Here is a 72,089-nt window from a genome sequence, read left to right as displayed (position 1 = left end):
AGCGCTGTCGGAGCGTTGCCATGGTAATGTGTGGCAACGCTCCGACCTGCATGCTCATGGGAGGATAACAGCCTCCTGGGTCCTCCTCCTGTCCAACAGGCTCCCGGGTCCAGGTTCCCTCCCTCACACTCCCTTAACAAACTGCCAGGATCTTTGATCTCCCCACTGGCCCGAAAAAGGCAGATAGCAGAGCCGGCTCTCCACAGGCCAGTCTAAATGACCAGACGTTCCCCACCCCTGTTTTAAAGCAAAACTTGACCTGCTGAGATTATAATTTAAGCAAACAGAGTATCCAAAGTCACTAAACTGAAAGTATATATTTGTAGAAGGTAGACCCACATGATATTTAATTAATAGTACAGTATGGTATTGTTCATTTTTCATTGGCCCATTTTTTAGCCACCCTCTTTGAATCTTCAGTTTATGTTTTATTGCGTATATTTTTTCCCACACATTTACTATTGTGAGGAATTTCAAAACACTGTGTCTTACTACTGTAAAAACTGATCTATACTCTGCCATTTCCTCTAACAGTACTCCCTGTCTAGACTTTTGCCTGATTATTGAGAAGAACAGGATTAAGTTATAGATAAATCAGATTCAAATTTTTACATTTCCAATTTCCACCCATTACTTTACTAGGCATATGTTCTTTTTGGGGGACAAAATAGAAGTCCCCAACTGCACTGAGATTGTTATAAAAATGAATTTCATACACAGGGCTCTAAATTAAAATGAAAATTTAAAGTGAATTCAATGGGAATTTCAAATTTTAGTCCAGAGCAGCCGTAGTGATAGAACAAATGAGTTAGAGAATTTTTCAAGTTCAGCTATTGTGACCTTACATTTAAAATTCACTTTAAATTTCAAATTAGAAAATGGTAAATTACCTGCACAGCATAATTTTTTACTATTAGCAAAGCATGTAATAAAATATACATAAAATAATATGTCTTATCCATTGGTTTCATTTTACTTTTGCCTTACAGCAGTCATTTATTTTAATATGGGATATAGAACAAAACATAATATCCAATTATTGGAGCCTAGGGTTGGAATACGAGATCATGTTTTACATGTTTCAGTCGCATTTTAACTAGATGCTTCATTTAAAGAACAAATATTGTTTTTTTTTTCAGGAGGTATACTGATCTATTTCATTTTTCAATGTGTTCTGGCAAAAGGAAACAGAGACAATCGTTTTAACGAACAGCATCAATTAGCCCACTGTGTTGAATGAGTCTTCTGAAAGGTCTTTCTTCAGTTACTGAATGGGTATAACATTGAACACTTAGCACTAATGATGCGCTACAGTAGCTTGACCCCGACTGATAATGACATAGTTATTATTTTCGGTTCCAGATGATCATTGATTATTCCATTTTTTTTTCTGTTATCTTTTGGATATGTGTGTTGTATATTCCAGTGCTGTTTCAGCTGGTTCTTTTCTGTTCACAAATGCACTTTTTTATGACCTTTTTAAGTTTGCTGTAACCTAAACTCTGGGTATACCTGGAGACTATAAATGCTTAGTTGCACTACAATGCCTGTCTTGGGTTATTATTCTCTATCTTAAATCTTAACACTGGCTGAAAGCCAGACACCATATTGACTTTCAAATTCTTATAATCTGCAAATAGCTGTACACCTTCTGTTCATTTCCTACTGAACTACTGACCCCCTGGTCAAACTTTGAAATCTTGTAGAGCTTTGTTGATTACTATATAATTTTAGTTGAAGTCATAGCAAGGTCTTTTTTTTAGCTATATTCTAAGTGCATTTCTGATCTATTCCACTGTTTTCCATTTGAATACATGAGGTTGTTTTAGCAACCGTCCCTTTAGGCTAATTTAAATTACATCTTTTCCCATCCAGCCTTAGTGAACATTTAACTGTTAAAAAGAGAGAAGGGTAAAAATAAATTGATTTAGGATTGTTTTTCCCATCCGGACGGCCCTCAGAGGGTTAAGTAAGTTACAGAGAATTTTTTCAGTTGCAGGCAGCAGTTTGATTCCAAAATATGTAGTTAAAAAGAAACTAACAGGGAAATTGTGGTTTTGAATGATGTATTAATGAACAGTGATGTAATTTATGCAATTGTTTAACTTAATATTTGACAGCCATTGTGCATTACAAGGACCCTTAATGATGGGGTGGGGAGAGGGCAGGGGGGCACTTGGAAATACATATCCCGATCTGTCAGAGATTCTTGGCAGTTGTAGTCTGGACAGCAGATAACGTATGTGCTGCTTGAGCTAATGAGGAAGCATTAGCCCAGCATCAATGGTTGGCTGTAATTGGCTGACTACGCAGCCATCCACAGGCAGGTAGGCATGTATTGGTATGGCTACAAAGAAGGTTGTAATCTCTACCTTGCCACCATGGGCGTCCGCAGGGGCACTTGCCCCCCCTGGATTTTTCAGCTTGTTCTGCTAATTTTCGTGTGATATTTAAAATGAACTGCAATACCGGCGCCGGCCAGTAGGTGGCGCTGTGTATGGAGAGACAGGGACAGGAAGCTGCATCTATCCCTGCTTCTCTCTGCTGAGTGTAACCGCAGGGGAACAACACATGCAGCCAGAGACAGCCTACAGACCAGGTAAGTGAGGGATGGGGTGGGGGTTAAAATAGCCTATATATTAGGGGAGTATGGCATGGGGGGGCAACAGCCTATATATTAGGGGAGTATGGCATGGGGGGGAAGCAGCCTATATATTAGGGGAGTATGGCATGGGGGGGCAGCAGCCTCTATATTAGGGGAGTATGGCATGGGGGGGGGGCAGCAGCCTATATATTAGGGGAGTATGGCATGGGGGGCAGCAGCCTATATATTAGGGGAGTATGGCATGGGGGGCAGCAGCCTATATATTAGGGGAGTATGGCATGGTGGGGCAGCAGCCTATATATTAGGGGAGTAAGGCATGGGGGGGCAGCAGCCTATATATTAGGGGAGTATGGCATGGGGGGGAAGCAGCCTATATATTAGGGGAGTATGGCATGGGGGGGCAGCAGCCTATATATTAGGGGAGTATGGCATGGGGGGGCAGCAGCCTATATAATAGGGGAGTATGGCATGGGGGGCAGCAGCCTATATATTAGGGGAGTATGGCATGGGGGGCAGTAGCCTATATATTAGGGGAGTATGGCATGGGGGGGCAGCAGCCTATATATTAGGGGAGTATGGCATGGGGGGCAGCAGCCTATATATTAGGGGAGTATGGCATGGGGGGCAGCAGCCTATATATTAGGGGAGTATGGCATGGGGGCAGCAGCCTATATATTAGGGGAGTATGGCATGGGGGCAGCAGCCTATATATTAGGGGAGTATGGCATGGGGGGGCAGCCTATATATTAGGGGAGTATGGCATGGGGGGGCAGCAGCCTATATATTAGGGAAGTAAGGCATGGGGGGGCAGCAGCCTATATATTAGGGGAGTATGGCATGGGGGGGCAGCAGCCTATATATTAGGGGAGTATGGCATGGGGGGGCAGCAGCCTATATATTAGGGGAGTAAGGCATGGGGGGCCAGCAGCCTACTATATTAGGGGAGTATGGCATGGGGGGGCAGCAGCCTATATATTAGGGGAGTATGGCATGGGGGCATCAGCCTATATATTAGGGGAGTATGGCATGGGGGGGAAGCAGCCTATATATTAGGGGAGTATGGCATGGGGGGGCAGCAGCCTCTATATTAGGGGAGTATGGCATGGGGGGGCAGCAGCCTATATATTAGGGGAGTATGGCATGGGGGGCAGCAGCCTATATATTAGGGGAGTATGGCATGGGGGCAGCAGCCTATATATTAGGGGAGTATGGCATGGTGGGGCAGCAGCCTATATATTAGGGGAGTAAGGCATGGGGGGGGGCAGCAGCCTATATATTAGGGGAGTATGGCATGGGGGGGAAGCAGCCTATATATTAGGGGAGTATGGCATGGGGGGGCAGCAGCCTATATATTAGGGGAGTATGGCATGGGGGGGGAAGCAGCCTATATATTAGGGGAGTATGGCATGGGGGGGCAGCAGCCTATATATTAGGGGAGTATGGCATGGGGGGGCAGCAGCCTATATAATAGGGGAGTATGGCATGGGGGGCAGCAGCCTATATAATAGGGGAGTATGGCATTGGGGGGCAGCAGCCTATATATTAGGGGAGTATGGCATGGGGGGCAGCAGCCTATATATTAGGGGAGTATGGCATGGGGGGGCAGCAGCCTATATATTAGGGGAGTATGGCATGGGGGGGCAGCAGCCTATATATTAGGGGAGTATGGCATGGGGGGGCAGCAGCCTATATATTAGGGGAGTATGGCATGGGGGGCAGCAGCCTATATATTAGGGGAGTATGGCATGGGGGGCAGCAGCCTATATATTAGGGGAGTATGGCATGGGGGCAGCAGCCTATATATTAGGGGAGTATGGCATGGGGGGGCAGCAGCCTATATATTAGGGGAGTATGGCATGGGGGGCAGCAGCCTATATATTAGGGGAGTATGGCATGGGGGAAGCAGCCTATATATTAGGGGAGTATGGCATGGGGGCAGCAGCCTATATATTAGGGGAGTATGGCATGGGGGCAGCCTATATATTAGGGGAGTATGGCATGGGGGGCAGCAGCCTATATATTAGGGGAGTAAGGCATGGGGGGGCAGCAGCCTATATATTAGGGGAGTAAGGCATGGGGGGGCAGCAGCCTATATATTAGGGGAGTATGGCATGGGGGGGGCAGCAGCCTATATATTAGGGGAGTATGGCATGGGGGGGCATTAGCCTATATATTAGGGGAGTATGGCATGGGGGGGAAGCAGCCTATATATTAGAGGAGTATGGCATGGGGGGCAGCAGCCTCTATATTAGGGGAGTATGGCATGGGGGGGCAGCAGCCTATATATTAGGGGAGTATGGCATGGGGGGCAGCAGCCTATATATTAGGGGAGTATGGCATGGGGGGCAGCAGCCTATATATTAGGGGAGTATGGCATGGGGGGGCAGCAGCCTATATATTAGGGGAGTAAGGCATGGGGGGGCAGCAGCCTATATATTAGGGGAGTATGGCATTAGGGGGCAGCAGCCTATATATTAGGGGAGTGTGGCATGGGGGGCAGCAGCCTATATATTAGGGGAGTATGGCATGGGGGGGCAGCAGCCTATATATTAGGGGAGTATGGCATGGGGGGGCAGCAGCCTATATATTAGGGGAGTATGGCATGGGGGGGCAGCAGCCTATATATTAGGGGAGTATGGCATGGGGGGGAAGCAGCCTATATATTAGGGGAGTATGGCATGGGGGGGCAGCAGCCTATATATTAGGGGAGTATGGCATGGGGGGGAAGCAGCCTATATATTAGGGGAGTATGGCATGGGGGGGGGCAGCAGCCTATATATTAGGGGAGTATGGCATGGGGGGGCAGCAGCCTATATAATAGGGGAGTATGGCATGGGGGGCAGCAGCCTATATAATAGGGGAGTATGGCATTGGGGGGCAGCAGCCTATATATTAGGGGAGTATGGCATGGGGGGCAGCAGCCTATATATTAGGGGAGTATGGCATGGGGGGGCAGCAGCCTATATATTAGGGGAGTATGGCATGGGGGCAGCAGCCTATATATTAGGGGAGTATGGCATGGGGGCAGCAGCCTATATATTAGGGGAGTATGGCATGGGGGGGCAGCAGCCTATATATTAGGGGAGTATGGCATGGGGGGCAGCAGCCTATATATTAGGGGAGTATGGCATGGGGGGCAGCAGCCTATATATTAGGGGAGTATGGCATGGGGGCAGCAGCCTATATATTAGGGGAGTATGGCATGGGGGGGCAGCAGCCTATATATTAGGGGAGTATGGCATGGGGGGCAGCAGCCTATATATCAGGGGAGTATGGCATGGGGGCAGCAGCCTATATATTAGGGGAGTATGGCATGGGGCAGCAGCCTATATATTAGGGGAGTATGGCATGGGGGCAGCCTATATATTAGGGGAGTATGGCATGGGGGGCAGCAGCCTATATATTAGGGGAGTAAGGCATGGGGGGGAAGCAGCCTATATATTAGGGGAGTAAGGCATGGGGGGGCAGCAGCCTATATATTAGGGGAGTATGGCATGGGGGGGGCAGCAGCCTATATATTAGGGGAGTATGGCATGGGGGGGCATTAGCCTATATATTAGGGGAGTATGGCATGGGGGGGAAGCAGCCTATATATTAGAGGAGTATGGCATGGGGGGCAGCAGCCTCTATATTAGGGGAGTATGGCATGGGGGGGCAGCAGCCTATATATTAGGGGAATATGGCATGGGGGGCAGCAGCCTATATATTAGGGGAGTATGGCATGGGGGGCAGCAGCCTATATATTAGGGGAGTATGGCATGGGGGGGCAGCAGCCTATATATTAGGGGAGTAAGGCATGGGGGGGCAGCAGCCTATATATTAGGGGAGTATGGCATTAGGGGGCAGCAGCCTATATATTAGGGGAGTGTGGCATGGGGGGCAGCAGCCTATATATTAGGGGAGTATGGCATGGGGGGGCAGCAGCCTATATATTAGGGGAGTATGGCATGGGGGGGCAGCAGCCTATATATTAGGGGAGTATGGCATGGGGGGCAGCAGCCTATATATTAGGGGAGTATGGCATGGGGGCAGCAGCCTATATATTAGGGGAGTAAGGCATGGGGGGCAGCAGCCTATATATTAGGGGAGTATGGCATGGGGGGAAGCAGCTTATATATTAGAGGAGTATGGCATTGGGGGGCAGCATCCTCTATATTAGGGGAGTAGGCATGGGGGGGCTGCAGCCTATATTTTAGGGGAGCATCGCATGGGGGGCAACAGCATATATATTAGGGGAGTGAGGCATGGGGGGAGCCTAAAGATTAGGGGAGTGAGGCATGGGGGGCAGCCTATAGATTAGGCAAGTGAGGTGTGGGGGGGCTAAATGAAGAGTCAGCAAGGAGCAGGAAGGGTCTGCAAGGAGCAGGGGCAGCAAGGAGCAGGAAGGGTATGCAAGGAGCAGCGGCAGGAAGGGTCTGCAAGGAGCAGAAAGGAACCAGAACGAGAAAGGAGCAGAAGGGCGCAAAATAAGCAGAAAGGAGCAGAAAGGTAAAGGAGCATAAGGAGCCAAATATAGAAGACAGTGTCAGAAGAAAAGAAGACTGTCAACTGAAGGAGAAGAAAAGGAGATTGGAGCAGAAAGGACAAATGAAGTGAACCCTCCACTTTATTCTGGCACCACATCATAAGGCTTTGGTACCTGGGCCTGGCAGGGAAACTCTGGACCTTCTCATCTCCCCAGGTAAAAAAAAAAATCAATGTTTATGTGTTCACTTTTATTTACTGAGTGTCAGGAAGCACAGAATGCCGCTGGGTAAGGGTGTTGCTGATTGGCTAGAGCGGTCAGCTGGCACTCTAAGCCAATCAGTAGCTCCCCAATCATAAAAAAGTTTTAAAAAAATGATGAACCGGGAATTAGCGATTGGCTACTCTAGCCAATCAGCGGCACCCATGCCTGACGTCAATCTGCACTTCCTGACACTCCGTTTCAGATGCCAAATACCACTGAGGGACCTGGAGCTGGAGGAAGCCTTTGGGGTTAAACCATTTGAGAGCGGTTTAACCCCTTAAAGGAAAGAGCACTCAGGGGCTTCCTGGAATCATAGCATTTTCATTTAGATGAAGTTGTTATGGTGACCAGAATGTTCCTTTAGTTTGCTTAAAGGAACACTATAGTGTCAGGAATACAAACATGTATTCCTGACACCATAGTTGTGAAAACGCTATTCACCCTGGCTTTATGTGATAACGACTATGCTCCTCCCCTTCATGACACTGTCAAAAAGGAGCCAAGCATAGATGTCATTACAATTATGCCCCCCCCCCTGGAAAAATTCCTGCGGACGCCCATGCTTGCCACACTTACAGCTTTCAGCAGCATAACTCGGCAGCATAACTCGGCAGCATTGCCAAGTCTTCCATTTTCACCAAACGTCCTCCTTGGATTGTAAACACCGTATTTCAGTCAATAGTGTTTGGTGAACTGAGCTGCTCACTTGACTTTGCCCCCTTAGCCAGTTATTGTCCTTTTATTATCTGTATTGTATTTCAAAAACTATGCTAAGGAATATATGTACTGTTCCCCTATTTTGCCACTGTTGCAAGCCGTGTTTAGGTATATGACAATGGAAAAATGCATTATTAGATGCATGTATGTTTTCATTGGGGATATATCTACTAAACAGGGAAGTTCTCATTTTATATATTTTTTTTGTGTGTAATAGTGTTCGATTTAAGGTTATTGTTAAAGGGACATTTCTTCCCCTCCTTTAGGAACACTTATTGCCTCCCAGAGAAAACTCTACCTCACATACTTGTCTCTTGCTCTCTCCTATAGGGCAGCACTCTACTCTCTCCTCCAGCTCTGTTTCACTCCCACCTTGTTTGATTGCTATTTCCTGTCCTAATGTGTTTTATACCCCACCTCCTATAGACTGTAAGCTCGTTTGAGCAGGGTCCTCTTCAACCTATTGTTCCTGTTAGGAAAAAAAATGAAAGTTTAAGCCATTTATTGTTAAATCCCCCCTCTTATAATATTGTAAAGCGCTACAGAATCTGTTGGCGCTATATAAATGGCAATAATAATACTAATAATAATATAATATATGAATGTATTAATATAGATATTTTTTACGTCTTCTCCATTTTCCCCTTTGTTAGTCATCACCTCATCTATGCATACAATCAACATTTGGTGGCTGTCCCCTAGCCATCAGTCAACTTTTTTTCTAATCAATCATCTTTTTTTTTGGCATCGTGGGTTGTATTGGTTTATGACTTGGCTCCATTTTGATTCATAATTTGGAAATCCGTGCAACCGCCCCATCCAATCGAATTTGGAGGAACTGCAGTTCATCGCAAAACACACCTCAAAGTCTAATAATTATTAGTTATTTTAAAAATACATAGAAATTACTATTTGAGGTGTCTACCCAGTCTAACTGATAATATTTCAAAAGTATTTTATATTTATTAGAAGTGCTTGCTACATATAACTTTGTTGAAGAGATATATATTTTTATATTTGTTATCAGTAAAGCTCATTCAGTTTTTAGGAAACAATATGATTCACAGTTTGCATGTGTTTTAATCAAATTGCTTATTTATATTGTCTCCCTAAAATATATATATATATTTTAAATGTATTGTTTTAAATATATATATTCACCGAATAAATAATTTTGTATAAGACCTCTGGAGTGCTCTATCTACTTCCTACATATATATATATATATATATATATATATATATATATATATATATATATATATATATAGAGGGCTCTGTAGGAGAAAACGAGCTTTAGCATGGCACTTAGCATGAACAATGCCCAAAAAAATCACAAGAATGAATTAATTAACATTTACATGAAAACATTTTAAGCACAAAATCCTATCAAGCAAAGTAGTAACTCTGGTTATTATGCTAAGTTAAACACAAAGATAACAACCATTTCATGAATATCTAATTCCAACCACCTTATAGGATAGCATTGCCAATTAAGCAAGTAAACAGAGTGACATTAAAGGAATGAAAACCTTCCATATAATTTAATATCAAAGTTCTGTTTTTCTTTGATTGTTTAATTCAATCTTTTCAACAAAACAAAAATTTAAAGCAGGCATTCAGCAGTATCATGACTTGGTTCAAAGGATGTGTTTTTCTTCAAAAAATGACACTGCCAACCCACTCACCACCTAGAGGTTTCAATACCGTTTGTATCAGCTACATAAAACCTAGTATTTTCGCTGTTTAAAAATGACCTCAATTCTTTTTCTGTTAAATTTCAAAGTTTCAATGCATTAGCAAAGCATATCTCAAAAAAGTGAGGCTAGTAGCTTAGACAAATATGTTTATTTTAATAAAATCCTGATTTTGGACAAAAAGTTTATTCTATAATAATTCATCTACACAGTGGCGAAAATAATGTAGAGAAAACTGTGCTGCAAGATTTTGTTTGTGCCCCCCTCTAGCGCAAGGCTGGTCAAAAGGTAGACCCTCAACTGTCGTACAACTCCCATGATGCAATGTCAGCTGGGGATCTATTATTTGCCTATACTTGCAGGGTTGTCTTTGTACAGGGCCGGACTGGGGATACAAAGCAGCCCTGGAAAAAATAAATCTATGCCAGCCCCATAAGTCATTGCGCCATATATTGTTGCAATATATATATATATATATATATATATATATATATATATATAAAGAAATAAACTTGGCACTCACCCTTTTCCAAAAATTTTTTTCCAATGTTCTTGCCTGGGTGCCGACCTCAGCGTCAGTATAAATATTCCAATGTGATAATAAGGTGCACTCACAGGACTTTTTTCAGTAACTTACTTTATTTTTAAGAAGTGAATTCCATGTGAAAATATCATAAATCGACGTTTCGACCCCTATAGGGTCTTTTTCAAGATATAGGGTCTTGAAAAAGACCCTATAGGGGTCGAAACGTCGATTTATGATATTTTCACATGGAATTCACTTCTTAAAAATAAAGTAAGTTACTGAAAAAAGTCCTGTGAGTGCACCTTATTATCACATTGGAATATATATATATATATATATATATATATATATATCTTTTTCTAATATAATATATTGGTCCTTTCAGAGTAAAACATTTAATTATACAGTAAGCATACTCACATGCAGACACAGACAATCTCACTGACACACACAAGCTCATTGATACACAGCCTCATAGACAAACAATTTCACTAACATACATAAGCTCATTGACATAAAAACACAAGCTCACTCACTTGCAGGCACACACACACATGCAAGCAAGCTCACTCACTAGCAGGCGCACACACACACAGCTTAATGTAGTGGTTCTGGTGTCTATAGCCTGTCCCTGCAGGCTTTTGAATGTAAACACTGACTTTGCAGAGAAAAGGCAGTGTTTACATTGCTTCCTAGTGACACCTCTAGTGACAGACACTCAGACGGTCACCTGTGTCAGTGCGGATTGGCTGAGATCATCAAGCTTGATGATCTCAGTCATAGAGGCAGAGACCAGCACGACGTTGGAAAAAAAAAAGGTGAGTAAAACACTATTTTTAAAAACACACACAGACACCACGACTGACACACACACACACACACCACGACTGACTGACACACACACACACACACACACACCATGACAGACACACACACATACCATGACAGACACACACACACCATGATACAGACACACCGTGACACAGACGACACAGACAGACACACAGCATGGCACATACAGACACACACACACAGCGTAACACAGACAGACACACACACAGCATGACACAGACAGACACACACACAGCATGACACAGACAGACACACAGCATGACACAGACAGACACACACACACTGCATGACACAGACAGACACACAGCATGACACAGACACACCGCATGACACAGACAGACACACACACACCGCATGACACAGACACACACACATCATGACACAGACACACACACACAGTGTAACACAGACAGACACACACACAGCGTAACACAGACAGACACACACACAGCATGACACAGACAGACACACATCATGACACAGACAGACACACAGCATGACACAGACAGACACACACACACTGCATGACACAGACAGACACACAGCATGACACAGACACACCACATGACACAGACACACACACACAGCATGACACAGACACACACACACAGCGTAACACAGACAGACACACACACGGCGTAACACAGACAGACACACACACAGCATGACACAGACAGACACACAGCATGACACACACACACTGCATGACACAGACAGACACACAGCATGACACAGACACACCGCATGACACAGACAGACACACACACCCCGCATGACACAGACACACACACACAGCATGACACAGACAGACACACACACGCCATGACAGACACACACACACACACACCATGACAGACACACACCATGATACAGACACAGCATGACACAGACAGACACACAGCATGATACAGACACACACACACAGCATGACACAGACAGATACACAGCATGACACAGACATACACACAGCATGATACAGACACACACACACAGCATGACACAGACAGATACACAGCATGACACAGACATACACACAGCATGATACAGACACACACACAGCATGATAGAGACACACACACACAGCATGACACAGACAGACACACAGCATGACACAGACAGACACACACACACACTGCATGACACAGACAGACACACAGCATGACACAGACACACCACATGACACAGACAGACACACACACACCGCATGACACAGACACACACACAGCATGACACAGACACACACACACAGTGTAACACAGACAGACACACACAGCGTAACACAGACAGACACACACACAGCATGACACAGACAGACACACAGCATGACACAGACAGACACACAGCATGACACAGACAGACACACACACACTGCATGACACAGACAGACACACAGCATGACACAGACACACCGCATGACACAGACACACACACACAGCATGACACAGACACACCGCATGACACAGACACACATACACAGCGTAACACAGACAGACACACACACGGCGTAACACAGACAGACACACACACAGCATGACACAGACAGACACACAGCATGACACAGACAGACACACACACTGCATGACACAGACAGACACACAGCATGACACACACACACTGCATGACACAGACAGACACACAGCATGACACAGACACACCGCATGACACAGACAGACACACACACCCCGCATGACACAGACACACACACACAGCATGACACAGACAGACACACACACACCATGACAGACACACACACACACACACACACACACCATGACAGACACACACCATGATACAGACACAGCATGACACAGACAGACACACAGCATGATACAGACACACACACACAGCATGACACAGACAGATACACAGCATGACACAGACATACACACAGCATGATACAGACACACACACACAGCATGACACAGACAGATACACAGCATGACACAGACATACACACAGCATGATACAGACACACACACACACAGCATGATACAGACACACACACACAGCATGACACAGACACACACACAGCATGACACAGACAGACACACACACACACAGCATGACGCAGACACACACACACACAGCATGATGCAGACACACACAGCATGACACAGACAGACAGACAGACACAGCATGACACAGACAGACAGACACACACACACACACACAGCATGATACAGACACACACACACACAGCATGGCACAGACACATACACACACCATGACAGACAGACACACACACAGCATGGAACACACACACAGCATGACACACACACACACACTCCCACTGACATACATATTTTTTAGTACCTGTGGGTGGGCAGACTGGTCGCTGTGCTGGCGGCCGCAGGGAGAACTTGAAAGGCGGCCGCAGGGGAAGCTTTTCATGAGGCCGGTAGCAGGCTCTTCTGGGGGAGCAGGCTCTTCTGGGGGAGCAGGCTGTTCTGTCTCTGCTCCCCCTCCCTCGCGCGCAGCTTAATGAGACCGGAGCCGGAATATGACGTCATATTCCAGCCCCGGTCTCTTTCTAGCGTGAGGGAGGGGGAGCAGAGACAGAACAGCCTGCTCCCCCAGAAGAGCCTGCTCCCCCAGAAGAGCCTGCTACCGGCCTCATGAAAAGCTTCCCCTGCGGCCGCCTTTCAAGTTCTCCCTGCGGCCGCAGGTCACCCCGGCCCCAGGTGCCGACGGCCCACCGGGAAATTTCCCGGTATCCCGGTGGGCCAGTCCGGCCCTGTCTTTGTAAGCAATGTTTGTGTATTTGAATGTAACCATGTTTTTGCATACAGTATATATTGATATAGTAACTAGATCAAGAAAACATTCAGCCCATATCTCTAGAGATTTATGCTTACCAAGAATGACAAAGATGCTGGCTAGCAAAATCCTCATAGCTTCTGGTTCCTCCTGGTCCTCTGAAGAAATTTCATCAGGTATGCAACAGCACTGGCTTAGATGCTCAAACTCACTTAGGCTAAAATCAATGAATACATGTCATTTCAATAATATAAATATCTATGATTTATATACTCTGTTCTGTTTATTGCCATGGTGGTTGGTTCTGGTAAATCATGTGGGAATTGATAACTAACATCTGTAGCAAACCTCAGAATTTATGCAGAGTACATATATAATGCAGCTTACTTATTACTTAAAAACAAGGACTTAAAATGAATGTATCACAGGCCTGTTGAAATTCTTAAAATTCTTAACGAATTACCATGACAATACAAAATCAAATTCTTCCCTCCAGAGATAACACTCAAACAGTTTGATCCAATGGCCCTTAGTGCTGAGTTTGATGAGAGCTTAATCGAAAACTATGAATTATGAAAAAGTGAAAAATAACCATAAGAATGGCAACAGATATGTAGGTATAATGGTGAATAAAACTCAGAAGGGAAAATAGCTCACTTACATTAATTTCACAACATTTTGGCTGGCATAAACTATTTATGTAAAAAATACTGAGGATAAATGGAATATCTTTAAGCAAATATTAGAAAGGTACATCTCTCATTATGTATCATTGGGTAATAAATATAAAAGAAGCAAACTGAAACCAATGTGGCTTAGTGGGAAAGTAAATCAAGAAATTAAAAATAAATATTTAAATAGGACAAATCAGAGCCATCCTATATAAGATATAAGGGAGCCAATAATGAATGCAAAAAGGCAATTTGAGTGGCTAAACTAGAAAATTAGAGATTGATAGCCAAGTAGAGCCTCTCCCCCAAAAGTACATAAATTCTAAAAAAAAAAAAATGTAAGTTTAAGTACACTGAAATATTTTTTAAAATAACTATTTTTCCTCAGAATATATTAGTAAGGATCATGTGGCAAGATATATGCAAATTATTGCTAGAAAAAAATGTAAATAAAAATTGTGATTGGATGACTGAAGACAAGATGGTATTCACCATGAGTACTTAAGAAGCTAACTAAGGAAATAGGTGTACCTCTGCATTTAATCGTTGAAATTTCAGGAATTGTACCAGAGGACTGGAGGAATGCATATGTGGTTCCTATAGTCAAAAAGGTTTAAAAATCTTTACCTGGAAATTATAGACCTGTGAGCTTAACTTATGTGGCTGGGAAAGTATTTGAAGGGTTATTATGGGATAATATTCAGAAATTCATTGTGAAGAACATAATTAGCAATAATCAGAATGGTTTTATGAAGCACAGGTCATGTCAAATTATATAATGCATACAATACAATAGGTGGATCACACTTCTGGATGTATCTGTAAAATACACAAAGCAATATAGTGTAATAGTGTCTGTACAAATAATATGTAAACAGGAGTTGGGCAGCCCTGTACATAAACAGTTAAGTAACCTGCTACAGTATTTTGTTGTACACATCTTTAAATCCAAGGAATAGATTGCATTGCTCACCCTTTTGCCATTCAGAAGGGTTAACAGAATTGAACCTTGGGAAGTATTATTGCTTAGATAAGAAGAGAAGTTCTGTACACAATATGTGGTTTAAGCAGATTTATTTTATTTTTTTTCTTTCATTGTTGTTCTTTGAAGTTTATTTTCTTATTTGCTGTATGGGGATATGAAATCCATCATCTCATAACAAAGGAAGTGTTTAAAAAACCAGACAGTGTGAATATTGCTCTCTGTGTATATAATTTAAAGTTCCTGTACGCTCTTATGTTGGAGTATAATATATTCTAAGCCATTAAATTCCTATTATTGTGAAATAAATTACAGTTCATAAAATCTGATGCAAGTTTTAATATTTTGCTTGTCCATATCCAATTGATTCTGCCATTATAAATCAGAAAAAAAAAAACAGTAAACTCTTCTTTAGGTCAGAATTGTTAAGAGAATCGCAATGAATTTTAGATAGATATAGTATCTCTCAATTTGGTAAACAATCAGTTTCAGTTTATAATCTAGGCACACACTGCAGTATATAGCAGTTTTATATCAACAATTTTCTTACTACATTTAGACTTTGCCTATGACTACAAAGCACAAGAGTAATGAAAATGGCATTGATGTTCTCTTAGGTTAATGGATTTCCAGACTTGTCCCGCATGATTTCTAACCTTTATTTTGCTTTATTGCTGCTTATATTAGTGAAGGTATCTAAAGGACACAAGCTGTGGATGTAATTCAGCATTGGCAAACTATATCACTATACAAACTCTGGTGCAACACACCCATAATGCTCACATATATCCAGAGATGAACTGTAGAGGTTATGGTACCAGGAGTGCTTAGGCACCTTCCTGGAGTAATTATTCAAACCAGTTTGACAACCTACCGGGTCCTTTTCAGTGCTTGCTGCTACCTTCTTACACATAGCATCATGTAATGCAGACTCTCTTCTCAAGTAACTGCATCTAAATGTGAGTAGCGTGCGTGTTCATGTCTAAGGGCTGTAGAGTTTGTGTGCTTAGACGCTGTAGAGTGTGTATGTGTGGGCACTGGCGTACATATAGCGGTTGCAGAAGCCGGGCCCGTCAGACTGGGTGCCAGCCATCATCATTTGCGGTCCCGGCCCGCGCGGCAAACCGCCAAGGCCGCATGTTAAGGTGCCCATCGGGTAGCCCATGCTGTCAGGGATTTTCAGGGGGCACGGTCAGCGCTGGGCGCTTTAACAGCACGACCGGGCCCCCTGTGATGAGATCATCACACGCTGGGGGGAAGTGACTCCCCATCACTCCTCCCAGCTATCACTGAGAGCCCGCGCGGGAGGAAGCAGAGGGAGTCAGAGTGGGAAGTGGAACTCTGACTCCCATCAACCTGAGCCACCACTGGACCCCAGAGAAAAGGTAGATAAAGGTAGGAAACAGGAGAGTGACTTAAATATTATGTGTGTGTGCGTGTGTTTGTATGTATGTGTGTGTGGTATGTGTGTTTCTGTGTGTGTGTGTGTGTGTGTGTGTGTCTGTATTTGTCTGTGTCTGTCTGTATGTCTGTGTCTATCTGTCTGTATGCTGATGAGAAGGGTAATTTCCACACTAGATATGATGTAGTCTCTGCACATGAGATAATAAAAGCTGAACCACTCACTCCTCACTGCTCTGCACAGGAGGCAGAGCTGAAGGCACTCGCTGAAGCATGTAAAATGGCTTCTGATAAGACTGCTGATTTTTATACACTCTCGCTATGCTTTTGGTATAGCCCATGATTTTGGCCCTATATGGCGGGCTTGTGATTTTCTCACCTCAGCAGGAACTCCAATCAGGAACTCTGAAGCCGTGAGTGCACTTATGGACGCTATCCTGCTACCCACTCAAGTAGGCATCATCAAGGTGGCAGCTCACGTGAAGATCACAGATTAAATCTCAAGAGGAAACCACAAAGCAGACAAAGCTGCCAAGCAAGCAGCAATTCAAGTTAATCCCTCTACAGGTAATACCTTCCTACAAGTTGTTCTTACAGATGACGCCGTTGACTACAATATACTGTTGAGTTTACAAAGACAGGCAAGCAAGGCAAGAACATGACCTCTGGAGGAAACAAGATGCAGAAACTGACGATGACAGAATGTGGAGGAAAGGTAAAAGACTGTGTTTGCCAAGAGTGTTGTACCCCATGATGGCCCAGATTGCCCATGAACCTACACATCTACACAAGATGCACATGAACAGCATACTAAACACCCATTGGGTAGCACCCGGATTTACTGTTGTAGCAGCTAAATACACCCAGGCTTGCATGATTTGTGCTAGAAACAATCCAGGACAGGCTGTCAAAACACCAAGTAAGCACACACCAAGGCCACTTTACCCGTTTCAAAGACTGCAGGTAGACTATATTCAACTGCCTAAGGTAGGAGTGTATGAATATGTGTTGGTGTGCATTGATCTCTTTTCAGGTTGGCCTGAGGCCTACCCAGTTTTGAAAGCCACAATGAAGGTCACAGCATGTAAGCTTCTGAAGGAACTGGTATGTAGATATAGAGTACCTGAAGTGATTGAAAGTGACAGAGGTAGCCATTTCACTGGGGAAATGATGCAATAAATTATGAAATCCTTAGGGATCAGTCAGGCCTTCCACACCCCCTATCACCCCCAGAGTAGTGGGAAAGTAGAACGGGCAAATGGCACCTTAAAGAATAAGATTGCAAAAGCCATGCAAGACACAGGGAAGCCCTGGACTGAATGCCTTCTCCTAGCACTCTTTTCTATGAGATTCACCCCCAATTCCAGACATGGCCTATCCCCATGTCCCCATTTCCTGTTTGGATGTGCCCCACAGACAGGCCTCTATTTTCCCCAAACCCTCCAGGTGCAGCATGGTAGTATGACTGCCTATGTTCAGGCCCTACACCAAAGATTAGGCAGGGTGCATGAACAAGTCTTTGATTCTATTCCAGATCCAGACTCTGATTCTGCAACACACAAACTGCAGCCTGGTGATTGGGTGGTGATAAAGAGGCATGTGAGGAAAGGACTTGAACCACGCTTTGGCGGTCCATTGCAAGTGCTCTTGACTACGGCTACCTCAGTGAAACTAGAAGGAAAAGCCACGTGGATACACGCCAGTCACTGTAAACAAGTCACTCCGACTGATCCAGTGACATAAAGCTGTTCTTATCCTTTACCATTGTATGCTGTGTTTGGATATGCTACTCTGACTTGAGACCAGAAGATAATAATGCATGGCAGGAAAATATATGGTTGCAGATAGCAAAGGCTTTTAAATTTAACCTCCTTTTGCCTTAACCTTCTCCTCAGTACTGAAAACGCCATAGAATCCTGTCTCATAGCTGTCCCTACCCCCATCTCACTTTTGAGGAAGTACCTACATACCCATAGACCCCATAAATCTCTACAACTATATTCGTATGCTTTCAACCCACTTGTAGGCATGCCTCCCCTAGCCCTGAAGGCAATTAATGTGACAGGCGCTGAACGATGATTCATGTAATTGTTCAAGAGACCCTCATACTGAATCCCTGTTTTGCCCCACATGGTGGAAAAATACCACAAATTGTAGAGCCCTGAGCACCACTATGAATTGTACCAAAACTCACCAAGTTCTGAGTTACCACTACAATGTCTATCTTCCTAAAAGATGGACTTTCTCCCGTGGAAATATTACTTATGCTTATAGCCCAGGTAACATTACAGGAGGTCCCTGTGCAATCTCTCACCTAACCATGACCATGTTTTCCAAATCTGACCTGATCCTTAAAACCACCGAGCTACACAAACTGCTGAGAGACAGGAGAGATATTAAAAACACCTGTACTGCAGATTGTAACCCTGAAATCACTCTCTTATCTAAATCTGAATACTCTGCCCTAGCGTACACCTTGGTAGGAGTCCCAGGCTTAGCACTGTATAATACCAGAGTAGTTAATGCTGTAGCCTGTTCCCTTGCAAAAGGTTTAAATGCCACTTCACAGGCCCTAGAAGAGCTACTTATGGACAACCAGGCAAATAAGAAGGCAATCATTGAGAATAGAGCAGCCATTGACTACTTACTAATGAAACATGACTTAGGCTGTGAAGCTATTGAAGGTATGTGCTTTTTTAATCTGACCATGGCACTACGATCCTTAAACATATAAAAGATTTACATGACTTAGTACAGGACATCAAACAGGATACTGGCTTCTTTGAGAATTGGGATTGGACATTTGGGTTAGGAACATGGTTGACTTCACTAATTAAGAAAATTTTGTACTTTTTGCTATTAGCTGTAATTGTCATTATGGCCATTTTTCGAACCTTTAGATTTTTTCATGTCTACTAACCTTTCTATGTAAAAGCAAACCTACCGTTGGTCGTACCTTAACTTACATTCCAGCTCCGACTTTGGAAGGGTTTTATGATTGATGTTACCTCGCCAAACAAATGTAGGAACTCTCCTCCACTTATTCTGGTGGTCTCTCAGTCCAAGGGAACCGTGGTAAAGCAATAAATGAAAGTCTCACAGGCTTTGGCTAGCAGGCCTGGAAATACCTTGGACATTTGGGTGACCCTTGGATCAAAAGAGGGGATTGTGATAGAATTTATCTTGATTCCAAGGCTCAAGTTTATAGGTGTCATATAATGGCTAACTTGGACTTAGGAAATGCTTGATGCTTAACACAACACTTAAGACCATATATGTCTAGTTCCGGGAGCAGAGAGTCCCCACCTGAGATGTCTCTTCTCTAATCTTTTTGTTCTTTCTTACCTTGGAACTTATTTGTTATGTGTACATGACGTTCATCCCTATGTCTTATCTGTACTCCCTTCCTATTATTGTTCTATGAGTATTTGCAGGTGAGCACTTACTTTTTAATGTATAAAACCCAGCTGATGAATAAAATGGCAGAGGCTTATTTTGAATACCAACAGGTGTCTGGTGTCTAATTCTCGCTTCTCCACGTGCACTTGTAACAACAATTTGGGCTTCCTCTGAATATAACAAAGATCAACATTCTGATCCACAACATATGTGTCTGTGTCTATCTGCTTTTATGTATGATGTGTGTCTTGTGTGTGTGTCTGCCTGTATGTGTCTGTCTGTTTGTGTGCCTGCCTCACTGTTTGTTTGTATGTATGTATGTGTGCCTGTCTGTCTGTTTGTATGTATGAATCTTTCTATGTATGTCTGTCTGTATCTGTCTGTATGAATGTGTGTGTCTTTATGTATGTGTGCCTGTCTGTTTGTATGTATGTGTCGTGTATGTGTCTGTATGTATCTGTCTTCTGTCTGTCTGTGTCTGTATGTGTGGGTCTCTGTATGTATGTGTGTCTGTCAGGTGGGAGTTAGAGGAGTGGGGGGGACCATGGACCAGTTTTGCATTTGGGCCCCATGGGTTGTGTGTATGCCACTGTGTGTTGGGCTGTAGTGTGTGTTTATAAAGACAGTGTGTGTATGTGGTGGTGTTTGTATCTAGGGCTTGCAGTGTGTTTGTATATGAGTATAGAGGTTACATTGTGTCTTTGTGATTGGAGCTGCTGTGCGTGCATCTTTAGGGACTGTAGTATGCATGTGTGTATAGGGGCTGTAGTGTTTGTGAATAGGGGTACAGTGTGGTGTGTGTATAAGAGGTGTAGAGTGTGTGCATGGAGGTATAATGTATTTGTGTGGTGGTTTAAGTGTGTGGATATATAGAGGTGTACTGTGTGTATAGGGGGTGCACTGTATGTATATGGGTATAAAGGGTGTAATATATGTCTATTGGTACACTGTGTGTATAGGAGTAAAAGTTTGTATAGGGGATATGGTGTGCCATAGGGGCTATAGTGTGTGCATAGATGTTATAATGTGTGTTTATAGGTGTTTATAAACTGTGGTGTACTGGGGTGTAGTGTGTGTAGAGGGGCTTCATACATTGAATAATTGCTTAAGAACAAAACAAAAAAAAAACATGAATTCCCCCCTTCCTGTTGTATTACCATTCCGATAGCTAGTGATACAGTGTGCTATGAATCTGGACTGTCCCTCTGCTGGTGTCCTTCTCCCTATATCCTTTGTTCTCACTATGTGACAATATATTTCCCCCTTTCCCCTGTGCCTACCCCACATGCACCTCTCTTATCCATATGTCCATTACTGCTTAGTGCAAATGTCCATACCCCCTAGTGTCTATGTGCACATGTCCCAACATTTGTCCATTTCCTCCATCTTATATCCATGATCATGATATTCTCCCATTTGTTCATGCCTCCTCTGCGTTCATGGTCTCCCTTATGTTATTTTCCTCCTCTTGAGGCCATGTCCCCATGCCCTCTCTTGTTTAATGCTTCCTATTATGTCCATAAGCCTATCCTGTGCCATACCAACATGAACTGCATGTTTTTGTCCACTTGAGTCAATGTCCCCATCCCCCCCATTGTGGCCATGTCTCCACGTTCCCCACTGTGGCCATGTCTCCAATTGTGGCCATGTTCCATTTGCGCCCATGCAAAACTTGTGTCAATGTAGCAATGTCATTTTCTTTCCAAGTCTCCATGTTGCCCTTGTGGCTATGCCCACATGTTCCATGTGCCCCCTTTTGTCTATGTCGGCCTTTTGTCCATCTCCTTACCTTCTATACTCATATCCTCTTTGTGCCCATGCCCCTCTGTCCCCTGTTATGTCCATGCCTTCTTGTTTTTGTTCTTTTGTTTTTTTTTCTGTCAATCAAAATGTGGCTCTTGATATAGTAAGGAGGTAGCATCTTAGCTTCTGGGGTGTCACTAGATAGAACTTAAACACAACTGTTTATTCCTTCTCATTGGCTGCCTTCCTGATAAATGAAGTGATGGTAACTAGATGATAATTTAAATATCCAAGATTCCAAAGACAATGAATTTTGATGCAGTTTAATCTATTGGTTAAACCCTGGTTATGTATATTGACACAATTATTTGCATATATTTGCATATTTTGTGAAATGTGTGTAGAATGCTGCAGGATCACATTTTATATGTTTACACTGATGATCCCCTGTGGATCAATTTCATACCGGGCCCCATGGGTTATGTGTAAGTAAGATAAAACAAGTACAACTATAGAAAATGTGCTTTTGGATAACAACAAAAGGTAAACCACGGAAGGGCAAATTATAACGACCAAAATGACCTCAAATAGCTCTAGTTAGGTAGCGATTGGCTGCTTGCAGTCATGTGTCTCCAGAACTTGTGTGACATCTGTGTGTGATACAATCGTATCATTAGGTTTGCAGCAATCTGTAATAAATATAACAGAACCTTCATAGGGCAACATATATTGGAAAATATTCAAATATACGTATAACTGGAAAAACTCACAATTTGGAGAGCCATAGAATTGGGAGTTTTTCCAGTTATACATATATTTGAACATTTTCCTATATATGTTGCCCTATGAAGGTTCTGTTATATTTATTACAGATTGCTGCAAACCTATCCATTGTTTGCGCCAACCTCTCTTTTTTTCCATATTTGATGTAAGTGTTTGAGGTGATACAACACTTGTGTGGTTTGAGACGCACTGGGATATATTCCATTTATACCTTTCTTTAGCGCCATCTATAAACCTTTTCTTTGTATTTACAATCGTATCATTATTTGAGCCGCGGAATGTGGAGCCCTGAAATGGCTCCACTGCACAACAGCCGTCATCAGAGAAGAGCGTGACTGCAGAAGAGGCAGATGTTAGCAGCACTATGGATTTACTGACATGTGGATATGTACCAGGGGGGTTACATGAGAGGTATTGGCAAAAAAAAGCTAGATCTCACTGCCAAGAAGGGTAGGAGAAAGCAAAATAGATTGAGTCCTGACAGAGAGTGCAGGGGGATTGATTCGTGTCAGAGTGGGCAGAGGAATTCCTATGTGGAAGTCCCATATGATTCCCTGGTGCTGGAGGAGAAGGGACGGACAACATAGTGGGACAGGTCTGAATCCCAAGTCAGGGAGCAGTCACCGCTGTTCTTGTTACAGTAGATATAAATACATTATCAGGCTGAGGTTTTGCCTTGGGATAAATATCTGTTAAATTAAATGGTCAAAATGTTATGAAAGTTTAATTGTTTTTTAAGTGTACTTTTGTGAAAAAACAAGCCTTGCTGACCTAATAAGGCTAATGCAATCTATTGTTGAAGTTAATAAAAACCAAAACCACAAAAGATGAAGTTATAAACAAACAACCTTTGTTTCTAGTGTATGTATATTAGTGATGCATTCTGCATTCTATGTTTATATCCACTGTTAAATGAAGCTTGCTAACAAACTATAACTGCAATATGGTGAAACATTCCGTATTGAAAAAAGGGGAAATGGGGGCACACTCAGGACATAAATGTCTAAATAGTGGTGCTGCCATACAGACCAAAATATATATAAACATTCACAAATAAAATTTTACATCTGATAAAGTATGCAACATCCTAACATCTGTGTTTGTCCAACTACAGAATATGTTGCTCATGAAAAGTCATCAGACCTTGTCAGTTTTATGGTATATTACATTAAATCATATATATGTTTTTAATAATATAAAAACAAATAGGGAACAATGTGAGACATTTTAGAAATTTCTTTTTTTTTTCTTTTTTTTTTTTTAAAGTGTGCTCTTCAAAGCCATGACAGCATTGAAAATCAACTTTTTCCCTCTTTGTTATCATTTTCCCGTACTGGGTATAAACTCGTCATAGACAATGTAATATTTTGACACCTAGGGTCAGAACATTGGTAGCAAAACTGTCCATTGCAGCAGAAAGATTGGTCTGTAGATAGTTTATATGCCAAGCACATTATGTTTTGTGCTTAACATATTCCTTTGTCAATTTCTCAGACTGCAAACTGCTCAACAATCCACTTTTTACTATCCCTGCAGCTTGCCTGTCAGATGTCTGTGAAGCTCTCCATAATCAAGGAGATCATATAGAAAGAGTTCAGATTGCGTTAATACAGGTCTCCAGAGTCTCGAGGAGGTGCAGCTTTGTACTATCATTGCTTTTATCCCTTTATAGGTATTTGAAAGTCAGAATACTTGGCCAGCATGCAAAACCTAGCCTGATACTATGTATTTGTTCCAGTATTTATATGAAATATATATATATCATGTAGAGTATTCTTCATCAGGAGTACATTCGTCGGCGACACTTTCACATCATTAGCTATGTCAGTGCTTTCTGACACTGTCATAAATATAAAACGTGTTTTCTCCAACTAAACACAATTATAATACTTTATTTCTATCAGCATTGTTAACATTCATAGCAATTTGCAAATTTCCAATTCTGTAAATCTATTTAACCATCTGGACAAATTCATATAAACTGGACACTAAAACCTGGACATGCTCAAGAATAATGTGGCTATTATGCATGCTTCAACTGCATGGCCACCATTTGCTCAGCATTTGTTGGCATCGTCAACTAAGTAAATATGAGCTAATAGGCCTTGATCAAATGGAATGTTACTATGTTCAATGAATATATTCAGAAATCTAGTAATGTTTTTTTTTTTTCCAGAAACACAGACCTGAGATTACCCAACATCTGTGCAAGCAGTCTCCTAAAGCAACAAATAATCAGGTTTATTGTGCTATCCTGTTACACATGCAAAATAATTTGCTCATCAAAACTTGAAACATGAATCTTAATGTATTTGTATTGGTTTTGCAGGTTCTATTTTAAACAATGGTCAAACTTAGTTGCTCATACATTATAAAATCCAAGATATACACTTTTGAAATATTGAAGGTCAAATGAAAATCTTGATGCATGCTCGGGCAGGCATTAATAATGTGATTTTGTAAAATATAATTATTACTAATATACTGCTCTCAAAAAAGGTTATGATAACATAAATTACTTGTTCGAGATAATATATAGTACTGAGTACAGAATATCCATTACTCACAATCAGAGCATCCCTTTCTTTGATGTCCGTCAAATACTCCTGTCACGGTTTAGTAAACAGAGCCCAGTATGCAGTAATGAGCTAAGAAATTCAGAAAAGATGTACCAATAAGGAAGAGGCAAAGTTCAGACTAGCAAATCATAAGACAGAATAGGTTCACAAACGGAGGACAAGCCAAAGATCAGGTACCAGGTAATCAGATTAGTATTAGTAAATCAACTGATAATCCTAAAGAGCACAGTAATACTGAGCAATGAAATCTTTTGTGAGCAAGAAGAAGGAGGCACATTTAAGGCCACCAGGATTGACGTGGATGTGGCACCTATTGAATACCGAATCTAGAAGATCCATTGTCCCCTCCCAGTGAGGGACCATGGCTTGGCCAAATTGTTAAATGTGGTTTTCTGCTCAAAGCCATGTGAATGCCTCCGACCTCAGAAGGAACACGAATGATATGAATGAAGCACCAGCCACCAGCGAATCAAAACACAGTGCCTCACAGGGACAGGAGAGACACTCATAGTGGAAGTGCAATATATATCTTGCCAGGTTGCTCCTGGTTATATTGAAATCTAAATGACACCACTTTTCTTGTATCTAAAGGGACAGTCCAAACACCAAAGGGTAGCTCTCACCACAAAAAGTGGCATTTTCTTTTTACACCGATGAACTCGCAACACTGTTCATTAAATAACTAATGGCTTTGTGTTCTATGAAGCAATTCCACTGAAATGTTAATGATTTGGCATAGCTGCAAAGTTACACCAGTTAGTAAATAACATTTTGGGGGTAACATTTTAGGATCCAGTAAATCATTGAAAACCGTATTTATGCTTTTCCTCCTCCAATGCAATCCATTCCATGGCTGTTCCAGGACGGAACTCTGTTGGGATGTCAATTGCCAAAACTTTAATATATATTAAAAAAAAAAAAAAAAAAAGCATTGCATGCAAAAAAAATTAAATAAGTTATAGGCAACTGTTTTATTCAATAGTGTAATGTCCTAGGAAAGAATTGTATTGTTTTGGAGAGGTGAGGTTCTGCTTTTACTATATAAAGGGTATAGTATATATATTACTATATAAAGGGTATATATATACACACACACATATACATTTTCAGAACATGTCTGATGAATTTCTCTTAACTGGTATATACTAGACTGAAGAGGTTTACTTGTGACCAATTTAGAGTTCTGAAGTATGTTATCAGTAGTCATGTTGAATGAGTAGTTTTTGCTTTTTGAAAATGTATATTTTTTACATATAGCACTATACTAAATGCTACTAAGCATTTCAAATTTATTTATGTAATTTGGAAAACAAATTCATACTGAATGTTCTTTAATGCATTATTATTCTAATCTATACTATAATCTTTATAAAAACATAAGAATGATATTAATACCATAGTGTTTTAATGGAACTACGAGCCTAGCACTAGTATAAAATTGCCAGTACTTAATTTGTCCTCTAAAGTATCCATTTCATTACAACTCAAACAACATTTCTCTTAATGCTATAATTATCTCTTATTTAATATACTTACAGATTCATCACTTAGAATTCCCGGTGGTTTTCAAATAACTGTTTTACATTCTTTGTGGCTTTTTACATAAATGATAGTACAATGAATATGTTTTTTTTTTCTTTTTTTTGCTGCACATCTTGAAATTTCTTTTATAGTTATTTCTGTTTAATCCCCACACAGTTTTGAAACTAGTGACTCCTGCTTCTTTTTATCAAATATTACTCCCAGTAAATTATGGCTATTATGCTTCATATAATACATATGAACATGATAAAAAAATAAAAAAATATAAGGATTTCTACCATAGAATTTCGTCAGATTGAATTATCTTAAGCTATTACTGATTACATATTTAACTGAGGGTTTTAAGAACGGTAATCCTCTCAGTGGGGGTCATGTATAAAGTGCAATTCTGGATTTAAGTGCTAAAAATTAAGCAAACAACGTGAAAAATAATGAAATGTTTGTTCTGACAGCTCTGCCTTTAACAAAACTAAATACATAGGAGGGGCACTGTTCAAGCTCCAAGATTTTTGGTACCTGTGCCGTTAGTAAAGGATCCAAAAGTAATTAAAATAAATAAAGCTCTAGCACTCTAATTCCAGGTGCAATGTGTGTTTTATTCAGCCATCTGGTATGAAGGCAACGTATCTCTATCAAGCCATCACATCTCATTTATACCCTTTATATTTATTATGTTCTTTCTAGTTACTGCTGCTATCTTTATGCCACCATCATTGTTCTACTCTTTGTGGCTTCCCCTGCAGTAGTCTCCTTCACTACTGTATTCTCATACATGAGCAAAAGTGCAAAATAAGGTCAATGGATGAGCCTTTAAGACCACAGACCCTTCCATGAATAATCAAACGATTACAAGACTAAATACCTTTAAGACTGTGACCAACCAGAAATGGCAGGATGTGAAAGGAGAAGCTCCATCCATTGCCACATTTTGTCAAAGATTGGTACTTGATTTACAAAGACAAAGTAGGGACTAAATTGTCTAATTTAAGGGTTTTTCATATAAAATTCTATTTTTCTGAAAAACTTAAATTGTCAGTGCTGCTTTAAGCTACTCTTCACTCTAGCAATTGCATAAGAAAAAGGTGTAAATGAACTGTGACTTCTTCCCTCAAAGGCATCATCGATCACCAGGCATCATCGATCACCCTGGACTGAGATGGAAATTCATGAACAAACAATGTTAGAGTGTACATTTTGTTCATATATATGATTAGTGTTGCTTCCTTGCTGTTTTCACTAGAGACACATAAAGACATTCCTATATTAAGTCTGTACTGAAAACAAAAACTCTATAGTATATATTATACCAAGAAAAACGCAGAAGTATGCTTTTTTATATACATCTTTGTATTAAAGCTATGGGTTTGGAAACTACAGTGATTATATAGATTGGTTAAGCATCTCTCTTAAAGGGAAACTCCAGTGCCAGGAAAACGATCCGTTTTCCTGGCACTGGAGGGTCCCTCTCCCTCCCACCCCCCAATCCCCAGTTGCTGAAGGGGTGAAAACCCCTTAAGTGACTTACCAGAGACAGCGACAGGTCCCACGTCGCTGCTTCCTCCTCCCCCGCCGCTCCTCCTTCTGCTTACGTCGGCCGGTGGGCGAGACTGATCTCGCCCACCGGCCGAGGAGACCTAATGCGCATGTGCGGCAATGCCGCGCATGCGCATTAGCGCACCCCATAGGAAAGCATTGAAAATGAATTTCAATGCTTCCCTATGGGGAATAGAGCGACGCTGGAGGTCCTCACACAGCGTGTGCTATGAAGCAGGAAGTTCCCTCTAGTGGCTGTCTAATAGACAGCCACTAGGGGAGGACTTAACCCTGCAAGGCAATTATTGCAGTTTAAAAAATAATAATAATAATAATTACACTTGCAGGGTTAAGAGTAGTGGGAGTTGGCACCCAGACCACTCCAATGAGCAGAAGTGGTCTGGGTGCCTGGAGTGTCCCTTTAAGCATTAACAATTATTATGTGAGGCTTCCGGCTTCCGTCTTGTGTGCGATGTACTGTTAAATCTCGCACCTCCACTTCCCTCTCTAACATTTCATCTACAGAGAGATTGCTGCCATGTATACATATATTCATTCAAATTATCCACAACTAGGACTTGTTTGGCTGGTTAACAATGGTCTTATGTTAGTATAGACACTTTTAATACCATTTGGCATATCTCAAAAGAAAAAAAACATGAAGTTGAAAGGCTTTCTGGGCGTAGCTCCTTCCATGGAATATACATATACATATACACACACACACACACACACACACATATACACATATATATTGGTGGATAGCATGGTTTAGAACCCGACTGGGATGCTGGAGCTGTGAGTTCAAACCCAGCCAGGTCTCTTAAATGAGCAGCCATTTCTGCAGGGCTCAGGGTGCACCATGACATGCTGTTCATATATATGTAACTGGGGGTTCCACAAACACATGGCAACCATGAGGAAGAGACAAGGAGAATAGCAACATCCAAGTACCTCCAAAGAGTCAGACAGGTCCTGAAGTCCCAGCTCAATGGCAAGGACAAGATCCAAGATGGCTCCCAAAGATGAACTGCTAAGGGAATGCCTGAGACGTCCACAGATCGAGGATACAGAAAACAATAGGTTCCTTGGCAAGACAAACCTCTCATGGTGTGTACCACTGGCAGATAGTGGATGTGGCTTGCATGACAAAATCCTACCAGTGGGTGGAAAAAGCAGGACTGAAAGACAGCATTGAGGCACTAATCCTAGCAGCACATGAGCAGGCCCTCAGCACCCGATCAATATAAGCTGGAGTCTACCACACCAGGCAAGACCCAAGGTGCAGACTGTGCAAAGAGGCCTCTGAGACAGTCCAGCACCTAGTAGTCGGATGCAAGATGTTAGCAGGGACAGCATACACGGAGAGACACAACCAAGTTACTGGGATTGTGTATTGAAACATCTACACAGAATATGTATTGGACCTCCCTATGTCCAGATGGGAGATACCACAAAGGGAGGTTAAGAATGACAGGGTTAAGATCCTGTGGGACTTCAAGATACAGACAGACAAGCAAGTGCTGGCCAACCAATCAGACATTGTGGTGGTAGACAAGGAACGAAAGACTGCAGTTGTCGTGGATGTGGCAATACCCAGTGACTATAACATCAGGAAGACAGTGGACAAATACCAAGGACTGAAAGAACTAGAAAGGATGTGGAAAGTGAAGGCAGTAGTAGTCCCAGTTGTAAGAGGTGCACTCGGGGCTGCAACTCCCAAATTGGGGGAGTAGCTTCAACAGATTCCAGGTGGGACATCTGAGATTTCTGTGCAGAAGAGTGCGGTTCTAGGAACAGCTAAGATACTGCGCAGAACCCTCAAACTCCCAGGCCTCTGGTAGAGGACCTGAGAATGAGGAATAAACATACCACCCAGGAGGGGTGAGAAAATCAATTTTATATATATTCCTATTTAGTAATTAAAGCTAGTTTGCAGCTTGCATAATAATAGTAATATAATAACATTCGTGCACATGACAGTTATAGCATGCAACACTGCAAAAAATTATTCCTAATTTAATCCAGGGAAGTTAAAACATATCCTGTTACTATGGACCATATGCATTACCGGTAAAGGATCACAATCTGGCCACTTACGACCATATCCTTGTGTGGAAATATTTGTGCATTTGCTCCCTACATAGCCCTGCATTTGAAGTGAGATTTTAAAGTCTGGATTGTTATTAAATATCATTACATCACTGGTTGGTTTATGACTTAGAACTTAGAGATTGTATATAAATTCAGTAGTTCAGAAATAAGTATGTTCTCTAATAAATCTGCATTTCTCAGGAAACATGTATTAAATCCCAGGGTGAACACACAAATTGTATTCTTAAAATAATTTAAGAAGGTACCTAATCTGAGGATATATGCTGAAGTAAGCATGATACAAAACTGTGAGGTAGTGTCATATTCAGAATGTGTGGCAACAGGTTAGTTATAATACTGATTCAACCCAATAAAAACATTAATCATCTGTGAATCGTCACAGAGTCCTGACTACCTGAAAAGAAAATACACCAAGCTCAAGTATTAACAATAGAAAGGACCAACTGAATTCCGTAAAATCTAGACATGCAAGTTGAAGTTAACCTCAATACACTGAAAAATAACATGTAGTAATATATTAAAACCATACCACACAATTTGTATGTTTTTTTTTACCTCAAAAATCCAGCCAATCAGAGTGCTCTGTGTCATTTTACACAGCGTGGGAAAGTTCTTTGGAATTTTCCCATGCTGTGTAAAATGACACAGAGCACTCTGATTGGTTAACTTGAAATCCAGTCAGAGTGCTCTGTGCCATTTTTGCAGGGCAATTGTCCTACTCCTACCCCCATTTTACTTCCTTTTGCAGCCCTCTAGCTTTCCAGGACTTTTTAAGAGGCATTTTAGTGCCCAAAAGTTTGGGTCCTCATTGACTTCAATGGGGTTCGGGTTCAAATTCGGGGTCAAGTTTGATCCCGAACCCGGACTTTTTTTTAGAAGTATGGCCGAACATGCCAAACCCGAACATCCAGGTGTCCGCTTAACTCTACTAGTAATCCATGTGCAGTGCTGTATCTCCTAACTTTGTTCTACTGTTAGTACTAGTCCATGTCCAGTGCTGTATCTCTTCCATTTGCTCTACTGTTACTACTAGTCAATGTCCAGTTCTGTATCTCCTACATTTGTTCTACTCTTACTACTAGTCAATGTCCAGTTCTGTATCTCCTACATTTGTTCTACTGTTACTACTAGTCCATGTCCAGTTCTGTATCTCCTACATTTGTTCTACTGTTACTACTAGTCCATGTCCAGTTCTGTATCTCCTACATTTGTTCTACTGTTACTACTAGTCTATGTCCAGTTCTGTATCTCCTACATTTGTTCAACTCATACTACTAGTCCATGTTGTATCTGAGCATAACCTGACTGGCAATGAATACTGGAATTCTGTTGTGCCTGGGAGATAAATACCAATGTACTATTTCTTATAGTAAAATAATGCCACTGCAGAACTGCCACTGGACACATTATAATAAACCACACTTACACTGACACTTTTAGACCATAAATGTCATTCTAATAATGATGAACGAGATATTGCTAAGTGGAAAGGGAATTTCCAGTTTAGAATTATCCAAAATACCAGAATGATCGTGTGTGCCTGTTGTTCACAGGTATGTATCAATCCAATCAAAAACAGTTTGACACTTTACCATGGGATAGTGACAGGGGACTCTTAACATCATAACCACTACAGTGAGCAGTAGTAGTTATGGCATTTCGACTGTCAATTTAAGGGTTTCTTGGATGCTGGTACTACTTAAAAGGTTAATGACACTGTATTTGCTAAAACTGTAAGTTTAAATGAGAACACCCCTGACCATAGAGACCATAGATTGGAGACTCCCTTCATAGCCATAGTATATCTGAGGTGGCTCTACCACAGTGACTGTATTTAGGTATCCTCCATCAAGATTGTATTTTGCTTATCTTCTTCTACCTTTCCAGAAGTCTGGTTTTAACTTGGGTCCAGAAAGCTAACACTCTTGTATACTGTACAGACTGTCATTATAACTTTTGTTATTGCAGACTTAGCAGAATTTTTTTACAATAAAGAAACTGATCATAATATAATTTCTTTGTGTAATAAAACAGATGCATGGACGTCTATATTATTGATGCTTTTAAGAAATTGTTTATTAGGTATTCTTCCTCTAAGTCTGAGTGGGTATTTGTGTAGTCAAAAAAGAAGTGGATCTCTGTCCACATTTTGACTATAGAGTGCTCAACCACATGGTTATTGTAAATACATAGTTCCTATCCTTCTGATAAAATAATTATTTTATAGTTTAAAAGGTCCAAGATTAATGCCAAACTAAGGACTTGATTTCATAAGCTTTCCAAATAATTCAATACTGTCAGAAAAACTTACAAATAATTTATCTATAAAAAGTTCTATAGACTTTAATGGTGATTTCTGTAGGTAAATCATTTGAAATCTTTTTCTAAAAGTATTGTATCATTTGGAAAATGTATGTGAACAGTCGACCACATTTAACATTAGTGGTGTGTATTACAAATTTACAATCATTCCATTTTAATGTAAAGTTCCGGCCATCGTAAGGAATTCATTAATTATGTTATTCTACATTATCTCTACTCCTGTATAATAGCCTGTCTAAATGGTATTTTTGATTTAGTCTACGGACTCATCTTTTATCCTATTCGAGATAATCAGGCTCTCTCTAGACTTCTAGACAATGGGCTATACTGCAAGTTGAAGAAATTACTTTTTGAACAAAATACACATTCCATTTCTAGTTTACGTAATTTCATCTGCAGGCTTTCAGACAGTTTTCAGAAAACTATTCATCACAGTAGACTAGCCTCTTTCCCAAGGTTATTCAGGTATATAATATATATATTATTTTTTTTAAATTATTATTTATATTAACAATATATACTTTTTTTATTGAATTTTTTTATTATTATTTTCTTTTCTTTTTCATATTATTGCACATATTACTGTGTTAACCAAAAAAAAGGAGAAATACCACCCTTTTCCAATGTGTTTGAATTCCATTAATGTTTAGGCTATTGAGACACAAAAGAAGCATTGCATTTCTGCTTGATTCCTATTTCATTCTGATCCCAGTAAACATTTTATCCTAAAAACCTCTGGGATGGGGGTTAGAGCAGTTATGTCACTCACTGAAACAAATTATGATAAATAGAATAAATTATTATTATAGCCATTAAAGCATGGAGACATATGCTGAAGAGGTCCACTTATCTTGTAATCACTACTGATCATAAGAGTCTTACCGTTGTCAAAGGCTAAAAGACTGCATCCTACCATGAAAGGTGGTTTCTCTTCTCTTCTCGCTACTTTGGTTTAAAATAACGGTTAGGTCAGTTTATGGTTAACGATTTTCCTATTATGCCTCCCAATTAAATGTTAAAATTCAGCATTCAGATTTTAGTGGATAAATCATTGGGTAGCAGGTGCCATATAAACAAAACAAAATATGTATTGCATAGTACAATAGACAGTTTTTTTTTTTTTTTTACTACAATGAATGATCAACTGAGCATCAACAGACTTGCAGTCTAACAGAACTCATAAGCGACTTTTGTACTTGCTCAGTCTGTTTTTTTCTCTCCACTAGTTTATGGGTAAGGCATGTAAACATAAATGTCCTAATTTAATTTCTTAGACAGTAAGTATTGCATTTACCCTACTTTTGTCCTTTTCTTTATTGCAAAATTCTTTTGTCTCAGACACACAGTAAAAATCATTTTTACAACTAGAGGAAAAGCCATTCATATAAATGACTGCCAGTTTAAAGCAGACTATAGAATTTTGCTGTGTGCGACTTTTTAAACCACAAATTCATATCATTCAAAACTACTGAGTTGAAAATATCTGTCTTTTAAGGAAAATTGCTTCTCCAAAGAGAAATTATTAGCACAGAAGGAATGTTTTCTTTTGTTATCACCTCTATTCTTGAACGGAGTAAAATTAAGCTCTGGCAGCTCTTTACAGCTCTGTTAACTATGCAATTAGACACTTCAATAGATATGGACGATTTTAAATTGAATATTCTTATCTTCTGTGTTTTGGATTTTTGTATCTTTAAGTTTAAATCTATTAACCTTTTTTTCCCTTTACTTCTTACTTCTTCCATTACTTTACTTTTCCCTACAGGGGAATAATACACGCACAGTGTGATTCAAACTTGGATTTATTTAACACTTTCTTAGGAAGATGTACATCTAATCTTATATCAATGCAATAAAATCTGAGGGTTATCATAATGTTCAACACATTTCAATGTATATGCACAAATTCTGTGTTGATTAGAGAAACCTTAAAACGGAGACAGAACTAAAAAAGATACTTCGAGTACAATGACCACTTCAGTTATTTGAGGTGATCATGGTGCTTGAAGTCAGTATGTGCAACGTTTCAGTGTGTAACTTGATCTCTGGCAATCCTGAATAAGAGCTCCAGGTTTGCTAATGTTAAATCTGTTTATATTGGGCATCTATACTCAGCACGCAGAGCATGCTGGGAAAATAAATCGTTGGCGGTGCTGCCCCCCCTTCATGCCTCCCAAGCCCTCAGCTCGCCCCAGTATGTCACTCCCTGCAGTGAAGTGGACTGAGCAACTAGTGGGGAGGGGGATACAGATGGAGCTGCGGGGAGAATGGCACAGGTAAGTTTTGTGTTTTTGTTTTACTTTTTTATTGGGTGGGGTACCATGCCAGCAAAGGTTACTTTACCCCAAAAAGGTGCTTTATTAAAACAACATAATTGCTAGGGCATTTGCCATTTTGGTTGCTTCAAGATTAGGTCCATTCAGAATTCTGTTTTTTTGGCCTAATAAAACTGATCAGTGCAAATTGAAGATTATGCTAGCGCTAGTGTACTTATAATCTTAATTTTAATAATGACAGGAGGCGAGTATTTTGCTTTACTCTCTTTACTAAAACTCCACAGCAGTAAAGAAAGTGAAAAAACGTTTTAACCAATCAAAATGCAAATAGGGAGTGTATTATCCCAGTCAATAGGCTCCTCCCCCTCTTTCGGAAGCGAACATCGGAACAGGGAAGAAAATATTGATAAAGTCTGTAACGAACATCAGAAATGGAATCCAACGGGAATGATGAACTTCTTGGGTTGAGTAGGAAACAGGCACCAACCGGAGAACATCCGATGCTTGGTCTTTATATGATGAACAATAAAGTTAAGGTCATGTCGTAGATGTTCCAAATTCTTTCACACTTAAACTGAAAAGAGAATATGAGAAAGGTTAGGCACCGGTCTTGAAACTGTTTGCAGTCATGACAGTGATCCATCTGATTTCATTGCAATAATTTAATTTGTATATTCAGTGTATAGACTACTAGTAGTTAAATAGGCTAATGACAACAGTGAATACTTTATGTCAACATGATTCAAGGAGTATGAAGAAACAGAAGAATGAAGAAATGTAGATAAGTATGATTAGAGCATGAATAGAGTGGTTCCCCTCCTCCCCGGGTGGGAAGGGTGGGAAAATACTCGCCTCCTGTCATTATTAAAATTAAGATTATAAGTACACTAGCGCTAGCATAATCTTCAATTTTATCACATGACAGGAGGCTTCATATTTTGCATTTTTAACGCTGTAGAATCAGAGACATGGCAGCACCGGAATTCGGACGGAAATAGAAGGTGCGGAATGTAGATTCCCTAGACCAATCTGCAGAGCGTAGGATGTCTGTTAAGGAAGCACCCGCCATGAAGGCTGAGGATGCTGCTGCTCCGCGTACTGAGTGGGCTCAGAATGTAGTGTCCACACCGGCTAGCAATAGTAACCAGCGAACCCATCTTGCCAGGGTGGTGGAAGTGATGGGGACATGTGGTCTGACGTATGATACTAGGAGTTGACCTGATGGCGTAGACCGGAGAGGTAGGGTGGTTTCCACGTACTGTTGTAGTGTGGAGACAACGCAGAGTTGTGGTTCTGTGGGGAAGAAAGGATAAAACACAGATGTGGAGTCCGTCTTAGTGCGGCGAGATATCCGGAATGTAACTCCTTCTGGAGAGATTGAAAAAGCGTCTATGTCCAGTGCTCGAATGTCTGACACTCTGCGGAAGGAGACCAGGCAGATCAAGACTGTGAGTTTTGCTGATAATTGACGGAGGGAGAGTCTGTCGTTAGTTGGCCAGTCTTTCAGGAATCGGAGGATTACGTCGATGTCCCAGAATTGAGAATATTTGGGCCCTGGGGGACGTTGTAATCGAATGCCTCTCAGGAGTCGGCATACAAGTGGTTCTTTGCCAACCGGAATCCCTTGTATGGGGACATGGGCCGCTGAAATAGCTGATCGAATTACATTAAGTGATCTGTAAGACCGACCTAATGAGAAAAGGTGGGATAGGAAGTTCAAAATGGCTGAAACAGGGGCCGTAAATGGATCGAAGTTCCGTTCCATACACCAAGTGGACCAGGAATTCCAAGCGGATAAATAGCATCTTCTGGTTCCGGGGGCCCATGAGTCCCATAGCAGTTCTTTAGCAGCCTGCGATAGTTCGCCGACTTGCCAGGAGCCCCTGAAAGCGTCCAAGCCACCAGATGGAGATGGTTGTCTAGGATTAGTGGATGAGGGTTGCCTTTTGGATCTGTTAGAATGTATTGATGATGAGGTATTAGAAGGGGATCGTAGCATGATAGAGCTAGGAGATCTGGGAACCATGGTTGTCCCCTCCATAGTGGAGTTATGAGTACTAGTGAGGTTTGCTGATTCTTCAGATAGTGTATGGTCCTCGCTATCATGGCGAAGGGAGGGAAGGCGTAGGCTCCTGTGATCGGCCAAGGTTGTAGGAATGCATCCACTGCTGCGCTCTCCGGGTCTGGGAGCCAACTGAAGTATAATTTCGTTTGTCTGTTGTTGCGGGACGCAAACAGGTCCAGGTGGAGTGGACCTAGGCGTTCCGCAATGCAGTTGAAGATTTGTGGATCTAGTTTCCAGTCGCTGGTGTCCCGCCAGTGGCGTGAGAACCAATCCGCTGTGAGGTTTGTCTCTCCTGGGAGGTATTCCGCCGTGAGGGAGATGTTGCGGGGTAGGCAGAAGTCGAAAATTTCTTTCGTTATTTCTGATAGGAGACGTGAGCGGGCTCCGCCTAGGCGGTTGATGTAACGGACTGCGGAGATGTTGTCCATCCGGAGTAGGATGCAGCAGTCCGACTTGTCCTTTGCTAGGCTTCGCCCGGCTAGGAGTTCTAGGCAGTTTATATGTAAGTTGAGGTCTTGGGATGTCCAAGCTCCTCCTGTCGATACATTTTCGCTCGTCGCTCCCCATCCCCAGAGGCTGGCGTCTGATTCTAATATCATGTCGGGAGCTTTCCCGAAGATGGCTCGGCCGTTCCATGCCTCCATGCTGTCCAGCCACCATCTGAGTTCGTCTCTGACTTCCTCTGTCATCGGGACCGGCTGATCGTATGAGGGGTTTTCCCTGAGAAAGGAAGCTTTGAGGCGTTGCATTGCCCTGTAGTGAAGTGGACCTGGAAATATAGCTTGAATGGAGGCAGAGAGAAGCCCTACGATGCGTGCGAGGGTGCGGAGTGGAATGGTGTGGGAGCGGATGGCCCTGCGTAATTCCTTGCGAATGGCTGAGATTTTTGCTGTCGGTAGCCGTAGAGTGCTGGAAGTGGAATCTATCTCGAATCCCAAAAATTGAACTGTTTGTGATGGGGAGATAGCTGATTTTTGAAAGTTCACTGTGAAGCCCAGGGATGATAGGAGATCCGTGGTGTAGCGTGTGTGTTGTATCAGTCTGAGTCTGTCTGAGCAGAACAGAAGGAGGTCGTCCAGGTATATAATGCAACGAATGCCTTGAGCTCGAAGATGTGCGACCACGGGTTTCAGCAGTTTGGTGAAACACCATGGGGCCGAACTGAGGCTGAATGGGAGGCACGTGAATTGCCAGGGACGGCCTTGCCAGTGGAAACGAAGGTATTGTCTGCATGATTGATGGACGGGTACTGATAGATACGCGTCCTTGAGGTCCAGTCTCGTGAACCAATCCTTGTCTTGTAGGAGGTCTCTTAAAAGATGTATGCCTTCCATCTTGAAATGGTTGTAAGTGACGTATTGGTTGAGTTGTCGTAGGTTTATGACTGGTCGTAGATCGCCCGTTTTCTTCTTGACTAAGAAGATGTTGCTGAAGAAACCTCGAGGTTCGGATGCGGGTTCTATCGCGCCTTTTGAGTATAGGGTTTGTAGTTCGTCGTTGATGAGAGATGTGTCTGTTCTTGAGCAGTTGATGGGACGTGGTAGTTCCGTCTGTCGGGGTTGGTCTACGAAGTCTATGACGTAGCCTCGTACTGTCTGTAGGATCCATGCGTCCGTGGAGATTGAGGTCCATTTCTGGAAGAAAAGAGATATGCGACCTGCTGTATGCATTGGAAGGGAAACATGAGTGAACTGGTTGCTTACCTGAGGAGAAACGTGCTCTGCCTCGAGTGCGTGGTCCGCGACCTCTGTCTGCGCCTCGTGTGTAGGAAGATGGTCGGTATCCCATCTCTGTGTAAAAAGGCTGTGGTCTTGTAGCTCTGGGGCCTGAGGGCCAGAAGCGGCTGGCAGCACGGCCCCTTTGGCGGTCAGCCCGTCCAAAAACACCCCTAGAGGGGTTTTGTCTAAAGACTCTTCTCATTGATGACTGAGCCTTGTTCAGGGATGTGTAGACGTTAACATGTCTGCTTAATTCTTTAAGAAATGGTTCTCCGAAAAGTTTGCCCTGTGCCATAGGACCTAATTCCTTGGTGCCCAACTCCACCAATTTCCCGTCAATGCGGAGAAGTGCTGCTTTGCGTCGCTCAGATGATAAGGCGACATTGGCATTACCCACAAAACAAAAGCACCTTTGAGCCCATTCCCGCACGTCATGTGCCCATTCGCGCACCATAGTAGGGTCAAATTGATCGGCTTTGGCTAGGGCATCGTCAGCCAAGTACATAATTCTGGATAGTGATCCCACTGAGTCCAGAAGCTTATCTTGTACCCCTCTAAACCCTTTTTCCACACCTTTACGTGGGTCACGGCCACCTCGTGACATAAAAGTTGTCATCACTTGGTCAAATTCTGGCGTGTCCGCCACGTGGTCGGGTAGAAAAGGCCGTGGGCATTCTGACCTCAAACGGTTGCGGACCGTCTTGTCCATGGACTTTCGTAGCCAGAGGTGCATAAACCTCGCCAGGTGGTCAGGTGGTGTCCAATAGCTTGAGCGAGGGTGTCTAATTTTTCTTGGGTCAAAAAGTTTTTGTCCCAGTGGGTCAAGGATGGTGTCATCATCCTCTTGCGGGGTTTCCGCGTTGTCTTGGTCTTGGGGTTCTCCCATGAATGTATGTTGCGGAAAAAAAGATTGGGATCCGGAGTCTGAGCCCCAGACATCTTCATTGGAGTCTGAGTCGTCCGCTTGCCACTCATCTAAAATGGCCATGGGTTTAGTTTGGGACTCTTCTTCATCCGAAGAGTAGTCATGTTGAGGATTCGTGATGGTGGCAGAAATGGGTTTAGAGCGTTTAGCGGGGTTTTTTGCCTTTATGTGGGTGGCCCTTTTCGCCTTTCCACTGGCGTTTGCCCGTGAGAGTTTCAGGGCTTTTATGAGATTCTTGTGCATCAGAATCGGAGTACTGGCGGGATGGGTGTGCTTTAGATGGTTTCCTCTTGTCGGAACCAGAGGCCATCATCTTGGAGAGGACTTTCTCCATTGAGGCAGAAACGGCCTCGTTCACCATATTTTGGAGATCTGTGGTTTGAGAGGTCTCCATGGTGTCTGGGTATATGATTGGCACAGGGCGTGGTAGAGGTCAGTCTGCTGTATTTCAGTCGATATAGACTGTATTAGTAACGCTATGCAAGACCCAGCAGGGTGCAATAACGTGTAAATTTTTTTGTATAGAGTACAATCAGATTATTAGATATATAATAATAAACCGAGTACCCCAGCAGGGTCTAGACGGTATAGTAACTGGTCAGATGTAAGCCAGATAACCCCAGCAGGGTGTAATAAAATGATACCCCAGCAGGGTATGAGTAGTGGTATGTTGGAGATTATGCTCCAGCAGGATAGTAATCCTATTTATATAATCACCCCAGCAGGGTGTATAATGCCCAGTAGGCTTGTAACAGGTGTGTAACCACTTGGCCCAAGCAGGGCAAATAGACCACTTGTTGGGATTTAAAATGTGTTCTGGGCCTCACCCAGTATGACAGAGGTGGCCACAAAGCGACCTCCTTAGCAGCACAAAAATAGGGCAGCACCCCAGTCAGGCACAGGTTAATACCTGATGTGCCTTTAAACAGCTTGTGTGACTGACCTCTTGTAGCAGACTGTAGAAGGCTTGCAGTGTCCGTTGAACTTGCCGTTCTGTGGATTTCGCGGCAATTTGCGACGATCCTAAGATGGCGGGCGTAATCTCGCGAGACGCGGGATTAAAGATTGCCGCCGCGAGGAGAAAGCCGCGGCTGAAATAGGGCCGCGGAAATCGCGGCGGAAAAGAGCCGCCGAGCGGCGGCAAGGTGGGGAAAGGGAAAAAGTGCAGGGAAATAACCCAGCAGCAAAGAAAGAGATAAACTACCACTAGGGTGAAGTAACCCTGGTGGTACTAAACACAGGATAGATAGTAGGATAAAAGCAGTTAGAGATTACAGAAAAGTAGCAGTATTATATAGATAATGAAAAAGGTAGATAATAAAATAATATATGTGTGGAAATAAGTAAAATAAAACATTCACATGAGGTAAAATAGGGAAGAGCCAAAAACTCTGACCTGTCTGCGATGGAGCAGTAAAGAAAGAGGGGGAGGAGCCTATTGACTGGGATAATACACTCCCTATTTGCATTTTGATTGGTTAAAACGTTTTTTTCACTTTCTTTACTGCTGTGGAGTTTTAGTAAAGAGAGTAAAGCAAAATATGAAGCCTCCTGTCATGTGATAAAATTCGGCCAAATCTAAATTCGGTTTGAAACTAATATAGATACTACAGCCATTAAACGTACCTTTATTCCACTGCTCAGGCTATTCATTGCAGTTTGAACCTCCTCTGGTGAAGTTATCAAGGTTAATGAGCATTGAGGACACATGACCTTTGCATGGTAATAGCCATGCCCCATCAATACAATGTTTCTCTATGAAAAGCACTGAATCCAATACTGAATCCGATAGGAGAAGCAATGTGCATCCAGCATCAGCAGATTTTCCATGCTGATGTCAGATATCAAAATGATTCAATAAATAAATGTCCAGAAGCTCTAGTGGCATTTTGTATGTCAGCCACTTGAGTAATAGAAACTGCAAATTCTCCAAGCGGGACTATAGGAATTTTCAGGGGCAGAATTTCTGTTCCAAAATCACTTATTTTAGATTCATTTGTTTTGGTGCTTAGGATCCACTGTCCAAGAATCCTTAGACAAGGCATTCTTTAAAGGAACACTATAGTCACCTAAATTACTTTAGCTAAATAACGCAGTTTTAGTGTATAGATCATTCCCCTGCAATTTCACTGCTCAATTCACTGTCATTTAGGAGTTAAATCACTTTGTTTCTGTTTACACAGCCCTAGCCACACCTCCCATGGCTATGATTGACAGAGCCTGCATGAAAAAAAAAAAAAACTGGTTTCACTTTCAAACAGATGTAATTTACCTTAAATAATTGTATCTCAATCTCTAAATTGAACTTTCATCACAAACAGGAGGCTCTTACAGGGTCTAGCAAGCTATTAACATAGCAGGGGATAAGAAAATCTTAATTAAACAGAACTTTCAATAAAGAAAGCCTAAATAGGGCTCTCTTTACAGGAAGTGTTTATGGAAGGCTGTGCAAGTCACATGCAGGGAGGTGTGACTAGGGTTCAGAAGCAAAGGGATTTAACTCCTAAATGGCAGAGGATTGAGCAGTGAGGCTGCAGGGGCATGTTCTATACACCAAAACTGCTTCATTAAGCTAAAGTTGTTCAGGTGACTATAGTGTCCCTTTAAAGGTTCAGTCACTAAAAATGTTTATTCACTTTTATATACAAAATGTAATTTAATTAAAACAGTGTAAATAACCCCTTAGTCCACATTTTAGGGCACAATAGCTGAATTTGAAGTGTACTTTTAATTATTTTTAAATGTAATACATACACACACACATGTGCCTTCCATATTCTCATCCTCAGATTTAATAAAATGATTATTAACATAATTGATTATTATGATCAATAACACCTAGGGCTTTTTGACCTTTTCCCAAAGCCCTACTCCCTCACCAAACCCTGCCTCTGACCCATCCACAACTCTACCCCTAAACATGCCTCTTGACAAATTCACTGTTACACACAGATACATAGACATACATGGACACAGATTAGCAGGCACACACAGAGAAACACAAGCACACATGCACAGACAGGCACAGACACAAACATAAACATATATACAAACAACCATTCACAGGAACAAATAGGCATACAGACGCAGAAAGACAGGCACAGATAGACAAAGACAGACAGTAACACACAGGCATAAAGAGACACACAAAGATACACACAGAGACAGGTACATATTAATAGTTGATATCAATACTAATGGCAATTAAACAAGGTGAGTAATAGTTGAGGTAAGCAGATCTGACGTACATGCAAAGATTATCCATTATTATTATAGTGGTGGTAGGGGCTTGATATTAGGTCAGAGAACCCAAGCAGAAAGCTGCCACATACCAGGAGTCCCTCTAATACCTCTGCTGCTGCACAGCAGGTCCCAAGGGAGATATCACACAGGGTCCCCTGTGCTGAACTCTCCCTGATAACTCAAGGCCTGGGAGAGGAGTATGGTGAGTAAACAGCATTTTTGGGTAGCAACGTTACTCAGAAATTTAGGAAAGCAGGAAGCTATATTTTGGTAAGGCTCAGCAGTCCACACTTCCATCACATTTCTGCCACCACATCCCGTTTCCATAGTAATCCATGACTCATAAAGAGAAGCAGTCTAAAAGACTACAGAATTTGGTGCAGGAGTCCCGAAACACACACACACACACACACACACACACCTGTACAGAGAGTCTCACCATAAACACAGTTCTGTACTAATAGAGTTTAAATGCAAACATACACCTATTGGAATACAAAATAATCACATACATAGGATTGTACATCAAGAACTACATTTGGTTGCCAACTGTACCGTTTTTGCCGGGACATTCAGTGTAGTGTGTGTAATCAGCAATCTCTGTGTGTACTCAGCAGTGGGTGGGTGCATGTATTCAGCAGTCAGTGTGTGCATGTATTCAGCAGTCTGTGTGTATTAATTGTATGTATGTATTGCATTTGTTGGAAGGAACCAATAAATATAAGCTTCATTTTATCAATATTTTTTTTTTCCTGTGAGTTGTTGTTTAGTGAGCATGTGTGTTTCAGTGAGCTTGTCTGAATTAAGCTTGTGTGTGTCACTGAGTTTGTCTATTTGTGAAGTAATGTATGTTCTATTGTATAAACACAACTCTCTGACTGAAGCACATTTGCCCAAGGTCTTTCTATATTTGTACTTGTACTGACAGTGTCACCACTGATACCCAACTCACCTAAAAGTGACAAAATGTACCTGTCTGATTTAGATGCTGTGCTGCGAATGTATCTATCGCATGCCAAATATGCATGGCACTGTTGGTGGGAACTTGGTGTTATAAAGGTCTACTCAATAAAGAGAGAATTGCAGGGAATTGAGATGGGAATTTCAAACTTTAGGTCGATATAGTGCAGCTAAATGGGAGAATTTTTCCAACTCGGCTACTTTGGCCTTAAATTTAAAATGACCACCTCAATTTAATGTAATTCTCTCTTTATTGAGTAGACTCTGTAATCTGCACTGTGATAAGTAGGCAGAGATTAAATATGTGTGTTGGCCACAGTGGGTGGAGCTTTGTGGCAGTGGGTGTGGTACATTTTCAAGGTAGTAATTGAAAACTGTGCTGCAAAGTGACCCTGAATTTTATGTTGGTAACTATGCGGGGTATATACAAAGCTGTGTACAAATTATAAATCTGCACAAATGCATCATTCTTTACATATTGTGAGACTGATCACATGCAGTACTCACATTACTTTTTGTTGATCTGGTTCAGTATGATCAGGGCTTGTTTCCAACCTTTTCGCTACATTTTACTGGCAGACGGGGATTTGGTAAAATACCTATCACTACTTTTAGCAAATGGTCTTTGCACAAAATAAAAAAAGCACGAAAGATGAAGATGTTATATTTTTATTTTTTTTACAAAAGACTCTATTAGAGCCAAACATTGAAAAATATTAGCTTCAGATCAATGTAAAAAAAAAAAAAAATGAACTACTAGTGTCCATATCTGATCAGTTATCCTGATGTAGAAAACTCTTCTGGTAGGATGAAAAAAATACCCCAGAAAGTAATAAAACTGTCAGAGACTCCAGTTTATTGACTAAGCAATGTCAGTGTGTAAATAATAAATAATTTCACCAGAAATCCTACATATACGTGTGGAGCTGGGGTTGGACGGGTGGTTTAGCTGTCAGACTATCAAGAGAGAAATTTTTCAGTGTTAAAACATACACCAAAAAATTATCCTTTGGAACACCAATTTAAGTCAAGCAATAGCACACATATGGTTAATTCAAAACGGCAACTTGAAAATTAATTACCAAAATGAAAGGGGTAGTTATTGTAGTAAGCTATTGTCTAGCACGTCATATAAAATCGTATACATTATAAAATACCAAATAACCGTTAAAGTATGATTGCAATATTGTATTACAGTACTTGCACAAGTTCATCTCAGTGACATACTACTGAATTTGCTAAATACCGTTAAGCATCCTGGTTGCTATGCCGCAACTAGAATGTTCAGAAATGTCTAAGATGCTCGATAACATTTCAGCGAGATGAATTCGCTATGCTTTTGCGAGCACAGTAAAACAATCTTGCAGCCATGAAAATGGACTTGTGGATTGGCAGATTGGCACTGAAGTGGCGAATTCTCAATGCTTTAAACTGGAATATCTAATTGTGCTGAGAGTTTGAAGACTTTACGCTGGAAAATCTTTTACACTGTAGCTGTCAAGTTACGTTTGTTTTTCTTGTGGCGAGTTACATTACTAAATTTCACAGATCTTTAAGCGCATAACTCATAACAAAGCGCATAACTCATTTTATTACTAACGCTCATTTTCTCAAACACTAATAAATTGAGAGGTTAATGGGGCTGTCTGTTGTCTCTTTGGAAAGTGTGTGACTGGCCACATAAAGAGCTTAATTCAGCCATAGGAGATAATCGCATACATACCTTTTTCTGCGGTTAGATAAATTATATCTGCTCACGTGCAAAAAACTCTTTGCAGATAAGCTGAACAACTGTGAACTTTTCAGCAGTTCAAACAGTACAATTACTTATAACCAATTAACAGGCCTTCAACACAATCATTATGTAGGCTCATAAAGGTTTCTTTTGGTATTAATTTTCACACATCACAGCATTTATAATAGAGTCCTGCTTGCAATCCCAAGGTGTATGGATTAAACAAAGAATTACAGTAAACTAATCATACAATAATTTGGCCAATCATGTTGAAATGGCAAATATTAATGAGGTCAACATGTATGTGCTTGATGTGTGTGTAAAGCATGTAAATGAACAAAGAAGAATTCCTGATTATTTTTTTCCTTGATCATTACCATGGTCTATATGGCACTGATTTGTTTATAGCAATACTGTTTGCACTGTATATGTTTTAAATAGATAACTTTATAATGTTGCGCTTCTCCTCTCATACTTAAAACAAAGAGAGGTAGCCATAAATATTTTACACATCAAAAATTTAAAATTATATTTAAAAAAAAAAACACATAAAATATAATTCAAACCTTAAACAAACATTTTTGTAATTGTATTATTACACTTCCAAACTTAAGATGACCGTGAAATTTAATAGTCATTAATTATATCAAAATAAATTTTCTACATATAAATAAAAATAATGAAGATTTTTTTTTCAATTTGACAATTTTTATTGTTTTCATGGTACAGAAAAGAAAAGGGGGGGTTATGGGTGTCAGATAAATTTCACAATGCTAATCATTACAGTTCAGTATAAATGGGTTCACAGTATTTTGTTCCCAAAAAAAGAAGAGACAAGATTCATCCCGACGGGTCTAATGCAGGGTTACATTAAATGTGAACTCTGAAGCGCCGTACCGGTTGTGTAAGGTATGTTCCGGTTCAGTCTAGGAAATCAGAGTTGCCGGAGTAGGCGCTGCTATGCATAGTTGGGATTGGATGGCACGTGGGGTAATATGGAGGGGGTGAGGAGGTTAAAACGTAAAACTTGAGCAGTTCCATGTGTTGTGTGGGTTAGTAGTGGAGTCGCTGTGTGTCTGAATTCCTATTTGTGGGAGATTGAGGGGTAGGAGGTATGTGGCATGATATTGCATCATTGCATGCCTGTAACTGTCCCTCCAGTGTTCGTCACCAACGGGGTGAGCTGTTGATATGCATGTTGCGTTTGAGAGAGTAGATTAGATTAGTATGATATATACTAAATATGTTAATGTATATGTATATATCATGTTTGTTTTTAATTAGATCTGTATGTTATCCAAATGTCCCATGTTTTGGACCAGTATTTGGCATGTGGGCGGGAGCGTCTAGCCATTTGTTCATATTGTTTGTTGATGTACACCTCCCTTGTGCAATGGTATATTGCAGGAGGGGAGGGCGTCTTCCATTGTCTGCTGATAACCGTTAGAGCAGCTATAATAATGTGGTATAGTAGGTACCTCTGACTTTTCTGGAGCTTTGTTGGATTATTTATTCATTTATTATTGCTATTTTTAAAACGCGCCAACATATTCCGCAGCGCTGTACAATTAGTGGAGAAACGTACAATATACACAGACAAATACAAGAGGTAAGAGAGCCCTGCCCGTAAGCGGATATCTAGCCATTGGAGCTCTTTTATACAAAGTGCTTGGCTAGATGGCCCGTGAGCTTACAATCTAAAGGATGCCATGGGGGTTTGAGACAAGAGGTAGCAGGGTAAGTTTGGAGGTGATGGCTGAACGAGTTAACAGAGAAGCAGCTATTGGTAAGATGGTAGGAAAATGAAGAGGTAATTGGGTGAGAATCTCAAAACAGCTGGAGGAGCATGCTTTAGGGGCAGCCTGGGTGGGCGGGAGGAGGGGAGAAAAAAAATGCAGTCTTTCAATGAGTTGTCTGAGGCCTGAAGAACAGAGAATGGGATTGAACAGTTATATGGAGGTATTTACAACTGGGGAGGAGTAAAGATGGGGGAAGGGAGAGGGGTAGTGTATCCATGTGTCTATGCTATTGAAAAGTTTAGCAACCAAATTCTATCACCCAAAATTTTAATAACTGTCTACATGAAATATTGGTCAAAAACATGAAATGACTATAGTACATACTGCATGCACAGAATATTATAAACTACAGGCAAACTACAGGTAAAATGGTTACAAATCTATAGTAATACATGAGAACGTTAGCAATCCAGGAATACAGGAGGTGGAGTATCTTCCAGCTTCAGTCAATACCTCAGAGTGGTAGGTGTTTCACTGCAGGATGGAAAATGCAGTCTTTCACCGAGTTGAGTGAGATTCAGCAGAAGGAGGAAGGTTTCTGGTTGGAAGGGGAGATTTACCCTTACACAGTGTTTTAACCATTTTTCCACATCTTGCCAATATTTGTAAAGTTGAGAGCAATGCCACCATGTGTGGATCATGTCCTTTCTGTGTTTTTGGAACCTCCAGCAGGTGTCAGAGACGTTCGGGAAGTTGCGCTTCAGGCATGTGTGGACCAGATACCATCTGTAGAGGATTTTATGGGATAGGTCGATGTGAAATGTGCACAGAGTCATTGTTTTATGGGCTAAGAATATATCTTTCCATTGTGAGTCGGTCAGGGAGGTTGTTCTGTCTTGTTCCCATACTCTTTTAAAGTGCAGGGAATTCAGACTGGTCTTTGAATGTTCTGAGGCATATTTCAGCGAGATTAGTTGTTTTGGAGGTTTAAGTTTTAGGCTTATCTTTTCTATGTCTGACAAGTGTGGCTCTTGGATCCCCTTTGTGGGTGGTGGGCGACGAGGTGTGATCCATGATTTTATCTGCATGAAGGAGAAGTGGGCTATGGTAGGGAGGTTGAATTCAGTCTGAAGGTCTGTGAACCCTTCGAGCTGTGAGCCTTGTAGTAGTTGGGATAGGGTGTAGACCCTATGCCTGCGCCAGCTTTGGTAGTTGATGTTAGGGATACTTAATGGCAAGGCGTCTATCAGTAGGGCAGGTGATACTTTATCCACCACTCCCATTTTGTTGCAGTAGTGATCCAAAATGTGTAGTGTGAGTGTCGTCGTGGGGAGTGTGTGTTGTTGTTTTGGCCTTTGTTCCATGGGTATCCATGCTAACACAGTCAGGAGGATCTCCCCCATATAGCTGGTTTCTATTGTTGTCCAGGCTAGTGGATTTGGGTGGTGAAATGAGGACAATAGGGGGGCTATGTGTGTTGCTCGATAGTATCCCATTATGTCTGGCATCCCCATTCCACCATGGGGTAATGGTTTGTATAGTGCTGTTTTTGCTACCCTGGGTTTGATGTTGCCCCAAATGAATGTGTTCAGGATTTTTTTCATTTCTGAGATGGATGTTGTAGGGAGTTTAAGGATGTATGCAGCCCACCATTGTGTCAAAGTACTCCAATTACGGTGAGTTCTGACTAAATAAACAAGAATAAAACACACACAGCACTTGCCTGCAAGAAAGGGGCAAATTACTTGGAACAACTGCCTGCAGGAACCAATTTAAATAAAAGGATTAATGGAAAAAGGAAAGGGTGTGGCAACATAAAACAAACATATAAAGGAATTCAGGAGACTCGGAATTCCAGAATAAAGGAATTAACCCAGAAAACCCAGCATAAAGAAAACCAGACATGGAATAAAAAAAAAAACACAGAAAAAACAAGAAAAACTAAAACAAGAATTGTAAAAAGAGTACTGGATACCAGAAGCAAAAGGCCAGACAACTCCGCAGAACAGGACAAGGTGTGACATAACTCCCCTCTTAAGGAACAACCTCCGGGCGTGACAAGCAGCTCTCCAACAGAGACCAGGAAAGAAGCGATGATCCAGCAACTAAGTCCTCAAGAATTACCGGAGGCAAGGATTCTCCGACACAGCAGGAAAGTAGTTTGCGGCTCACAATGCCATTCTGAACTACTTTAATTCCTTTGGAAAGGTCTCCTGCAAAGGAACCACCAGCCAGGACTGAGATATACTCTAGAATAGGAGCACTGCTACGAAAGAGGAACCAGAACAAGGAACCCCGAACCAAGCCTCACAAGAGAACACCTGAAGCGACCACCATACTGCTTAGCAGATTGACCTCCTCCACGACAAAATTAAGTAAGCCATCTCCAGCAGACTGGTCCAGCTACAGGATCTCTTGCATGCAAAAGAACCAGGCAGGACACGACAGACAGAACAGGTCAGGAAAGCTGCAAAGTCCACTCCATGAACTCCAAGTGCCTACGGCCATCTGTCACGGGGGGCGGTCCGGTGACCGGGACCCAGTATGCCTGATCTTGATATTAGGAGTGACTGTGAAAATAGACTATCAAGGCCTGGTGCAAGGTAACCACACACCCCCTGGTGTTGAGCACCAGCATTTGTGCTGCCACATACCAGGGTCCTGGTGCAGCTGCAGTGGATCCCAAGAGATAGGAGCTTGATACTATGCAGACCTCCCAGGAACTGGATAGGGAGGCTCTGCAGCAGAAATGTATCCAGTAGAGAAACAAGGCAAGACTAGAACAGGCACCTAACAACACAATACAAGACTAGAAGAACCCAGAACCAGATCAGGACAGAAAGCAGAAGCCAGAACACGTACACAAGACATGAGGGAAACATGAACAGGTCAGGACATGACTGTACATGAACTGGGAATACAATACAAAATAAAACAAGACCAGAGATGCAAGGCAAAACAAGAGGAGACATAACCAAGTACTAATATGTGCAATAAACATTGGAGATTTAGACATACATAAATGGCCAAGATGTATGCAGCCCACCACTGCGTCAAAGTACTCCAATTACGGTGGGTTCCTATCTGCCTAGATATGCATGATTAAATAAACCATAATAAAACACACACAGCACTTACCTGCAAGAAAGGGGCAGAGGACTTGGAACAACTGCCTGCAGGAACCAACTGAAACAAAAGGATTAATGGAAAAGGAAAGGGTGTGGCAACATAAAACAAATATGTAAAGGAATCCAAGAGACTGGGAATTCCAGGAACGGAATAAAGAAATTAACCCAGAAAACCCAACATAAAGAAAACCAGACATGGAATAGAAAACCAGAAAAAACAAGAAAAACTAAACAAGAATTGAAAAAAAAAAAGAGTACTGAAGTCAAGGCCAGACAACTCCGCAGAACAGGACAGGATGTGACCAGGAGTTTGTGAAACCGTCTGGTCCCGGAGATTTTCCCAGGGGGAGAGAGTGCATGATATATAGTATTTATTGAGTGGTTGTAGGGTTCTGGATGGTGGTTTTGTGTGAGGGTGTCAAGGTAAATCTGCAATTTTTTGGTCAGACGGTGTAGTGTGTCATCGTCTCTTTTTCGGGAGCAGGTAGGGAGTTTTGGAGTTGGCTTGTTTGTGGCTTAGCAGTGCCCTCTTTATTACCCTGCGAGTACGTTTTTAATTTCAGTTTAGTTAATGTGTGTTTTTTTGTTTAAGGTTAATTCGTTGATGTGGCTCGTTGTCTCCGTTATTGTTTTAGCGTGTGTGTCAGAAGGGTGTAGGAGATGGGCAGTGGTTGCGTCCCTCAGTGTGCGTGCTAGGTCTAGGTGCTCTTGTTGGGACTTTTGTTTGAGATAGGAAGAGCGACTGATTAGAAGGCCCTGAGTCACTGATTTATCGGCTTGGGTTTCATTGAGTTGAAATTACGTTTGCATGTGGTCTTGGAGGTGTTCTACGAAGGGGGCATCATGGAGAAGGGAGTCATTAAGATGTCAAGGTGGCTTGATTCTGTACAGGTAGTTGTCTCTCAGGGTTAAGTTGATTGGGGCATGATCGGACCACACCATATTGCCTATCGAGCAGTGAGTTATATTGGGGAGGAGAGGTCCAGTGGACAGGATGAGATCTATTCTGGAGTACTTTTTTTTGTACAGATGAATAATAAGAGTATTTGCTGTAATTTTGGATGAAGTGTTCTCCAGGTGTCATACAGCCCTTGCTCCATAATTAGTTTTGTGAGTGCTTTGTAATTGGTTTTTAGTTTAATGTGCCTATCTGAGGTGTCTGGGATAGTTGTGTCCTCTGTAGAGTTTAGTGTGTGGTTGAAATCCCTGCAGATAATTACTTGACTGTCAGTATTAGTAGGTATTTTTGCCAGTACTTTTTGCAGGAAGTTCCTCTGTTGTTCATTGGGATCACATAAGCCTACCAGCATGTGTTGTAGATTGTTGATGATGCAATGGATTAATAAGTACCTGCCTTGGATATCTTTTTTTTATGCAATGAAGCTCCACTGACAGTTAGTTAGGTAGGAGGATTGAGACTCCCCCGGACTTAGATGAGTGGGTTGCATGGTATGGACGTGGATAATCTCGAAGGCCAAATATGGGAACTTTGTTCATAACAAAGTGTGTCTCTTGTATAAAGACAATGTACGCTTTGTTGCGTTTGATGTCATCAAGTAACATGTCTTTTGTGGGGTGTGTTCAGTCCCCTGGTGTTATGGGAGTATATTTTCATGACGTAAAGTCAAAGGTGAGGTTGAAGTTACGATGTTCGTACACATGCCTGGTTGACTGTTGTCGTCCTAAGGCATTGTGTATGGATAACAGAGTTGGGGGGGGGTCAGGGTTGTAGATAGAATGGGGGGATGATGGAGGGGGTGGTGGGTGAGAACTGAAGTAAACTCACAGGGGGAACTCAAGTGAAAGGGACAAGTATGTACAAGTTGAATGTGGGTAGTCTTGGTACGAGGGTTCGTACCTTGGGGGTGTACGGGTGAAACCTCTCCTAGAGTGGCGTGTGTGCTCCAGTTTGGGTAAATAAGTTGCTGCAGAACTAACATGTCTCTGTATATTGTGTGCCAAGTGAAGGTGTTCGTGGCCCATGGGCTTTCGTGAGTACGACATTTACGCTACCTGTGCGTTGTGATTGCATTACACATGTGATGGGAAGGTGAGAAATTAGGTTGGGTGTCTTGGTTCCCTAGCATAAAGCCTCAGTACGTTGTTTGAATCTTTGAATAAACCTGAGTGATATTTGTCACCATTTAACACAAAATAAAAGGAAGTACAAAGTATAATTGGTTGGTTCTGAAAGAAACAGTCTGCAGATGACCATACCATGGTGTGCGAGAGTTGCTTGTGGTCTAAGTCGGCCTTTGTACTATGGCATAGGTAATGGGCCATAGGGAGGCTTGGGCCTAATCTGTTTTCAGTAGCACTAGGGCAGGCGGGAGAGAAGTTCCACCCGATGTGTTGGTAAGACCGGGGTAGAATATAGTGGGCTTGGTGGATTTGCCCTGTCACACTCGTGTGAGATATTAGTGGGCCAGGATTCTGGCGGCAACCATCAGGAATATTGTACATATGTTAATTATGTGTCAGGTCACCTTGTACGCAGTCTAACACATAGAAACCGAACAGTTCAACATTAAAACATTCAAGGTGTAGCTGGCGAGCTACAGATAAGCATTCAGCCTATGGCATTCATACGTTGTATGAGTTATACATGTCACCATTTAACACAAAATAAAAGGAGGTTCATGGTATTATTGGTTGGTTCTAAAAGAAACAGTCTACAGATGACCGTGATGTGGTGTGTGAGGGTTGTCTGCAGCTTAAGTCAACCATCTTATCGTGGCATAGGTAGTGGGTCAACAGGGAGGCCTGGGCCTAATCTGTTAAGGCTAGGGCGGGAGGGAGACATGTTCTGCCGTAGGTGTTGGTAAGCCTGAGGTGCAGCATTATTGGCTTGGCAGATTCGCCCTGTTACACTTGTGTGGGATGATTGGAGAGCCAGGAAACTGCCATTACTTTTTCAATAACTTTCCCCAGAAATGGAAGTTTGGATACTGGTCTGTAATTAGCCATGCAGTCTGGATCTAATAAAGGTTTCTTTAGGAGTGGTTTTACCACTGCTTCTTTTAGAGTATCTGGGAAGTCTCGAGATTTTAGTGAACACTGCACTATTTTTGTGAGGGCAAAATTATTATAAATTATTATTTTAAAGCAGGTGTCAATGTGTCAGTTCTTTTCCCACAAGCAAAACAAAGAGTCAATGCATTTTGGAAACAAAAATATGCGTTAACACAGACAAAAATAAAATAAAAAAATGTAGCTTGGGACCTGATGTTCTCAATTTTCAGCCTAAAGAAAGACTTGCACAGCTGAAATGTCACCTTTAATGTCATGATCTATTAAAAATATATTTTTATTTGCCTGTTTTAATTTTTTGTCAATCTTGGAGCGTTGTTCATTTCACATGACATTTTCCTTGCTGTTTTAATTTATGCACGGCTGGAAAAGAAGAATTTGATAGGAAATCACTGCATATTAAAAGTCCTCCAAGTCAAGATTATTTACATGGCACATAAATTCTCAATACATTTGCTGCAATTGCTCACATTATAAAACACAGAACTATTATGCTGAAATACAGAGTATTTAATGCATTTTTCTAATATATCTAGTGTGGCTTTTATACATCAGCAAGGAATTTTATGTCAAGACACAGAGGCTCATTTTGCTTAACCCTTTCTTTACTGTCCACCAATAGCAGCAAAGAATACAAACAGTGAGAAAAAAAAAATGGTAACCACAGTGATAGGCTACTCCCATACCAAATCCCAGTAGTTCATGCTGTCGGACAGCAGCGATTGGAAATTGGATGTACGGGTGTTCTCTGCTATCTCGTCTCTCTGGGGACCTTTTGCCATCAACCTCTTTGCATCCCGGCTCAATACCCAATTACCTCGGTTCTACAGCTGGTGCCCGGATCCGGCCGCAGAGGCAGTAGATGCCTTCCTGCAAGATTGGACCAGCTCACTCATTTATGCATTTCCTCAATTTGCCATGATCCCTCGGGTCCTGCTCCAAGTTTGCCGCCAAATGGCCGACCTGATCCTGCTGACTCCATTCTGGGGGACCCAATCATGGTTTCCACAGCTCCTGGAACTGGTGATGGATGTGCCCAGACTGCTGCCATCCTACCCAGACCTCCTTCTGGAGCTGTCGGGCCAACAATACCCCCTCCTGTTGGACGGGTCGTTACTGCTGCTCGCATGGAGGATTTCCGGGGTCCCTGGGAAATCCTAGGGGTTTCGGATGCAACTCGATGACTCCTGGCTGAACCATGGGCCCCCGGGACTAGACGATCATATGGGACAGCTTGGAGAGCTTGGGCTGGCTGGTGCCTGGCTCAGAACATGGATCCTGTTACGGCACCTGTGACTGCGATCCTCCAATTCCTCACTTCGTTGTTTGTGGCTGGTCAGGCGTATCGCACGATTAACTTGTACACATCGGCCATTTCCTCGGCTCATCAGTGCTTTGATGGCTGTCCCTTTGGTGTGCCGCTTGCTTTGGGGCTCGCGCCTGTCGTGCCATCCTAGGCCACGCTACTCGGCTACTTGGGACGTCTCCTGCATTTTGTCGCTTTTTACTTCCTGGTCTCCCAATTCGGATCTCTCCCTACGACAGTTGTCGGCCAAGTTGGTCTCCCTTTTTTGCCTCATTTCATGCAAACGGGTTTCGGATGTCTGTGCCCTGGCCTAAGTTGCTAGATCTTTTAACATCTCCAGACACACTAAGATGGCTATTCGGTCGGTTTCGTATCCGAATTTTCCAGTTACCCCGGCATTGTGTACAGTGACCTGTTTGCAGGATTATGAGCTTTGGACCGGTGCACATCATTTGGTTTCGTCCCTTCAGCTTTTCCTCTCGGTTCGTCAACTTTTTTCCCTGTGTCCAGTACTACCTTGGCTCACCCGGGTTGAAATGGGTGATGTCGCTGGCTGGTGTGAATACGTCCATCTTTAGCGCCCATTCCTCCCGGGAGGCATCAGCCACATCTATGGTGGCTTCGGGGGCGCGTCTGGAAGACATGAGGATGACGGACTTTGAGTTTTACATTAGGCCTATGCCTCTTTAGGCCTACGCTTTTGGGTATGAACAAAGGTTAAATGCAGGTTTTCAGCAGAATGTAGGGGCCTGAATGAGGCATACTTGTGTATTAGTGAGGTTAGGTATGTAGGAGCAGTGTTATGTTGAGATTTCTAATGCATTACAGATGTCCATGCCTGGAGAACAGGAGAGTTAAAAAATATCCAATTCATAAGGTTTGGAGATATTTCCCAAATCAGATATCTGAAAAGCACTCAGATTGGTTTGGCAGAACGGGATCGCTATTTGGGAGACGTTTTGACCGGCAGGCCACGAGGTGATGCCCCAAAAGAGTTCTAGAGAATTCATTGCAGTGGCCGGTCTTCATTCAGGAGTTCCTGCATGAACACCTAAAACAACGCTACACCTGGCTATTAGGTAGTGAATGCTCCCCCCCAGTCAGTAAATCCTATCTCCCAAACGTGGTTCATCTAGTTGGTCCGGAAATTCTACAGGCAGCTGTACCATCTGGACCGGGGTTCGCGAGAACGTGTATCTGAAATTAGTTCCACGCACTCAACGACCAATTACCGCTGCCTGTGTTTGGGAGACAAAATGGCCATGCACTGGATCACGTGCGTTCGGTTATATGAACTGCTGCCACCCAGGGAAAGCACTCAAATGAATCCTTTAATTGCGGTTAACATCCAGGGTTGGTCGGTGTTCTAAGTCAATAATGAGGGGGACCACACAAGTTCTGTTCAGTTCCCGAACAGGGGGATACGATAGTGTTTGGGAAAATGAAAGATGGGTTTGGCAACCTTTTGGGACTGTTACCAGGTCCACCACAATAGAACATTAGCAAACGAGCAATTATAATTAATACATGAACTATATAATACAAATAACATTTTCAAACATAATAAAAAGCAACAATATAAGTATTTAACCACATATTTGTTTGCCCTCATTTGCAAACCAGCATTATATAAATGCACACGCTAGCATTCAGCCAGCAGAGGACGCTGAAGATTTATGAAGTAACAATGAATTGTTTGTTTTTCAATTGCTACCATCACTCACCCCTTTCAGAGGCTCTTGGTACCAGGTCCATAGTTGATGGGCAAGAGGCTGGCCTTCAAACCTCTCCAAAAGGCCATGTTGTGGCAGAAGCCCCCATGCCATGACATGGGAGCTTCTGTCACAACAAATATCAAAATCAATAACATTATAAGTACACAAGTGCACTATACATTGACACTCCATTTAAAAGAACCTTAAATAAACACAACACACATTGCAATGCTCATGTGGAACATTACAGGTTAATGACACATCACCCATCATTAATAGCGTTATCATCAGTGTAATCGCAAACTTCTCAAAGCTGCATTTTTATTTATCAGTAAACAATAATGATTTAATCAAGACTGAAGCCAAGTTTTATTTTTTATTTTATTGGAGGATAAAGGGGTAAGGATAATAGAAGTTAACAGTAAAATAAACAAGTAAATAATGTACAAGAGCAATCTCATTAATTGCAGTGGAATAAAGCCTAGTCTAAAGATGGTAACATTTTCTGTCTTCGGCAGTATCATCTACAGAAAAAAGGTATGTGAATTGTGGGTGGTGATTAATAACTATTACTCAATAATGGCTGAAAGGCAGAGAATGTTTTCTGTTACAGATGAGGCCATAGACTTATTTTCATGTTAAGATGACAATCTTCCACAACACACCCATTGTTTCCTGTTGAGTCCTTCACAAAGACCTGCTAAACTCTGATTACTTGATAGGTTTTCATAACTTTAAAACTTCTATAACTCTAGATTGAGTACCTCTATAATAGTGTTGGCATCTCAATAGTAAAAGCTTGCAGTGCACGTGGTGAATAAGTTAACAGTTAAATTGTGTCTGTATCTATTACTATTTTATTAGTTGTAAAGTACCTGCAAATTGTACACTAGGTGGACCAACAAACAAATATTTGTGACAAGATAAGTTAAACAGACAAGGACAGAGGTTTTTGAGGGCCCTGCTCAACCAAGTTTGCATTCAAAGGGGAGTGGGATAAATAGATAATAGACAATAGGTAAGGTTAAGAGAAAGCAAGGTAAGTTGTTTTTGGGAGAAGAGGGAAAGATATTGACTGTTTAATTCATATTCATTTCCAAATAAGTGTTTTTTCAGTAATTTTTTTGAAGGAGTGGAGATTGAGTTGCAGTCTAATGGGGCAGGCATGGGAATTCCATAGAAGCAGCCATAGAGACATCTTGAAGGTGAGCATCACAGGTGTAGATACGAAGAGAGGATAGATGCAGGTTTTTCAGCAGAATGTAGGGGCCTGGATGAGGTATACTTGTGTATTAGTGAGGATAGGTATGTAGGAGCAGTGTTATGTTGAGATTCCTAATGCATTACAGATGTGCATGCCTGGAGAACAGGAGAGTTAAAAATATCCAATTCATAAGGTTTTTTCCCAAATCAGATATTTTAGCATAATGTTCTCAACTACTACTTAGTGAATAGACCCCTGTATTTATCTATAAACTGTTTGCCACAAAGAACAAACTGAGATTTATCTCGTTCTTGAGAATGCCCTAGAGAAATGAGAACAAGATTCCAAACATTCAATTTAATCTTCTCATCTTGTTAAATGTATCCTCTGTCTCAAATGTACAATTCCCAAAAGAGAAAAGAACAGTAAAAAAAACGTGAAAAACAACAAAACCACAGTTCTAAATGAGAGTATCCACATGGTCTATGGAACTGTAATAATGCTAGCAGCATGTATGCATACTCATCCAAAACAAGAGATATAGTCAACACGGTTTTAGACTCTCTGGACCACTTAATTTATGCTAACATTACAAAGCCTCTAAAAACATTAGGGTAAAAGAAAAATATGATATCTTGCCTGGAATGTTCAATCTTAAAAGTAGAAAAAGATCACTTATAACTGTTGCCTAGGTAAAACATTATGAAGAGCTTATAGGGTTAATCCCCCCCCAACCCCCCACCCAAAAAAAAATAAAACAGCATTTCGGAGAACGTATCATAGAACTACACGTGTACCCTGATCAGCCACAACATTAAAACCACTTGCCTAATATTGTGTAGGTGGCCCCCCTCATGCTGCCAAAACAGTTCTGATGCATCGAGACATGGTCTCCACAAGATTATTGAATGTATCCTGTAGTACTTGGTATCAAGACATTAGCAGCAGATCCTTTAAGTCTTGAAAGTTATGAGGTGGAGCCTCAATGGATTGGATTTGTTGTTCCAGCACATACTACAGATGCTCAATTGGATTGAGATCTGGGGAATTTGGGTCAGTTATCAACCAAGGAGGTGCTCTGTATGAAGGCAGACACCACAATTCTGCCCAGAAATCCAGGTAAGTAGAAAGAACATGCAACATTTAGAGGTATTGATAGTGAGTTTATTGGAGGGTATGCCACCCCAAGAAAGTGAGACATTTTGACCCTATAGGGCCTTAATTAAGCATAGAAAATACAAGAACCAAATTGTATTTAACCCCTTAAGGACACATGACATGTGTGACATGTCATGATTCCCTTTTATTCCAGAAGTTTGGTCCTTAAGGGGTTAAGTAGTCTATAAGTTAAATGAGTCATCAATCACATGATCAAAAGCAATTCAATAAATAGAAACTGTGGCATGGATTAAACAAATTAATGAGACAAAAAAAATACAATATACATTAATATAAGATAAGGCATGTGTTTCAGATCATAACAATAAAGACAATCTTGTGACTGAATGAAGAATTGGCATTTTGCTCTCTCAGCCATATTCTATCAATATTCAATAAACTTTAATTTATGCAAGCATCATTTTGAAATATGATCCTATACAAAACCATAATGACTAAAGAAATGTATGAGCTAATAAACAAAATATAAAAATAATAATAATAAACACTACTCATTTGACACCGCCATGGCCCAGGTGGGCACAATAGGGCAAGTCTCCGTGCTCGACCAGTTGAAAAGATAGAAGTGTTTTAGAGCAGCAAAGGCTAACAGTATTATTAGATTCACAGTTAAAATGCCACGCAGAACTTGGAAAATAACAAACTTTCTTCATTTCTATAACTTTTTTAGCTATTCATTATAATTTATGTTTCATATGTAAATATTTGATGTTAAATTAATTTCTATTTCTCCTGAATAAAATGATATATAATAATATGAAAGTTATAAATTATGGCTGAACAGCCATATAGTACAAATTCCAGGTTTTGTTTTGGCCAGAACTTATACAGTTTGCTCCATCCTTAAATGGGTTAATGTTGTGGCTGATCAGTTTATATACACAGTTAGTACAAATATGAAAATACAAAAAAAAAAAAGGGACAAAACATATACTAATAAGCGTATTCCTAATGTGAGAGTGAATAGAACAAAGACAAATAAGACTTAACATTTATTATTTAGTCAATACAATGTTAAACAAAAATCTGCACACCAGTCAAGCCATAATACTCGCTTTTCCCATAGAAATCACAAATTTGCAGGGATGTTACTACCGCAAAGGATTCTGGGTGGGTATATGCAAATTGGTTACTAGTTGTATACAGCAAACACAGACTCAAAGGAATCCATGTTTTAAATGGAATGAGGCAAAAATGTGATTCTTTGTTGAACTAAATCACAATTTTACCACATGACAGGAGGCTTCATATTTTGCATTAACTCTCTTTACTAACTCCAAATAGCAGTAAAGAAAAGGAGTGAAAACATTAACCAATCAAAAAATAGTAGGAGGTATAGTATTCACAGTGATGAGGCTCCTCCCCCTCTTTCTTTACTGCTCCATCAGCAGACAGGTCAGAGTTTCAGGCTCTTCCCTTTTATTTAGATTGTATTCTCTATGTTATATGCTAATTTTCGATTTCCTTATTCTGTTTTCTTCTGGGAATCTTCTCCCTTCTATCCTGGGGGGTTTTTCCCCCCTTTAATTTTAAGTTTATTTTACGTTATTTACGTTTATATGTGTATATGTGTTAGACTTTCCCCTCAGGATACCTCCGTTTTTCATTCCTCGTTTTCGCTGTCCCCCCAGCTTGTTTCTCCCTCAGGGTAACGCTCACCCTGTTCCCTAGCACTCCCTCGCGGCTCACCAGCCGCATTCTGTTCGCCAACACGCCGGGAAACTTCTCTCCCGGTTTTTGTTCCGGCGGCCATCTTGGATCTCGCGTCTCGCGAGATTCACGGCCGCCATTTTGGGAGTTCCTCGATCTCCGCAGTGTCGGCCTGCAGAGCTCATCCAGTCGTCGATTTCCTTCCTTCAGCTCCCTTTGTTGTTCAGGCAGGGGTCACAGACGTTTCTGTAGGATAAAGAGGCTGCTGGCCCTTCCTCAGTGGTGAGTCCACTGTCATTATTATTTCCTATTCCTACTCACTGACCGGGTGGATTTTGTGCCACCATCTATTACAACAGGGTGAAGCCCTTAATGCACTGCTGCCATCAGGTGGATTTCGTGCCACCTACATATATGTATATGCTACAGGGGCATCCCAACCCCATATTGATGTCATTTTAAGGTGGATTTCGTGCCATCCTCTCAGTTATTATACATATATTTCTGGGTGCGGCCCAGCAAGAAAACCCAATTTACCCTGCTGGGGTTTTCGAGTATTGGTACTTGTAACTACACTACATCACACCCTGCTGGGGTGTTACTACCGATCTTATTACTCGTTTGAGTGCATATTATATCTACTGACCCCTAGCCCATCTACCCTGTGCCAACACCATAACCACTATGGAAGCATCTCAAACACCTGCGGACTTCCAGTCCATGATTGCAGAAGCCATCTCCACCTCTATGGAGAAAGCACTGTCCAGAGTCATGTCGGCATCTACCGACAAACCCAAAAAGGCCACGCTCACGCTACCTCAAGATGAGGACTCTGAGGCCTCAGAGTCACACGTACTGGCAGACCCTCGCCCCGCCAAACGCCACTGGAAAGGCGAGAAAGCGGGCGATACTCCAGCTAAGGGTAAAGCACCCAAACGCCATAGACCAGCCCCACCCACACCTGCCCACTACTCCTCGGATGAGGGGGAAGAACACTCACATTCTATGGCCGTATTAGACGAGTGGCAGGCCGCGGACTCTGATCCGCAAGATGACAATTGGGACTCGGACTCCGGCTCCCATACGGGCCTCTTACGAGGCACCTTCCTAGATCACAGCCAGCTACCAGACGACCTCGCTCCTACCCAGGAAGACGAGGCCATCCTAGACCCCACAGGGCAACGTCTTTTTGACCCTCGCAATATCCGCCACCCACGCTCAGGGGACTGGACACCCCCCGACCACCTCTCCCAATTTATGCACCGCTGGCTTCGCAAACCACTGGATAAAACGGTGCGCAACCGTCTACGCTCGGAATGCCCACGTCCCTCACTTCCCGACCATGTTACTCAAACCCCGGAGTTTGACCAGGTGATGAACACCTTTATGTCCCGAGGTGGCCGAGACCCCCGACGGGGCGTGGAGAAGGGATTCCACGGGGTCCAAGACAAGCTGCTGGACGCCATCGGCCCGCTCTCCCGCATACTATACCTAGCAGACGATGCTTTCACTAGGGCCGATCAATTCGACTCTAGCATGGTCAAAGAATGGGCACATGACATCAGAGAATGGGCACAAAGGTGCTTCTGTTTCGTTGGCAATACCAACGTAGCACTCTCCTCTGAGAGGCGCAAGGCAGCTTTACTCCGTATTGACGGAAAACTGGTGGAATTGGGCACCAAAGAACTGGGACCGTTGGCACAGGGCAAACTATTTGGGGAACCCTTCTTAAAAGAGCTGAACAAACATGTCAATATTTTTACGTCCCTGAATAAGGCTCAGACATCCATGAAGCGAGTCTTCAGAGGTTACCCCAGTCGGGGTGTTTTTGGACGGGCTGGCCGCTACAGGGGCCGCGCAGCCAGCCGATTCTGGCCTTCTGGCCCCCGGTCATACAGACCACAGCCCTTCTACCCAGAAGTGGGCTCCAGACCTCCATTCTCCTATACCCGAGGAGCAGACCGAGGCAGAGGACCTCGTAGCTGTGGCAGAGCACGCTTCCCCACAGGTAAGCAACATCATGCCTCTTGTTTCACTTTCCCCTTATACTGCAGGCCGTATTGCTCTGTCTTTTCAGGAATGGATAACCATCTCCACAGACGCATGGATCCTCCAGACAGTTCGGGGCTACGTCATCGACTTCGTAGAACCCCCCTACCAACTCACTCCTCCACACCCCATTCAATGCTCCCAGGAGGACCGCCGTCTGATCGACGACGAACTACGAGAGCTCCAAACGAAAGGGGCGATAGAACCGGCTCACGACGGACAGGGTTTCTTCAGCAACATTTTCCTAGTAAAGAAGAAATCTGGGGAGTTCCGTCCGGTTATAAATTTGAAAGGACTCAACGCTTTCGTGATGTACAGGCACTTCAAGATGGAGGGCATCCATCTTCTGAGAGATCTTCTACAAGACAGGGACTGGTTTACGAGGCTAGACCTCAAGGACGCTTACCTGTCGGTTCCCGTCCACACATCTTGCCGTCAATTCCTCAGATTCCTATGGCAAAACCAACCCTGGCAGTTCACATGCCTCCCTTTCGGCCTCAGCTCAGCACCGTGGTGCTTCACAAAGCTTCTCAAACCAGTTGTATCACGACTACGAACGCAAGGAATTCGGTGCATTATATACCTGGACGACCTGCTACTGTTCTCCTCAGACAGGTACAGTCTAAGGCAACACACACGATATACCATTCAACTCCTGACGTCCCTAGGCTTCGTGGTAAATTACCAAAAATCGGAACTATCCCCAACTCAGACGATTCAATTCCTGGGCTTCGAGATAGACTCCAGGACCAGCACCTTACGACTCCCAGGCTCGAAGATCACAGCCATCAAGAAGGAACTACGCAGGGTCATCCGCTGCCACACCATTCCCCTCCGCACCCTAGCTCGGATAGTGGGCCTACTGTCCGCTTCGATTCAGGCGATCTTCCCAGGCCCACTACACTACAGGGCGATGCAACATCTCAAGGCCTCCTTTCTTCGCCAGAACCCTTCCTACGACCAGAACATTCCGGTAACGGAAGAAATCAAGGAAGAACTCGGATGGTGGTTGGACAGCATGGAGGCTTGGAACGGCCGAGCCATCTTCGGGAATTCTCCCGACATCATTCTGGAATCAGACGCCAGCCTTTGGGGCTGGGGCGCCACAGGCGAGGGCGGATCGACAGGAGGCACTTGGACTTCACGAGAAACCAACCTCCACATAAACTGCTTAGAACTCCTGGCTGGGTCGTTTGCGATCCGCAGCTTGGCAAAAGACCGCACGGACTGCTGCATCCTCCTCCGGATGGACAACGTCTCAGCGGTCCGCTACATCAATCGCCTGGGAGGAGCACGATCCAGGCTCCTATCAAAAATCACGAAGGACATCTTCGAATTTTGCCTACCCCGGAGAATCTCCCTGGTGGCAGAATACCTCCCGGGAGACACGAACCTGACAGCGGACTGGTTCTCACGCCACTGGCGGGACAACAGCGACTGGAGACTGGACCCAGCGATCTTCCAACGTCTTTCGGCCAGGAGGGGTCCCCTCCACCTAGACCTCTTTGCTTCACGCAACAACAGGCAGACAGACGAGTACTTCAGCTGGCTCCCAGATCCAGGGAGCAAGGCAGTAGATGCGTTTCTACAACCCTGGCCACCCACGGGGGCGTATGCCTTTCCCCCATTCGCCATGGTGGCGAGGACGATGCAATACCTGAAGACCCAACGCGGGTCCCTGATCCTCATCTCACCCCTATGGCCGGGCCAACCATGGTTCCCGGATCTTCTGGCAGCAGCCTACAAGGATCCTCTCCTCATACCGTCCTACCCGACACTCCTTACGGATCCCAAAGGGAACCAACACCCGCTCATCCTGGAAGGCCGTCTCACGCTGATGGCTTGGACACTTTCAGGGGAGCCTGGCAAACCGAAGACTTATCGCAAACGTCTCGAGACCTCCTCTGGGACTCATGGGCACCAGGAACCAGACGATGTTACCTATCAGCATGGAACTCCTGGTCTACTTGGTGCAGTGAACGGAATTTCGATCCCTTTACGGCACCTATAACAGCCATTTTGAATTTCCTCTCGCACCTCTTCTCCACGGGCCGATCTTATCGATCCCTCAACGTCATACGATCCGCTATTTCGGCAGCCCACGTTCCGAACCAGGGGATCCCCGTTGGAAAAGACCCACTGGTATGCCGTCTTCTCAGAGGCATCAGACTACAGAGGCCTCCAAAACCTAAATACTCCCGACTATGGGACGTCGAGATTGTTCTACAATTCATTAGGGACTGGCCGGACAACAACAGACTTTCGCTCCGACAGCTATCAGCTAAGCTGACACTTCTACTTTGTTTGGTCTCATTCCGCAGAGTCTCGGACGTACGAGCATTCGACATCGATGCCTTTTCGGTCTCCCCAGAGGGAGTTACCTTCCAAATTTCACGCCGTACGAAATCCGATTCCACATCGGTCTTCTACCCTTTTTTCCCTACAGAGCCGCTTCTCTGCGTGGTGTCCACCCTGCATCGATACGTGGAAGTCACATCCCGATTGCGGGTCTCACCTTCGGGCCAACTCTTGGTATCCTACGTTAGACCTCACGTACCAGTCTCTACCACCACCTTGGCCAGGTGGGTAAGATGGATTCTATCTCTGGCGGGCATAGAGGAGACCTTCGGAGCCCACTCCGTCCGGGGTGCGGCGGCCTCATCAGCCTTCACCGCAGGCGCGTCCCTGGCAGACATCCTACGAGCCGCAGATTGGTCACGAGAATCTACTTTTCGGACCTTCTATTTCCGCCCGAACCCGGGGGCAACCACGTCTCTCCTGTTTCAGCGTTAAAAATGCAAAATATGAAGCCTCCTGTCATGTGGTAAAATTGAAGATTATGCTAGCGCTAGTGTACCTATAATCTTAATTTTAATAATGACAGGAGGCGAGTATTTTCCCACCCTCCACACCCTCGAGGAAGGAGATCCTATGTAAGTATACCTATACTCTGAAGGATGAGATCTCATGTAAGTATACCTATACTCTGTATATTCCTTCCTTTTGCTCTGTCTCCTTACTCAGCTATCTTAATCAGATTTGTACCTTGTTTAGATACAGCTTTGTTTTCTAATCACCGTCATACTTAGACTAGTTTTACAAAATTGTTAGTGGAATCTGTGTTGGGTTTATTACATCACTGCAACCAGTTACCAGACCGGTTCCTAACCTTCTTCACGCTCTTTTCCAGCATAACTTCAAGACGTTACAGCTTACGTTCAGGATGGACATGTTTGGACCTTCCTTCAACTGCCGGGAATTCGTATTTGGGAATGTCACCCGTTGTTACATGTTTGGACCACCCTCTAACCTCTAGGACTTCGCACTTTGGAAAGTCACCCGTTGGTGCATGTTTCAAGACTTTTCTCAGTTTCTTTGAATATTTTATGGGTCTTTGATGTCGCTTGGAAAGAGGGGGAGGAGCCTCATCACTGTGAATACTATACCTCCTACTATTTTTTGATTGGTTAATGTTTTCACTCCTTTTCTTTACTGCTATTTGGAGTTAGTAAAGAGAGTTAATGCAAAATACTCGCCTCCTGTCATTATTAAAATTAAGATTATAGGTACACTAGCGCTAGCATAATCTTCAATTTTTCCCCACCATAACTTTTTTGTTTTTTGCTTCGCAAGAACTGCCAAGCCTCAATAGCAAGCCAGTAACCAACCTCATGCAGATAATTTGCTTGCTCAACCCTGCAGGAGTCCCCTGTATGTTATTAAAGTTGAGCTTACAGACCAGGAGATAATAACCTCGAAAGTAAGTTAACTTCAGATTGAAAATGAAACCATTTTGTTTTCATGCAGGCTGTGTCAGTCACAGCCAGGAGAGGTGTGGCTGTGGCTGGATAAACAGAAACAAAAGTGATTTAATTCCTACATGGCAGTAAATTGAGAAGTGAGACTTCAGAGGCATGATCTATACACAATTACTAGTTATTTTGGTGACTATATGGTCCATTTAAGTAGTACCTTCAGAAATGCAACAATCTCATGCATGGAACTATTTACATTTAGCACCCTTTCTGAAAACAAATGCAATGAAATGTAAAGAAAACAAAATGATTTGTGTTAAAATATAACAATGTTATGTATTCTTTTTACCAGTTTAATAGATCATGCGGCAGCATTCTGAATAACTGCAATCCTCCAGATAACTTGGACAGTTAAATGGTGGCTCTGAGTCTCTGGGCTCACATGTTGCTGGCTGTCAGTGAGTTTTAAGCAACTGCAGGTTGCCATGAAGAAGTCTGACATGACATTTTAAAATGCTCCTTGGGAACATTCTGATGTGGGAGGAAAATACAGAAATATTTCAACTCTGCCTGACAGGGAAGAATGCTAAAAAAAAATGTAATTCAGAAAACGTCACAAGCATTTGCTCACTAAACAGCAAATGTCAGTCAATTGAAAATTAAAATATAAAACGCAAGCTAAAATATCCCTGCTATGCGGTTATGGCCATAGTTGGGCATGTTGGGATTTTTATACACTGTACGCTTTATGGATTTTTGCAAATAAAAAAAAAAAAAAAACACAACATAATGCTATAATTGTCTTCCTTTGTTTACATGTGCACAGCCATGGTAAGAAGAGAATGGAACAGATCAGCAGATGGAAAGGTCCAGAGGTTATCCCCACCAGAACCTGTTTTTGGCACTGGAGCTTGTGAATGTTCTGTTGTTACCAGTTCTGCACCTCGTACACCATAACCGACATACTGATTTTACTTGTCTACCTGTGCATGAATTCTGAAATGGATAAACGAAAACTGAGTAATTACCATTCTATAGTTTTAGCTTTTTTTTCTTTATGTATTGTTTTTATTATTTCTGTTTTTGATTGAAATATCAAATAGCCATGCATTTTTGTCTGTCTCTCTTTGTTATCAGATAATGGTAGTCAGCCTGCCTACTATTTGTTTACAATGATACTGTAATTACTTTTTTTTCAGTTTGAACCTGTTTTAAGAAGTCATGTAAGCAGTAGTTAGAAACAGAACTCATCTGTTTTACAACTATTTTGTTTTAAAGCTCTAAAAGTTTATCATAAGTAAACAGGAAGTCGCATGACTTGAGGGTTCCTCTACTGAGATGTTCAGTATCCCAGGTACAGAGAAGCACAAAACATTGTATAAAACCTCGACCAGAGAACACCTAACACGTAATATACTCTCTAGGAGTGAAGGGAAGTACAAACACAAAAAAAAAAAGACAGAAAAAAAATTAACCTCAGGAGACACTTTGGGAAGCAGTGACAAGTTATGTATCAGAGTCATCAAGACCTACAGAACCAGAAACATATGTTTGTTCTAAAGAAAAGGACAAGTAGTGAAAGATAGTGATTCAGAAATGAGGTCAGAGTAATTTAGCTCGTGAACATGAATGTTTGATAAAATAGATAATGAAATGAAAGCGCAGAGGTACCAATATATTCAAATGTTCATCCATGAGAGATCTAAAGCAGACCTCTTAGATTTTGTCCCCCCAGATGTTACTGGCCTGCAACCCCTATAATTCTTTGATTGCAATAGATGTCCAGCAAATCATGGGAGATGCAGGTCAGCAACATCTCTGAGCAGAGTTTGGGATGCTTGATATAGAGAATTTATATCCAGGTAATTAGTGAGTTGGATGTAGGCTTTCAGCTAAAAAGTACCCCAACATTGTCTATTCTATCACTTTAACGAGAACATGGATATTGATGTAGCATGTGGCATCAATTATAGCAGAATATGTGCAAACGACATTATGAGCATATTTTGGTACACCTCAAAATGGCAGGTAAATGTCCTTGCCATTTCACACAGATCTGATTTTTTTTATAACCCAACAATAGTTAACTTGGGTACTCATGTCAGTCTCTAGCAAAAATGTGGTAGCACATGCATGCAATTTGACATCAAAGTGCATGCATTATAGCAAAGGGAAACATGGGAGGAAAATAAAAATCCCATTCTAAACTTGAACCAACTGGTGGAAGTCAAATCTCAATGTCTGTATAGGCATAGTTTGTTCTATGAAGCAACAAAATGTATTTACTCATTTTATATGAAAATTTGAATGCCAGTGAGATTGCAACTCTCTTTGACTCATAATATTTCAGAGTAGTTGATGTCAGTTAGACATGTCATGTCACTTGGTCTGATTTATCAAGGCAAAACAGGTGCTATTCTGGGTACAAAGTGCTAAATGTTGAGGAATATTCTATTGGTTTCCATAGTGACTGGATCTTTTTTAGCACTTTGCCCCAGATTAGCACCTGTTTTTGCCTTGACAACTCCTCCCCCCTTAGTGTTTAGTGAGCAGTGGCTGTTAATAGATATTTTATACTGGATCCTATTTCACATAATTCCTAATGAGTAGAGACTATTGTGACCTTTATGGGCAAAGCAACACAGTCCTCTAGGGTAACAGGTATAGAACAACAGTCTCTTATGCAAAAATGGTGTGGTTTATTTACAGCGTGCACAAAAATCCATGTAGCAATCAATTTATTCAAAACTGCAGCACAACAGAAAGGAAAATCTACAAACAAAATCCTAGCTCAAATTCGAGCACTAACTAAACATAAAGTAATGTCCCTTACTAAACCAGGGTAATAAACTACACAAATCAACAAAAATAAACATTGGTTTCACCAACCTTTAGCACTTTGTTTGGTGCTGCTCTGCACAGACCTGCTCTCTCTGCAGGTCAGATTGTATCTCTCTCCTTTCTGCTCTGATACCTGCTAGTTAAAGCCTCAGCAGTTTCTAATTGGGCAGGTGAATGAGTACAGACTATGGAGGATTCTGGGTCCTAGATACCTTCCTTCTATTACCTTCCCATAGACTCTGTCACACTATGAATGGAAGTTTAAGAAAGCATATGTCATATAATGCCCCCTTGGGGCAGTGAACAGCAGATGGTAATAATACCCTTTGCCACATGATTATTTCTGAGAATCTGCCACATATAGCAGTTATACAGCAACTTAAATCACAGGATATTTTTAGTGAGAAGACACTGTGAATTGCAGTTAGATTAGCACCCTGTTTTATACATTCCTTACTGTTCACTTGGTAAACTCATCAGCTCTTTTGGCTTCCACTATCACTTCTATAAGGATGACATGCAAATCTTTCTGTCCTCTCCTGACCTCTTGCCATCCCCATACATCTTTGTTTTTTTTCCAATTGGATGGCTGCTCACTTCCTTAAACCTGCCCAAAACAGATCTTTCTCCTTCAATTGTTTTTTCCAATTGGATGGCTGCTCACTTCCTTAAACCTGTCCAAAACAGATCTTTCTCCTTCAAGTGTTGCTACTCCCGTGTCTGTCTCCCTCCAAGTCAATAGCACTACCATCAACTCTACCTCGCAGGCTTGTGGCCTTTGTGTTCTCTTTGACTCCAACAGAGAAGCACACACATGTCCAATCACTCACCAAATGCTGTCACTTCCATTTCAAAAACATAACTTGCATCCGCCCCTATATAAAAAAAGGATACAGCTATCATCTCAATTTGACTATTGCAATTCTCTTCTTAAGTCGTATGTGTTCCCAGCTTGCTCTGTTACAGTCTATAATGAATGTGACAAAAAAACAGGGCACAAGAGTATACTGAGAATTTGGCAAAAAGGCTCATCTTCCTGTCCGCCTGCACCTCACACCTCAGTGGGTGCTTACACTTGCTTCCAGTAAAATGTAGGGCTCAATTTAAAATGTTGGTGCCTGATTATAAATCTCTATATAACACTACTCCTACTTATCTATCTTGTCCTGTCCAGGCCCCTAAGCTATGTCAAAAATCTGCATCTATCCTCTGTTCGTACATGCACCTCTGATGCTTACCTTCAAGACTTCACTAGGTTTGTGCCATTCTTATGGAACTCCCTTCTCTTCTCTGTAAGACTTTCACCCAGTCTCAGTTCCTTCAATTCCTTCAAATAATTGTAAACTCACTTCTTCAGGAAAGCATGTCAATTAAACTGTTAATAGCTTCCAGGGTGTACCTAGAGCATTTAGTACCCGGGGCAGATCCTGTGTTTGGCACCCCCCCTCAAAAAAATTTAATAAAACACCTGCAACTTTTTTTAATGTTTTCTTTCTTTTTTTATATTTTGCACACATTTGTAAACTTTGTAATACCCATCAGTTCCTTCTACAAACCCCTGTACTGCCCGCTTCTACAAAACCCTTGCACTCCCCTTACACAAATCCCCTGCTCAGCCTCCCTTATAGAATACGCCTGCCCCAATACAAAACCCCTGCACCCTTCTACAAAATCCCTGCATCCCACACACATAGTTCCAGGCAGACAGTCACACACAGTTAGAGGCATACCGTCACACACAGTTACAGGCAGACAGTCACATGCACACAGTCACATGCAGACAGTCACACATACAGTCACAGGCAGTCACACACAGTTACAGGCAGACAGTTACACACACAGTCAGTTACAAGCAGTTGCACACAGTCGTAGCCAGACAGTCATGCACAAAGTTACAGACAGTCACATATACAGTCACACACACACACGGTCACAGGCAGACAGTCACACACACACACAAACACAGACACACACAGTTAAAGTCACACACACATGGATACAGGCAACACAACACAGTCACATGCAGACAGTCACACACACATAGTCACTTACAGACAGTTACACACACAGTCAGTTACAGATAGTCACAGACAGTCATAGTCAAACAGTCACACATAGTTACAGGCAGTCACATATACAGTCACACACACAGAGTCACAGGCAAACAGTCACACACAGTTACAGTCACACACACACAGTCACAGATAGACAGTCACATACACGGTTACAGGCAACAGCACACACGCGGTTACATGCAGACAGTTTCTCACACACACACACACACACAGACAGTTACAGCCAGGAATACAGTCTCACAAACACACACAGTTACAGGCAGACAGTCTCACACACACACATAGCCACAGGCAGTTATACACACACATACATACACACAGTTACAGGCAGGCAGTCACACACACTCTCTTACTTACTGACAGTGTGGGCTGGAGGAGGAGTGGATTCACAGAAGTCCTTCCCTGGAGCCTGGTAGTTGGAGAAGCAGGAATTCCTTCTTGCTTCACCTCTATGTGCAGCAGTAACAGCAGCGGGTAAGGGCTGTGTTAAGCCCTGCCCCCACCATCAGTTTGGCTCCGCACCCAACTTTTCTTATTCACCGTA

This window comes from Pelobates fuscus, chromosome 6 (genome assembly GCF_036172605.1).
Source record: "Pelobates fuscus isolate aPelFus1 chromosome 6, aPelFus1.pri, whole genome shotgun sequence".
In the NCBI taxonomy this organism is placed as follows: Eukaryota; Metazoa; Chordata; class Amphibia; order Anura; family Pelobatidae; genus Pelobates; species Pelobates fuscus.
Note: the sequence above shows the minus strand (reverse complement) of the source record.